Source organism: Lycium barbarum, chromosome 5, assembly GCF_019175385.1.
Source record: "Lycium barbarum isolate Lr01 chromosome 5, ASM1917538v2, whole genome shotgun sequence".
Classification (NCBI taxonomy): Eukaryota; Viridiplantae; Streptophyta; class Magnoliopsida; order Solanales; family Solanaceae; genus Lycium; species Lycium barbarum.
Window position 1 is genome coordinate 60,807,175 of NC_083341.1, and position 72,089 is coordinate 60,879,263.

General features: G+C 39.0%; 3 protein-coding genes across 7 annotated transcripts; 2 read left to right on the top strand and 1 right to left on the bottom strand.

Moving 5' to 3' along the window:
- Positions 1-12,525: 12,525 nt before the first annotated feature.
- Positions 12,526-12,888, bottom strand: LOC132639437 (uncharacterized mitochondrial protein AtMg00860-like). Its single transcript, XM_060355879.1, has one exon. It carries the CDS (start codon positions 12,886-12,888, stop codon positions 12,526-12,528), a length of 363 nt encoding a protein of 120 aa, XP_060211862.1.
- Positions 12,889-21,385: 8,497 nt separating this feature from the next.
- On the top strand, positions 21,386-22,120 carry LOC132639438 (uncharacterized). The gene has a single exon (XM_060355880.1). The coding sequence runs from the start codon at positions 21,386-21,388 to the stop codon at positions 22,118-22,120; it is 735 nt and encodes a 244-aa protein (XP_060211863.1).
- An 18,160-nt stretch (positions 22,121-40,280) lies between these two features.
- Positions 40,281-51,136, top strand: LOC132640892 (uncharacterized). 5 transcript variants are annotated; one of them, XM_060357702.1, is made up of 10 exons: positions 40,282-40,551; positions 41,279-41,381; positions 43,025-43,164; positions 45,470-45,799; positions 47,455-47,693; positions 47,774-47,977; positions 48,642-48,728; positions 48,815-48,931; positions 49,037-49,433; positions 50,893-51,136. In XM_060357702.1, exons 4-10 carry the CDS (start codon positions 45,499-45,501, stop codon positions 50,943-50,945), a joined length of 1,398 nt encoding a protein of 465 aa, XP_060213685.1. In that variant the 5' UTR covers positions 40,282-40,551; positions 41,279-41,381; positions 43,025-43,164; positions 45,470-45,498; the 3' UTR covers positions 50,946-51,136. The 5 variants fall into 5 exon arrangements, with proteins under 5 accessions (XP_060213687.1, XP_060213685.1, XP_060213686.1 ...); XM_060357703.1 differs by having other exon boundaries at positions 41,298-41,381; XM_060357704.1 differs by lacking the exon at positions 41,279-41,381 and having other exon boundaries at positions 40,281-40,551; positions 49,037-49,421.
- Positions 51,137-72,089: the final 20,953 nt, after the last annotated feature.

Below are 72,089 nucleotides of genomic sequence, written 5' to 3' on the forward strand. Positions count from 1 at the left end.
ATATTGTCCTAATTATTATTATAATGACACTTGTTACAATTTTACTTTCTATTATTTTTTAAGTTATTTTGTGTGCGGTTAATAAAATTTTGACGAAAATTCTGATGTTCTTGGTTAGTTTTTGTTCCACAATTCTTGTTAAGTTTTACAATCAGAGTTCAGTAAATATTTGACAAAGATCAAAACTGCCCACTTTTGGCAAACGTAAAGGAAAAGAACTGCAGAGTTGATACTTAAGGGACTATTTTAAACCTACTACCAAAGATAAGGGATCATTTTTGTTATTTTTTCCTAATTTGTCCATCATTGATATTTTCGTTAAATCTACCTGTCATGCCTCAGAAAAAATATGAGATGTGGCTGGCATCCGATTCCACCAACTTGCATTGCGTGAACCATACATCAACTCCTTTATGTCCATATGCGAACATCATCATTATTTTTTGTAAAATAATACCTAATTTAGAACATATCGTACAAGACAAAGTCAAGTTACTGCCCTTGAGCTCGAGGCGAAATTCCTATGACATGCCGTACAAATACAAGGAACTACTTAGACACTAAACGTTTTTCTAAGTTAATCTAATAACTTTGACATCGTGGGGTGCTCGTGCTTAACAAAAAAAAAGTAGAACATTACCTGAATATAATTTCCTAATTATTATTAAAACGACACATGTAATAATTTTATTTTTTATTATTTTTTAAGTTATTTTGTGTGCGGTTTCTAATTTTTCGACGAAAATTCTAGTGTTCTTGGTTAGTTTTTATTCCACAGTTCTGGTTAAGTTTTATAATTAGAGTTAAGTAAATATCTGACAAAGATCAAAAGTGCTCACTTTTGGCAAATTTAACGGAACAAAACTGCTCAGTTGATACTTAAGGGACTTTTTTGAACCTACTACCAAAGATAAGGGTTTAATTTTGTTATTTCTCCGTAATTTGTCCATCATTGATAGTTAGGTCAAATCTACCTATCATGCCTCAGAAAAAAGATGAGATATGGATGGCTTTCGATACCACCAACCTGCATCGCGTGAACTATATCTCATCTCATTTTATGTCCATATGCGAACATCATCATTATTTTTTATAAAATAATACCTAATTTAGAACATATCGTACAAGACCAAATCAAGTTGCAGCCCTTGAGCTCGAGGAGAAATTCCAATGACATGCCTTAAAAATTACAAGGAACTACTTACACGCTAAATGTTTTAGTAAGTTAATCTAATAACATTAAAATCGGGGGGAGGCTTAACAAAAAAAGTAGAACATTAACCTAAATATATTGTCCGAGTTATTATTAAAACAACTCTTGTTTCAATTTTATTTTCTATTATTGTTTAAGTTATTTTGTGTGCGGTTTCTTAAATTTTGACGGAAATTCTGGTGTTCTTGGTTAGTTTTTGTTCCATAGTTCTGGTTAAGTTTTACAATCAGAGTTTAGTAAATATTTGACAAAGATCAAAAGTGCTCACTTTTGGCAAACATAAAGGAACAAAACTGCTCAGTTGATACTTAAGGGACTACTTCAAACCAACTACTGAAGAAAGGGATAATTTTTGTTATTTTTTCCTAAATTATCCTTCATTGATAGTTAGGTCAAATCTACCTGTCATGCCTCAGAAAAAAGATGAGACGTGGCTGGTTTCCGATACCACCAATCTGCAACGCGTGAACCATACCTCAACTCATTTTATGTCCATATGCGTACATCATCATTTGTGTTTTTTTAAATAATACCAAATTTATACCACATCGTACAGGACAAAATCAAGTTGTTGCCCTTGAGCTCGAGGCGAAATTCCTATGACATGCCTTACAAATACAAGGAACTACTTATACACTAAACATTTTTCTAAGTTCATCTAATAACTTTGACAACGTGAGGTATGCACAACAAAAAAAAGCAGAAAAAAAGTAGAACATTAACCTAAATATATTGCCCTACTTATTATTAAAATGACACATGTTACAATTTTACTTTATATTATTTTTTAAGTTATTTTGTGTGCGGTTTCTAAAATTTTGATGAAAATTCTGGTATTGTTGGTTTAGTTTTTGTTCCACAGTTCTTGTTAATTTTTACAATTAGAGTTTAATAAATATTTGACAAAGATCAAACGTGCTCACTTTTGGCAAACTTAAAGGAACAAAACTGCTCAGTTGATACTTAAGGGACTATTTTAAACCTACTACCAAAGATAAGGGATCACTTTTGTTATTTTTTCCTAATTTGTCCTTCATTGATATTTTGGTCAAATCTACCGGTCATGCCTCAGAAAAAATAAGAGACGTGGCTGGCTTCCGATACTACCAACCGGCATCGCGTGAACCATACCTCAACTCATTTTATGTCCATATGCGTACATCATCATTATTTTTTGCAAAATAATACCTAATTTAGAACATATCATACAAGACAAAATCAAGTTGTTGCCCTTGAGCTCAAGGCGAAATTCCTGTGACATGCCGTACAAATACAAGGAACTACTTACACACTAAACGTTTTTCTAAGTTAATCTAATAACTTTGACATCTTGGGGTGCTCGTCCTTAACAAAAAAAAGTAGAACATTAACCTAAATATAATTTCCTAATTATTATTAAAATGACACATGTTACAATTTTACTTTTTATTATTTTTTAAGTTATTTTGTGTGTGGTTTCTAATATTTTGACGAAAATTCTGGTGTTCTTGGTTAGTTTTTATTCCACAGTTCTAGTTAAGTTTTACAATTAGAGTTTAGTAAATATTTGACAAAGATCAAATGTGTTCACTTTTGGCAAATTTAACGGAACAGAACTGCTCAGTTGACACTTAAGGGACTTTGTTAAACCTACTACCGAAGATAAGGGTTCAATTTTTTTTATTTTTTCCTAATTTTTCCATCACAGATAGTTAGGTCAAATCTACCTGTCATGCGTCAGAAAAAAGATGAGATGTGGTTGGCTTTCAATACCACCAACCTGCATCGCGTGAACTATATCTCATCTCATTTTATGTCCCTATGCGTACATCATCATTATTTTTTTTATAAAATAATACCTAATTTAGAACATATCGTACAAGACCAAATCAAATTGCAGCCCTTGAGCTCGAGGCGAAATTCCAATTACATGCCTTAAAAAATACAAGGAACTACTTACACACTAAATGTTTTAGTAAGTTAATCTAATAACATTAACATCAGGTGGAGGCTTAACAAAAAAAGTAGAACATTAACCTAAATATATTGTCCTAATTATTATTAAAACGACACATGTTTCAATTTTACTTTCTATTATTTTTTCAGTTATTTTGTGTGCGGTTTCTAAAATTTTGACTGAAATTTTGGTGTTCTTGGTTAGTTTTTGTTTCACAGTTCTAGTTAAGTTTTACAATCAGAGTTTAGTAAATATGTGACAAAGATCAAAAGTGCTCACTTTTTGCAAACTTAAAGGAACAGAACTGCTCAGTTGATACTTTAGGGACTATTTTAAACCTACTACCAAAGATAAGGGAACATTTTTGTTATTTTTTCCTAATTTGTCCTTCATTGATAGTTTGTTCAAATCTACCTATCATGCATCAGAAAAAAGATGAGAGACGTGGTTGGCTTCCGATACCACTAACCTGCATCGTGTGAACCATACCTCACCTTATTTTATGTCCATATGCATACATCATCATTAGTTTTTTTAAATAATACCTAATTTTGAACATATCGTGCAAGATCAAATCAAGTTGTTGCCCTTGAGCTCGAGGCGAAATTCCTATGACATGCCTTAAAATACAAGGAACTACTTACACACTAAACCTTTTTATAAGTTAATCTAATAACTTTGACAACGTGAGGTGCTCGTTCTTAAGTAAAAAAAGTAGAACATTAACCTAAATTTATTTTCCTAATTATTATTAAAACGACACATGTTAAAACTTTATTTTTTATTATTTTTTAAGTTATTTTGAGTGCGATTTCTAAAATTTTGACAGAAATTCTGGTTTTCTTGGTTAGTTTTTGTTCCACAATTCTGGTTAAGTTTTATAATCAGAGTTTAGTAAATATTTGACAAACATCAAAAGTGCTCCCTTTTGGCAAACATAAAGGAATAGAACTGCTCAATTGATACTTAAGGGACTACTTTAAACCTACTACCGAAGATAAGGGATCATTTTTGTTATTTTTTCCTAATTTTTCCTTCATTGATAGTTAGGTCAAATCTACCTGTCATGCCTCAGAAAAAAGATGAGACGTGGCTGGCTTCCGATACCACCAACCTGCATCGCATGAACCATACCTCAATTCATTTTATGTTCATGTGTACAACATCATTATTTTTTGTAAATTAAAACTTAATTTAGAACATATCGTACAAGACCAAATCAAGTTGTTGCCCTTGAGCTCGAGGAGAAATTCCTAAGACATGCCTTAAAAATGCAAGGAACTACTTACACTCTAAATGCTTTTCTAAGTTAATCGATTAACTTTGACATCATGCGGTGCTCATGCTTAACAAAAAAGTAGAACATTAACGTAAATGCCTTGTGCTAGTTGTTATTAAAACAACACATCTTACAATTTTACTTTCTATTATTTTTTAGGTTGTTTTGTGTGCGGTTTCTAAAATTTTGACGGAAATTCTGGTATTCTTGGTTAGTTTTTGTTCCACAGTTCTTTTTAAGTTTTACCATCAGAGTTTAGTAAATATTTGACAAAGATTAACGTGCTCACTTTTGGCAAACTTAAAGGAACAGAACAACTCAGTTGATACTTAAGGGACTATTTTAAACCTACTGCCAAAGATAAGGGATCATTTTTGTTATTTTTTCCTAATTTTTCCTTCATTGATATTTTGGTCAAATCTACCTGTCATGCCTCAAAAAAAAGATGAGATGTGGCTGGCTTTCGATGCCACCAACCTGCATTGCGTGAACCATATCTCAACTCTTTTAATGTCCATATGCGCACATCACCATTATTTTTTTTATAAAATAATACCTAAATTATAACATATCGTACATGACCAAATCAAGTTGCTGCCCTTGAGTTCGAGGCGAAATTCTTATGACATGCCTTAAAAAATACAAGGAACTACTTACACGCTAAACGCTTTTCTAAGTTAATCTAAAAACATTGACATCGTGCGGAGGCTTAATAAGAAAAGTAGAACATTAACCTAAATATATTGTCCTAATTATTATTAAAATGACACATGTTACAATTTTAGTTTCTATTATTTTTTAAGTTATTTTGTGTGCGGTTTCTAAAATTTTGACGCAAATTCGGGTGTTCTTGGTTAGTTTTTGTTTCATAGTTCTAGTTAACTTTTACAATCAGAGTTTAATAAATATTTGACAAAGATTAGAAGTGCTCACTTTTGGCAAACTTAAAGGAACAGGATTGCTTAGTTGATACTTAAGAGACTATTTTAAACCTACTACCAAAGAGAAGGGATCATTTTTATGTTTTTTCCTAATTGGTCCTTCATTCATAGTTATGTCTATTCTACCTGTCATGGCGTGAACCATACCTCAACCGAAGCCGCTCGAGTGCAACCACCAATGAGCGAGGAAGAACTAATCTCCATCTTCATCCGTTCCCAAGAGACGAACTTTTATGATCGGATGCTTTCAATGCCTGGAAGGCCATTCTCTGAACTAGTAAAGATGAGGGAAGCCATAGAAGATGGCCTCAAATCAGGAAGAATCATAAGCGTGGCCAGCAAGGCTACCGGACAAAGTACTATGGGACTCGCTTGAAAGAAAAAGGAAGACGTGGCAAACATTTCCCATACCCTTAGCCCAACACTCAAAAGGAAGGAAGAATTCAATCTTCCATGGAAATCAATCCATCACCACCCCCAAATGCCTACCTACTTGCTTCATATAACCCGCTGCCCGTTTATTATGTGCAACCCAGTTTCCAATCACCACCACAAAACTACCAAGCTCCACAAACTACCTTCCAATCACCACTACCAAATTACCAAGCTCCACAGCCAAATTATCAAACTCCCAAACCTGCTAACAGACCTCCACAAAATAACCCGCCAGCAAATTACCAGAATCAACCACCACCAAATGCCTATAATGCGCCACGTCATAACTTCAAAATGAAGCCTGCCCGTACGTTAACCCCGTTGATGGAAACTCGAACTGAACTGTTCAAAAGGTTAAGCGCTGCAGGAATGATCCAAACGGTTCCCGCAAAGATTGTCAATCCCAGAAACAGGTTCTATCAGGCAGATCAAACATGTGCTTACTATTCTGGTGGGAACGGTAACAGTACTGAGGATTGTATTAATATGAAGTATAAAATACAAGATATGATTGATAAAAAGGAGATCATTCTCCAAATGACTACGCCAAATGTGAACACCAATCCCTTGCCTAATCATGGCAACAATACAATTCACATGATAGAGAGAGAAGAAGATTGAGCCGGAGGCAAGCCTATTATTCGGGATCCTATTCAAGCACTCGAGCATACAGTGGCGTCCCTCACAATACAAGAACGACCACAATTTAAAGTATTGATCCCCGCGCCAGTTGCCGCGCAAGTATTTCAGGAAGTAATAGTGGCACATAGAAAGGCATTGGTTGTACAAGTAGCCGCGGCTCATGGAATGATGCGGTTTGGGAGGTATTACACTTTCGAAGATTTGGCCCAAGGGGCACCCCGAAAGGAAGGAAATCAAAAGAAGCCCATCACTGAAGGTGAACCTGAAAATTTCTGGCACCGAATGCAGCCGAAAGAATTCTCCATTGTGGAACACTTGAAGAAAACCCCAGCTCAGATAAACCCTAACTTTCAAACTTACAAATCATCAACATAGATGGAAGATTCAAGCCTATTAGTCACTATTCATCAAATTCCATGCTTAGATTTGTCACGGCCCAATTTGGCTAAGCCGTGCTGGTACTTATCTTTCCCCACCTTGGTAAGCGAACCCTCAACACAATGAAATTAAAGACAAATAAATAACTCAATTTAAGCAGAATAGAGAAATCATGTAAGTCTTACGATATTATAACAGAAATAATGCGGAGTAAGGAAATACCCCCAAGGTCTTGTCTAATCCATACAAGAGCATCTAATGAAAAATATACAAGTCTGGAATAATATGATAATACATCAATCTGTCTCTGTCTCGGAGTAGGAAAGTAAGACATAAAAATAAGAGGAGTCTTCAAGGCAACAGATGTCTCATGCTCACCCTGGAAACTCGGTACTATGCTGATGGCGACTACCTACCACGAGAGATAGAAGCAAACCTAACCTGAAACTCTACATTCATAAAACAATGCAGCAAGTGCAGGTCTACAAAACCACAGTACTGGTAGGTATCATCGGCTGACTAAGTATAACTAACATAATTCGAACAATAAAGCAGCATAGGAAGATAAATCAACAAGTATATGTCAAACGCAATCCGAAACAAGTATCCGTCATCACCTAGGTTGCAAGTAGGAAAAGTCTCAATATATATCCAATCCGAAATCAATTAACATAAGTACAACACCGGATCATCATAGTATAAGCCAAGATGCAATGCAATGATGTAAGAATGCCAATGCAATGCAGTGTACACATGTACTTCAGACGAAAGTATTGACATCCCGGTAGCACAACCCATGAGGGACCCGCGAAGTCCATGTACTCACTCATCCACTATTCCGGGACAACCATCGAACATCGGACTACTCACATCACTCGCACACAACACGATTCCCGGACAACCATCGGATATCGGACTACTCACATCACTCTCAAGCAAACTGAGCTCAGTTCAACACAGTGTTTCATCAAGTATCGACAATATATAATGAGAGATGTGAATGCGTGCGATGTATGAGTCAACATGAATAATCAAGTTAATATCACAAGTACCAAACATGGGTACACCAACAATATCATAAAAGACTACACAAGTCATATAAAATACTATTCTCATAATCAAATGCCAACCAGTGGGGCACCACAATATCATAAACAAGATATCTCAATAGTCTCTAATATCCACTATCACTATGCAGCATCAAGCCCACAACAATAGGACAAATAAATCACAGCACAACGGTGGCTAGAACTAATCACAGAATAGGGCCCAACCTAATACAATATCCAACCCAACTTCATCCCCGAAGGTATACATGCTTTCTCCGACAATATAATCTAAATATATGCTTTGCTACACGAAGTCTCACTAAGGGTAAGCCATAACCTACCTGGATGGCCGAACAGCGAACACCAACAATCACTCTTTAGCGTTGCCCTTCCGCTAAGCCTCAAGATCAAAGAAGTCTAGGAATATTCAAAATCTAGATTTGAAATCATAAAGATCGATACTAATATTGCTATCATTCAATTTAGGTCAAATCCAACTCTAGAATTTGGGAAAATGGGGTCTACAAAGGTCAAAACGGGAAATTCGGGGGTAAAATATCAAATTAATCACTTGGTGATCAAAACCCATCAACCAATTGCTAAATTAAATCAAGGATTCACCTAATTTCGAATTTCAAGTAAAATCCCCAATTTTGGGTATAAACCCTAACACTTAGAATCAAGAATTCAATACTAATAATGATAGATATATGATTAACAACCTTAGATTCATCATAATCTAGCATAAACTCCATCAATCTCATCATTAATAAGCCTAGATATAAAATCCATCAAAACTCACTTTTAATCTTCCATTACTAAGGGATAACAAGGAAAGAGGAAATCCTTAAGATAATTAGGAACAATGAAATAGCAAGAAGGTTAGGAGAGCTTACCACCGAGAATCTTCACCAATAATTCTCCAAGAACAGACCCCAAGAGCTCTATTTTCGTAACGGTATTAAATGATAAACTAAGGGCTTTTAACACTTCATTAAATGAACTCACTGCCCATCACTCGCTTTGGCGATGCTATGGTCGTTTCAGCTGTCAAGCCCAAATGGCATGGACCGTTCCAGCGGCAGGGTGATCGCTCCAGCAGTAACGCTGCCGTGGTGCTGGTGCCGCCAAAGCGGGCTAGTGGGCAGCGGACGCCAGAAACTACACTAAGTTTCACACTTCAATACAATTTTTTGACTAATTCCCGAGGCTATCTGGTCACATACCACATACACAGACACACATAAAAACACGCTACGAACACGCTCGTGGCCTCGAAATTCCCAACGGAGTTCTTGTTGATCGAGTCAACCCCTGATACCTCAATTTCAATTTCCCAACCCAAGTCCCAACTGAGGTCTCATTGACTGAGTCAACCCCCGATACCTCAATTCCAATTTCCCAACCCAAGTCCCAAAATATATCTAAGTGCATTGGGAATCGAGTCAGATAAACACACAAGGTCTAAATGACCATTCGGACCTCTCAGAATCGACGAATTTTCAAAAAATGTCCGTTTACCCAAAAGTCAACTTTGAGTCATCTTTTTTTCGCTTAAAGCCCATATTCCATAAAAAGTCACCCGAATCAAGTCTAGACACCTCGAGAAGCATGTCAACGGCCTCCTCAGGTCAAAAGTGAGCAACCCAATGCTCGAAAAGGGGCAAAAATTCTAGAAAGACTATAACGACTTACAAGATTAGTCAAATCCACCAACAAATCTCTAAAGAATGAAGTAAACATCAAAACCCATCTTCATTCTTATGTTTTATAGATTTTCTAACATGGATTCATGCTTAAGAAAGGTAAAAGAATGAAATCTAGGTTAGAGAACTTACCCTCGAGAGAATTCAGCCAAGAACCTCTTCAAATCGCCTCAAAGATACGTAGGAACAATAAATAAAGAGATAAGAAATAAAGGGTTTTAACTAGGCATTAAATTGAATCTGGTCCCGTCATTGTCCGTCCGCTGCAGCGGGCTCGCCACAGTAGCCTTCTCTTCATTACCATGAGTCTGCCACAGCGGATCCTAGTATGCTCTGGTGACTTGCCACGATCCTCACTTACTCACTATAGCAGGCTGGTCCGCTACAAAGCAAATTGTGCCACTACGGTGGGCACCAGACACCAGAATAATCCTGGTTTTTCACTAACTCAATCAAAATTTGACAATCACTAGAGACCTCCCAGATACAAACCAGACATGCAATCATACATAAAAATACGCTACAGACTCACTCATGGTCTTGGAATTACAAAAAAGGGTCTATTTGATCGGGTCAACACCGAATGGCCTAAGATCAAATTTCCAACCAATAACCCAAAACGGTCCTGAGTGTCTCGAGAACCGAACAGAACATCCCTCCAAGTCATAATCGACCATTCGAGCCTCTCAAAATCGATGAATTTCCAAAAAGGCTCAGTTTACTGAAAAGTCAACTATCGGTCAAACATTTTTCATTTTAAGGCTCTATCTCAAAAAAGTCATCATAAATCTCCCCCAACTACTTTGGGGGTCAAAATCGTACTAATAGGGCTCAGTGAAGGGTCAATAGGGGTAAATGGGTCAAAAGTGCTATAACGACCAAACAGATCGTTACATCAGATATCAATTAAATAATCGCTCGTCCTCGAGTGACAAGGAAAGAAACGGGGCGAAATGTACCTGACTCAGAAAATAACTGGGGTTATCTGAAAAGCATATCGAACTCAGTCTATCATGTGGCCTCCTCAACAGGACGATGCTTCCATTGCACCTTAACAGAAGTTATCTCCTTGGACCTCAACTTTCTAACCTGCCTATCTAAGATCGCTTTAGGCTCCTCCTCGTAGGACAGATTCTCATCAAGCAACACAGAATCCCAACGAACAATATAAGACCCTTCTAAATGGTACTTCATCAGCATAGAAACATGAAATACCGGATGAACACCTGACAAGCTTGCTGGGAAAGCTAATTTATAAACAAGATCACCAATATGACGGAGAATCTCAAATGGTACCTCGGGCTCAACTTGCGTCTCTTCCCAAATCGCATAACACTCTTCATAGGTGAAGTCTTCAGAAGAACCTGGTCACCCTCCATAAACTCTAGATCCCGGACTTTCCGGTCCGCATATATCTTTTGCCTACTCCGAGCTGCCAGAAGCTTTTCCTAAATAAGCTTTACCTTGTCCAAACACTCCCTCGGTAAATCTGTATCCTAAGGTTAAACCTCAAAAGCATCAAACCACCCGATAGGAGAACAACATCTCCCACCATATAAATCATCGAATGGCACCATATCAATACTCAAATGGTAGCTATTGTTGTATGCGAACTTTGCCAAGGGTAAGAACTGGTCCCAATGACCACCAAAATTAATAACATATGCTCTCAACATATACTCAAGCACCTGGATAGTCCGCGCGGACTGACCCTTATTTTGAGCGTGAAATGTAGTGCTAAGGTCTAACTGAGTACCCAACTCTGTCTGCAATATCCTCCAGAATTTAGAGGTAAACTGAGTACCTCGTTCAAAAATGATGAAAATAGGAACCCCGTGCAATCGCACTATCTCTCGGATATAAATCATGGCCAACTTCTCTGCATTATAAGTAAGATGAATGGGGATGAAATGACCAGACTCAGTCAACCGATCAACAATAACCCAAACTAAATCAAACTTGCCCAGGGTCTTCGAAAGTCCCACAACAAAATCCATGGCAATACTCTCCCACTTCCACTCAGGAATAGGCATCCTCTAAAGCATAATACCAGGTATTTGGTGCTCATACTTGACTTGCTAGCAATTCCCACACTGAGCAACAAAATCTGCAATATCTCTCTTTATCCGACTCTACCGTAGTGTTGTCTCAAATCATGATACATCTTAGTCTCCCCTGGATGAATAGAATACCTGAAGCTATGAGCCTCCTCTAACATCAAGTGAATCAGATCACCCACACGAGAAATGCACACGCATCCCTTGATCCTCAAAATCCCCTCATCATCAAGCACGACCTCATTGGCCTCACCGCTCAAAACATTATCACGAATCTTACATAACTTAGCATCATCAAACAACTAAGCCCTGACCTGCTCCAAGAGAGACGACCTCACCTCAACATACGCTAAAACTCTACCTGGATCTGAAATATCAAGACGCACAAGACTGTTAGCTAGAGTCTGAACCTCCATGGCTAAAGGATGCTCTGAAGCAATCAACTGAGCTAAACTACCCATACTCACTGCCTTTTAGCTCAAAGTATCAGCTATTATATTAGCCTTACCCGGATGGTAAATAATAATGATATCATAATCCTTTAGTAGTTCCATCCACCTACGCTGCCTAAAATTGAGATCTCTCTGACTGAACACGTGTTGAAGGCTAGGATGATCGATAAATACCTGACAATGGATCCCATATAGAAGTGCCTCCTAATCTTCAAATCGAAGATTACCGCTGCCAACTCCAAATCATGAGTAGGGTAGTTCTTCTCATGGATCTTCAATTTCCTAGAAACATAGGCAATGGCCTTACCATCTTGCATCAACATGGCACCCAAATCAACATGGGACGCATCACAATAAACTGAGAAATCCTTACCCTCCAGGGGTAATGCTAAAAAGGGGTTGTAGTCAACAAGTTCTTGAGTTTTTGGAAGCTCTCTTCACAAGCATCGGACCACTGGAAAGGCATCATACCACTGGAAAGGAACCTCTTTCTGAATCAATCTGGTAAGGTGAGAAGCAATAGAAGCAAACTCTTTCAGGAACCGATGATAGTAAATAGCCAAACAAACGAAGCTATGAATCTCAATCACTGTAGTGGGCCTTGCCCAATCCCTAACGGACTCAATCTTCTTAGGATCAACCATGATCCCGTCGTTTGAAACCACGTGGCCCAAGAATGCCACTGAATTTAGCAAAAACTCACATTGCAAAAACTTGGCATAAAGCTCTTGCTCCCTCAATAACCCAAGGATAATCCTCAAATGATGCTCATGCTCATCTATACTCTTTGAATAAACCATGATATTATTGATGAAATGTAAGGACCTGTTTGGTCGTTATTACGTTTCTACCCTTTTGATCTTTTTTCGAGCTTTATTAGCTCATATTTAACCCACAGGGACTATTGGCATACTTCTTGAGGTCATTCAATTTTATTAGGGTAAGTTTTAGGGAATTTGGCTTAAAAGCAAAAAAATGGTCGACTCAAAGTTGACTTTTTAGTAAATGAACTTTTTCAGGAATCTGTCAATTCTGAGAGATTCGGATAGTCTGTTAGAACCTGTGTGCATTTTTGGTTCGATTCCCAATGCACTCGGGTGCATTTTGGGACTTGGATTGGAAGGTTAGTTTTGAGGTATTGGGGGTTGACTCGGTCAACCAGAACCCGATGGGAATTTTGATGCCACGAATGCGTTCGTAGCGCATTTTTATGTATAGTTACATATTTGATTTGTGAGCAAATGGTATCGAGTGTTAGTCAAGACTTGGGGTGAAGTTCATGAAAACTTGGGCTATTTTTGGTTTGCTGGTGTCCGCTTCCACGAAACCAGTACCGTGGAAGAGGCACTGCAGAAGCGATGGACCGACCGCCGAAGCGGTCTAGACCATTTGCAAGGGACCGTCGAAGTTGTACCCTGAGCGCCGACGCTCCTGTCGGGCAGTAAATGAATGGTTTAAGTGATAAAAAACCCTACGTCTCTAAACATTTCCCCATTTGCCTAAAGGCTATTGAATAGGATTTTGGAGTTCTTAAAAAGGCTAAGTTGTGTGGTGAGTTTCCTCAACCTTATACTTCATTCCTTGATCATCAAATCACCATAGGAATTCATCGTTCATGCTAAGTTCATCAATAAGTTGAATATTAATAGTGGGTTTTAATGGGTTTCTTCCTAAATGATTTCTTGGTTATAAATCTACAATTAGTGGTTGGGATAGCTTTATTTATCATGGATTTGATGAATATAAGCTATAGTAACATGTTTACTTCTTGATTAAGGTCTAATTGTTGAATTGAGAGTTAGGGTTTATACCCAAATTTGAGAATTTTGCCAAGAATTCGAATTTGAGTAAATTATTGGTTCTTCTAGCTGGATATTGATGGGAATTGATCACCTAGAGCTTTAATTTCATGTTGAGATCTTTAGATTCCTAATTTCACCTTTCTAGTTCATAAACCCTATTCCATAAGTCGAGAATATGGGTCTTGAATAGAAGTAGGGTTTGATTGATGTTCGTCTTGATTCTAATTGCGTGATTCGGATATGTTTAGACTTTCATTATCTCGAGGCTTAAAGGAAAGGGAAGACCAAGGTTTGATTATTGGAGACTTTATTATTTGACCTTCCAGGTAGGTTATGGTTTACCCTATGTTGAGACTTCATTTAGCGAAGCATATATTTAGACGATATTGTCGGAGAAAGCATGTAAACCTTCAGGTATGAAGTTGGGTTTGATATTATCTTAGGTTGGGCTCTATTGTGTGATTGGGGTTAGCCACCCCATTGTGTTGTGACTATCTTTTCGGTTATTATTGGCTCGATGCCTCGTGGAGATAGTAAATATTGGAGACTATTGATATATCTTGATCTTGATATTGTAGTATCTTACTTTTTGTCGTTTGATATGAGGATAGTGCTCTATTATGGCTTATTGTGTAGCCTATCCATGATATTGTTGCTGTGCCCATGCATGGTACTTTGATCTTCATTTGATTATTGATATTGAACTTATACATTGCACGCATTCTCATCCTTCATGATATATTGTTGATACATTATGGTACTTAAGAAAATACTGTTACGAGCTGGGCTCAGTTGGATGAGAGTGACGTGAGGATCGATGTCCGATGTTTATCTATAAATTAAGGTATGAGTGTAGCAGTTGCCAAAGTTGTTGCCGAAACCCTGATGTAGCGATTGCCGAGGTTATTGCCAGAATCCTCAGATACATGAACTTCGCGGGTCCCCCATGGGTTGTGCTGCCGAGATGTGATGTTCCATCATCGGAGTACATGTATACACTGCATATGCATTGCATTCACATCATACATTAATGCATTGCATTAGATCATTTGGCTTCCTGTGATGGTTGTGATACCTTGTGATACACGGATTCGATGTTGATTATAATTAGACTTGGCACAGTTGGGTTTAGATGCTATAACATAGGTGATGACTTGTACTTGGTCACTGGCTCGTGTTTGATTTATACTTTGTTGATTTACTTATTTATCTTACTTTATTGTCTTAGTATATGTTAGCTAATCTTAGTCGACCGATGATACCTACCAGTACTTGTTGTTTGTACTGACCTGCACTTGCTACATTCTTTTATGAATGCAAAGTACTAGGAGTGAACGACTTCTACTCCTCGTGACTGATATTCGAGGATGGCTGATTCGAGTCCTTCAGAGTGAGCATGAGGACGTTCGCTGCCCAATGACTCTTTCTATCATTATGTGTTTATTTCTATTCTGAGACTACTTATTTATTATTATGATTCAGACTTGTAGTATTTAGTTAGATGCTCTCGTATGACCATATACTGGGGTGGATTTCATTTACCTCCGCACTTTCTTATTTATATTATATTTGTGAGACTTTCTCTATTTTACTTCTTTCGATATTTTTCCATTATTGTGAATGTCTAGTTAAGGGTTCGCCTACCGAGGTGGGAAAGGTAGGTGCCCACACGACTGAGTGAAAGTGGGTCATGACAAGTTTGTATCAAAGCCCTTGGTTACTCAGTCTATAATACAAGAGCGTGTCTAGTAGAGTTTTATGGATCAGTACGATGAGCTTCGTACTTATTGGCTAGAGGCTATAAGATATTTATGAAACTTCAGTTTCTTTCGTTCTCTCATGTGACTGCATCCAAATTGGTATCTAGTCGATTCCAATTGGTATCTGAACTCTCTTATTTCAATCACCCACGGAGGGTGGAAACTCGTCCTCGAATTCTTATGCGTATGATCGATCTATGATGTGTTGTGGAATGGTACGAGATATGTTATCCAGATTCAAACGCGTGACCCAGTTCAGTCTCTAGTATGGCCTAAGGATGTGATTGTATGGAGTCGCGATTAGATTCGGTTGTTATGTGGAGTCGCGATTAGACTCATTTATTGTGAGGGTTTGTGAGAATTGGGAAAGGTAGTTCAGAGGGTTACATGATCTCCATGTTTCAATATTGGGTTGCTCAAAAGTGACTAGTGCATTGATGGCTTAACAATAGTGGGTTGCTCGATGATATGATAGGTTGACTTCAGCTTCATCAAGGCTTTATGATGGTGTGGATGATACTGGTGAACCAATGGCGGATCGACGATTCAGTAACGGTAGAGTATTAGACTTTGGTATGTGAGGACAAATGTAAGTTCGGTGATGACTATCGAATGTGGGCAAACGTATTGTGATCGTGTGTAATAAAGAAAAGTAGTTGACAATAAGGACATGAAGGAAGCTTTTGTGGGAAGTGTGTAGCGAACTAAGACTTCTTAGAATATCTTAAATATGAGTACTTTTCGTGATATCGGGAAAGGAAAAATTAGTATCTGACATGGTTGTTAGGATAAAGTTGCAATTGATGCGAGGGCGAATTTCGTGTTCAGTTGTGAAAGGTAAAGGGGGGTTTGGCATGACAGAACGGTATTGATGGAGGTGGTTTTCTGAGTTATGGTTATTATAGAGTATTGAATCTTGTGGGAATAATTCGGCATGGGTTGGTAACGGTCGTACTTACAGGTTCACGTTATATCTCAGGGATATGGTACTAATGTCATTCTCTATATAAGCTCGTTGATGTTAAAGGACTACTTTATTAGTAAGTGAATGTTATGGTCACATCGTTTGGTCAATAAATTTGACTGAGTTGTAGGCTTCTTAGGAGGTAGTAATCGACTGATAGAAATGACTTCAATTATGGACGAATGTGATGAGTTAATGAATTGAGGAGTTACCGACTGTTTCACTTAGATTTGAGGAGAAATATGGATATTGTTTTGTGCGTTGTTTGGCTTAGGTGGATGATTAGTTTGAGAATCGAGTGGATTTGAGAATTGTTGGTTGATAGTGATAAAAGTGATTTGAAATGGAATATGGGAACTGAAGGATTACATGAGGCATCTTGCTATCGGGTTCAGAAGATTAAGGTTTGTAAGACTTGAGGTGAGATAACATGGGTACGTGAGTCGTGTTTGGATTACAGGGGCATTATAGCATGACGCTCAGTAAAAGGGTGACCGATGAGGTTGATTGGTGTCTTCGAGGTTAAGGCCAAAAAGGAAATCGTTGGAACAAAAGTTAGTGATGTGAGAGCTTGGTTGCGATTGTACCGTATAGAGTGGGCTTGAGATTTTATGAATGAGCTGGTATGTTCGGTTATGTCATAGACTAATAGAGGTCAGTGGTGGACTAAGGTTTTGAACCTTGTATTCATTGTGTAAAAATTGGCTAGATCCCTCTACTGGCTGTGTTATTACTCGACTTAGGTAATTGAATAAAAAGGGATAATCATCCGAGTGGTTAGAGGTATTCAGATTTGATAATTGAGGTAAGAGGTGATTCTTCAAGGACTAGTAACGTTAAGGATTTGAGTAAGGGATTAGTAAACGTAGATACTTGAAATGGTAGATCGATGATGGGTTAATTGAGTTAAGTTCGGGATAACATTTTGAAAATTGAGTGAGGCAATTTGGTCAAGGACGCTTCAGTGAGATACATGAGGATATTAGTAAGACTGTTATACGATACCCGGGATTTAGAGAGTGTTTAGTTTAGAATGGTAAGCGTTAAGGAAACTATAATGGATAGCGTTTGTGGCCTACTATTATATCCAGGTGTGATTCAGTTAGTGTACGAGACTTATGGTTATGTGATAAGACTACTAAGTGGGTTCGAGTAATGGTCAGACGATGGCGGTATAAATGAACTGATAGAAATTGAGGAATTGAAGAGTCAAGAAAAGGTATAGCTGATCAAGAGTCGGCAAGAATGAGGTACATCTTGGGATTACTTGAGTCTATTTAGATGGTGGCATCGTTGTCTTGCATATTCAGATGAGGTGTGATTGTTGCATGAGGTTAAGGAAGGAAGTCTACAGAAATGGACTAAGTGATATGAGGAAATTATGTGAGATTCGTGATCGGTAGCTAGTGATAAGCATATTTCGGTGAACCGACATATTGAGAATTATAAGAAGTGGCTTGGTAGTACACCATTGGAAACATTTGTAACATTCTACAGTCGATGAGTTAGCGTGCTTTTAGAGAAAGGATTGTGGAATTCCTATCATGTGATGCTAGAGTTATATTTTCGGGGTGGGACCTTACTCGTGGTAATATTGTATGATTGCAAGTAATAGTGACCGGACAGTTTGGGTAAGCATTGTTGGATATTAAGGATTTGGGAGCAATTGCGTGAGATTTAGAGCGATAAGATTGGATACTTTCGAAAAAATTATGGCATATCGAGATGATGCAATGAGAGGTTCGATGGTTAAATAATTATTATATGACGCTTCAGGTTTTGCGCCGAAAAGTTAGGGGTTGTATAGGATTTACGTGTCTGGTAAAGGTTGAGAAGCATGAAGATTGGAATCCTAAGGTATAGCTCTTCGGTACTAAGTTGATAACTTGGATAAGACTCAACTTATGGAGTTGAGGGTGACAGACAGAATTTGTTATACGTGGTATGACTGTGATTGGTTTCGAAATTCGGAATCAGTTCTAATAAAAATTGGAAAGGAAAGGGAGTTTGGGCCTAGTACTTGGGTCTGATCAATGTGTTTCTCATACTTAGTCATTTTTGATGATTTTGGGTCTGCTTCAGTTGATTGAGCCACTATTTCCTTATCATTTATTCTTGGTTTAGCCCAAAATGAGTTGTAATTTAATTTTTGGCTTTGTAATAGTAATTAGCTTTATTTTATTATCATATTTAGTTTAATTATGAACTTGTACTAATGTTGTGTATGTCCCGTTTGCATAACACCCTTCGTTTGGGCTTGGGCGGCCCAAAAACTCTATATTTTACTCTTACGCATTTTAAATTACTATTTTTGCATTAGATTTAATATTGGAACCCTTTATTGATTATCACGTAATTTAGAGTCGTTAAAATTGATTTCTATATAAAATTGGCATAAAAATTGCATAAAGTTGAATAAATGGGACTCATTTGATTAAAGGACCAAAACTGCCGACTTTGTAAAATGTGGGACTGATTTCAACATTTATAAAACCCTATGGACTTGGACGTGTGGAATGATTTATGACAAAACTTGTGAGACTAATATGATTTTTTAGACTTAAGTTTAAAAAATAAAATTTGGCTAAAACTTAGCAAAGGATAGAATAAAAAATGGACTATATATATGTAGAATATTATATGGACTATAATAGTATATCTAAATTATTTTCTTAAAACTATTTTCCTATATTTCGAAATATTTTTCAAAAATATTTTTTGGGTGGACTTACGTAGAGTCCTACTTAGGCTAAGTGCCTTCGGGTATTAGCCTAAGTGTTCTCGTCCGACACCCTAAAACGCCCAATTTTGGGTAAATTTTTACCACTTTTGATTTTTGAAACGTAGTATAGTTTGCATAAATGACTAATCTCTATTTGCGGGAATATAAAACACAACTGTTTTTATCATAATTAATTTATATCAACAAAGGCATACTATTAGAACCCGTAAGTCAACCGTATTTTACGGATCGTTAATACTAGAGTGCCTAACACCTTCCCCGGGGAATCACCAGAACCCTTACCCATACTCTGGTAAGATTAGGATTCTTTTAAAATTTAACCGTTTCGAATGAAACCTTTTCGAACTGATTTTCCTAATTTCCTAAAAATTAGGTGGTGACTCTAAAATAAAGTCCATTTAGAGCACCATCCACGTAGAAGTATATTTTTTCCTTTTTCCCGGTACGATTAACAACCATACTTCCCCGGGACACTTTCCTTTTTAAATGAGGCAAGTGCAAATACGAATTGGAAAAAATACAACTCGCTACAGATGGCAACTCTGCTGGGGACAATCTAAGGTTCTAACCATAAGGATTTCAATAATTTGTGTGTTTGTACGATATAAATTGTTTAAGTGATATAAATTGTCTTTGTGTTTAAGTTTCCGCAAATTATAACTGTCATTCATACATGCATACTCCGCCATTCCTGGCATTTATTTTACATTTTTTCTAAAGGATGACGACGCGGGATGAGATGCGGTCATACCTTCACTAAAAAAAACCTTTTAATATATATTCTTTGGAGGTCTCTAAGGTCGAGTGTGCATGCGGTCATCCCACAGCCTTAGAGAGCCCACCCCCAGCTTGTCCGCTTGGGTAACCTGTGTCATTCGCTTGAAAACCACTCTAGAATAATTAGCGTAGAGCGAAGCCTAATCCCTACTGATATAGTGCATGCTGACCATAGACAAGTTCGGATATCTCAGAAAGTGCCTCCACCACCGAAGTCAGTCAGGTCATACAGCCAATGAGTGTGGAGCATTGGAAAGGAAGCTTATCCAATGGATTAACCAATGGAGAATTAGCCAACTGTGGGGCCCCCACTCTCTCCTGACTCATGACCAAGGAAGAAATCATCCAGAAAGGATATCAAAGGTTAGTTTCTGGAGAAGCGACTTTTTCAAATTTGAAGAATCATACGGCAGGATCCACTCCCTACTATGTAGCGTGAAGAAGCTAAGAGCAGTGCCACAAACCTATCACGGTCACCCAGGATATCCGCAAGAAAGGGTTTGTATGTATCACCATAGCCGCCCTAGCCCACGACATTGAAGAATGTGTGAATTTCACGGTTGATCTGGAACGCCTCATGAATGAAGGCCATGTTTGGATTGTCGTGGGAAGACAAATATAGAAGATGAAGATAAAGAAGACAATGAATACCTGCTTAGGAAGGTTTGGTAGAAAAACATAAGTATCCCTTTACTACTTTCAATAAGATAGAGTATCCCCTTCCTTTTTTATGTAAATGTAACCACGCCGACCTAATGTCCCGTTGGGGATATGTGGGAAGCCTATTTAAGGCCTGGTCAGGGTAGAAAAACTAAGTTTCGGGTAGCATAGGAAAAAACCTTTTCTGTGTATGCCTAAACTACGAATGGACCTGATTGCCCTTTGGTGGGATACGTAGGCAGTCTATTTAAGACTCAGTCCTTTTATAAAAAAAAATCTAATTTCCCTTTAGTACAGGACGGGTAGAAGCAAATCAACCATACAAACCACTTACCGAAGAAGTCAATATTCCTAAAAATACAAAAAGAGCAAAATACCCTTGGAATGTGAATTAGTCAAGAGTCGAAATAAAATGTATGACTTTGTGTGTTATAAACCGTAAACAAAGTGATATTTTATGTTTCGTGCCTAAATCTAACGCTAACTTGGGAGCTTTTGAGTTGTTTTCTCTTATCGACAGGGGTCGATTCGCTGGCACTAGTTACTCGGTCAAAAGTTGCCGTAGCGTGCCTAAACCCTCAAGAAGAAAGCATGCCTGAAACTCCACCACCGAACATAACTGCTTTAGTCGAAGGTACCCCAACAGCTAGCATAGCTGGAATGCCTTTGAAAGAGATTGTTAGCCGGCTGATGAGGCAATTGGCTGAAGCTAGAGAAGAAGCGGACGGCCTGAGGGCCGAAAAAGAGAAAGCTACTAATGTTGAGGCTAGGAGACCTCCACCTACTTTCCCAAATCTGGATTTACCAATTCCTGACCATTTCCCGCAAACCCAGACTGGGGCTACTTTTCAAACTCCACTATGCCGAAATACCACCCATGTGGGGAACTCCTCCCACCAAACCCCAGCTTTTCAAACACTTGCTCACGCTACAAACGCAAATGCTCATCAAGCCTCTCGAGCAACAGTAGTTCTAGTGATTCACCCCGTGCAACCAAATGTCGCTTTTCAAGATCATGTCACCCATATTGACTCTTCACCAGAATTGGAGAACATGGAAATGTTCTTTGAAGCAAGAATAGACAAAATCGAGAAGGATATGGGGAAGAAAATTGCTGAACTGGAACATGGCTTTAAAAAGAAAGAGGGGTTAAGATACTCTGATTTGTGCATACATCCGAACTTGGGCCTACCAGAAGGCTTCAAAATTCCCAAGTTTGATAACTTCAATGGGTGGAGCAATCCGAGAGCCCACCTAAGGGCCTACTGTAACCAGTTGGCTAGAAATGGCGGAAACGAAGCTTTGCTCATGAGGTTGTTTAGTTGAAGTCTGTCAGGAATGGCTATGGAATGGTAGGTTTATTCATGGAAATATTCCGCTTCAATGTGGAAAATGTGGCTGATCGCTTCTCATTGGAGAATATTCGTCAGAAATCGACTGAAACCTACCTAGAATATGCTAGTCGCTGGAGAGATGAATCGGTGCATGTGCAACCACCTATGACTGAAGCTGAGCTGGTAACCGCATTCATACGGTACCAAGAAGATGATTGCTGACAAAATGATAACTATGAAAGGGAGTTCCTTTGCAGATTTAGTCGTCATTGGGGAAGATGTCAAAGATGACCTCAAGACCGGCAGGATTGTTATTGTACTTAACAGAGCAGGTGTGTCTGGCGCCGTAGGTGGAAAAAAGAAAAGAGAAGATATAGCCTATGTTTCTAGAATTACTAGTCCAAAAAGCTGAGGAACAGAGATGACCCATAAATGTCACGACCCAACTAGGGGCCGTGACGGGTACCCGGAGCTAGCCACCGAGCTCCGCTCGCTCTACTACTCATCTTACTCATTTAATGTTCTTTTGCAAATTTTATACATGAAAGTATAAGAAAACATAATTTGTATAGAAACATAAATGCTTTATATTCATTTGCCTCTCGGCCATCAAAATAATATATACATATATGTAATAACATCTTGTGAGACCATCTAACCCACACTGCGTATCTACGAGCCTCTACTGACATACTGTATATATAGATGGAACAAGACTTCGTCGTGCCCAAAATATGCATATGTACCAAAAGAATAACCATAATCACCTCCGAACAATGGAGTGCTCTCTATCAGCTGACAGCTACTGAGGATCTGGGCCAAGCTTACCTCCCTGTCTACCTGCGGGCATGAACACAGCGTCCAAAGAAAACGGACGTCAGTATGAATATTGTACTGAGTATGAGAGGCATAAACAATGAAGAAAAACATCAATAATATAATGAGAACATCAATATGGAACATCTGGATTTGAATGACGATCATAAGGGAAGTAATGCATGTTGTCTTACTCATACTCATCATCATGTCATATATGCATAATATGCAAGCTGCCCGTCCATGTCGGAACGGTGTGATAATCAATAATATTAGCCCGCGTCCAGGCCTCCCGCGTCCGGGGTACCATCTCATGCCGCCCACTAGTGGTGTCTGCCCATGCCAAAAGGTCATGGTGTATCCGTATAACTGCCCACCTCGGCGGTGACTCCCCGGCCAACTAGGCACGGTGTTAAATGCTCATGTCATGCTTATCATAAAATACTTATAGTAATATGCTTATCATCATATTCTTATCTTATCATAGTACGTGCATAAGGCTCAAGATCAGCTTTACTCTATCGGGGTGACGTAAGGTCGTGATCCCCCGATCCCATTATGGAGCAATTACTGACATTCTGCCTCACCTTGAAGGAACTAGCACATAAGGTGAGTGTAGGCAATAAATAACATCATTATCATTATAGCATCATCATACCGTATCTCTTATCTCATATAGACATTTATGAATATAGGCTTTTAACCTTCCGGAAAATGGGAACTCATGGAGAGGGTAAAGAGTTTACACTATAGGATTCATGCCATTAGAAGGAAAGGACTAGCCTCACATATCTTGGTCGTTTAACTAAGCTATCGCTCACTTGTCCTCCTTCGATATCACGTTGTTACCTTCATGAGAGAATTCGAATTAACATTAGTTAATTGACTACAAGAGCGCATCGTTAATTCTAGGAAAAATTGGGTAGCACTTCCTTTGTTTATAATACTTTTCCCATGTTCTATATCAACTCCCAACATTCACAATACTACTCACAATATCACAATCAACAATCATCATTTATGTATATTTAGCAAAATCCACCATTGTCCTCCAATTTTCCCATATTTCTCCTTATAACTCATCTTTGTGTTTTCACGCATTTAATACTTGTTTCATGATATAAACATCAGTATAACGTATTCATAATCACAACTCTTCAACTTTCATGATTCAATCCCACTATCATTCAATTATGTCACTATTCACTCAGTAATGACCCACTTTCTATGTTCTTCTACGTTTCAAGTATCTAGGCCTTCCAATACATTAAACAACATGAAATGATCATGAAACTTACCTTGGATGATGGTTGAACAAGTCTTGAGTTGAAATACTTCACTTAGACAAAACCCTAGTTCCACCTTCTTTGGAATTCCTTGACTTAGATGAGCTATGAGGAGTTTCACACTCTTGATTTCATGAATTTGGGTGTTATTGATCTAGATTTTCACTTGAATTCTTGGTTTGGAAGTGTTTGGAAGTTTCTAGAGAGAGATTGGGTCGTGTAGTGAGAAGGAGAAATAATAAAAATGAACTTGGATCATATTTTTATAAATACAAAACCAGTCCCGATGCCATTAAACGGTCCATTATACAGTCCGTATAATTGACCGTAAAACTGACTCAGTGATCACCCCTTTCTGTGTCAACTTAACGGTTCATTTGACGGGCCGTATAATTTTATACGGTCCGTATAATCTACCGTAAAACCCACTTTTCCTCAACATCTTTCTGTGACACTTTAACGGTTCATTATGCGGCCGTAAAACCATTATACGGTTCGTATAACCTACCGTATAATTCGCCAGTTCACTGAGTCTTATTTTGTCTCTTCGTCTAATCTCCGATCCTTACGGGACCTTCTTAACAGTTGTTCAACACCTCGATACCAATCAAATGAACGTTACCACTCGTGTCCACAACATCGTATACACTATATCCTTGTTAGCCTATTCACTGTACGCTTAACGGGAAAATTTCCGGGGTGTAACAATAAAAATCCAAATAACTACCAATCATCTCCACCAACCAACTATTTAACCACTTCACCCCAACATAGCCTGATGTCTGTGTGCTACGCATAACCCGGTTATCAAGCTCCACAACCAAATTATCAAATACCAGCACCAAGCAACCGAACTCCACGACCAAATTATCGAATGCCAGCACCCAATAACCAAGCTCCACAAAACCAGACTTTTCAAAACCAACCTCCACCAGCAAACTATGAGGCACCCCAAAAGAAACCCATGAGAGCATTCACTCCTTTGCCAGAATCAAGGACTAGTTTATTTGCCAATCTAAGAGACGCCGTGCGAATTAGCACTATCCCACCAAAACCTACTAATTCCACGGATCGATGGTACATGCCAAATTTCACTTGTGCCTACCATTCTAACCAAGTTGGTCATGCCACCGAATATTGCATAAACCTAAGGCACAAACTACTGGATATCATTGACAATCATGAGCTTATCCTAGAACCACCACCTTGAAATGTGGACACAAATTTGCTCCCAAAGCATGGATCAAACCAAATTCACATGATAGAAAGAGGTAATGAATAGAAGAGAGCCCGGCGATAATTCGTCTAGATATTGAAGGGTTAGAAAGCACCGTCGCCTCCTTGTCTTTACAGGAGCGAAAAAAAGTGTCAAGCCCATTGACAACGAAGTCTGAGACATCTGTTGCAGCTAATAGAGAGCCTTTCGTGCTCAAATATCCCTCAACAGTCGCTCAAATTCATAACGAGCCATTCATACTCAAAACACCAGGATCAGTTGAGAATGCACCCGTTGTGATCAAAAGGCCGCACCAGATGATGATCAATAAGAAAAAGAGATAGCTGTTGTGGTTTAGGGTATGACCAAGTCAGAAGAACCTGTGCTAGAAGCACCACATCACGAAAACCCTCAGAAAAAACCAATCACTGAAGGCGAAGCTGAAAACTTCTGGAGGCAAATGCAGTCAAAGATTATTCGATTGTTAAGCACCTACATAAGACTCCTGCCAGGATATCGGTAATGTCCTTGCTACTCAGTTCACCTCAACATCGCTTAGCTTTAATGAAAGCCTTGGATGAAGTCCAAGTACCCGCCGGCACTACAAGTTAGACATTGGCCGAAATTGTGGGGTATGTTGTGCGAGCACATAGGCTATCATTTCTAATGATGAATTACCAAAGGAAGGGAAAACCCACAATAAAGCCCTGCATTTCATAGTCAAATGTCGTGACAATATTATCCCTCAAGTGTTGATTGATGGAGGAGCTGGGTTGAATGTATACCATGTGACGACTTTGAAACAACTCGGGTATGATGTTGGCAAGATCCGTCAAAGTCAAACCAATGTAAAATCTTACGATGGTGCAACCTGTGACCCAACTGGAGAAATAGATCTGCACATACAAATGGACCCTGCAGAGTTCGTAGTGGAGTTTGTCATCATGGACATCAAAACAAGCTACAACCTATTGTTGGGCCGACCATGGTTGCACGCCGCCAGAGTTGTAGCATCTTTATTACACTAGTCTCTCAAATTCATATGGGATGATCAAGAAGTCGTGATTCACGGCAAAGGAAGTGTCCATAACTATCCAGATAACTCTGTACCATTCATAGAGAAATCGCCAGTTAGTGCTGATTTTCACACTGTTGAATTAGCCATGATAGGTCGTAAGGGAGATGATGAAGATACCCCTACGCCACTCATCTACAAAATGGTTGCTACATCTATGTTAAGGAGTGGGTTTGAACCCGAGAAAGGTTTGGGAAAGAACTTACAAGGGATCAAAGAACCAGTGAGTATCACAAATGGGAAGTATCGATTTGGGGTCGGATATGAGCCCTGTGAGGCAGAAAGGAAGAAGCCGAATATGGGCCGAGAGGTCCCGTTGAAATGAGAAAGTCGTTCCCTCATCTATACCAGTCCTTCACAGCATGCCCAATGATTCACACCAACGGATATCCAGAAGAGGGTTTAAGGACGTTGTTCTGGGAAGAAGAATGCGCAACCATCATTGAAGAATGATCTGAAGCGTTAGAGATTCGTCGTTCTGAACCAAGAGAAACAAAAAGTGGAATGACTTCTACCCCGTTGTTCACTCTGCGGTTAAAAGAATGCTCATTTTCAAAAAAATCAACGAAAGTCGGCTTTGAGTCTTGGCTTGTCGCCTTTTTCATGTTTTATTACCTGTTGTTTAATAACGGAAATGACACGATGTTCCATTTCGAGTCAGGATCACAGTTTGTATCACTCTTTTTAAATTTCAATGAAAACGCCTCAAAGTTTATAATAGAGACAAAATCGTTTTACTATACCTATATAAATATATAAGTAATTAAAATTGCTTTTACATGATTAATAATCGTGTTATTTTGTTTTACAATAATAATACAGAAGCCACAAATAATGTCATGACATGTTACAAAACAAGTAAAAAGGACATCGAACAAAATGACAATCAAGAAGAAGAGATAAGTGAACCAGAAAGGTTGATAGATGTCGAAGAGGAATACGAGAACGGACCAATGCCAAACTTAGAGGAAACAGAGGCAGTTAATCTAGGAAATGAGGAGTTGGTTTGGGAAACTAGAATAAGTGTGCATTTGACAGAGAATGAGAAAGAAGGGTATCGAAGTTTACTGAAAGAATTTGAAGATTCTTTCACTTGGTCATATGTCGATATGCCGGGATTGAGTACGAACATTATTTCCCTTAGGTTGTCGATCCTTTAAGGATTTGCCCGGGTAAAATAGAAAATCAAGCAGCGTAAGCCTGATGTCAGCATCCGAATTAAAGAAGAAGTAGAAAAACAGATTCAGTCAGGAGTTGTTGAGGTGACACCGTACCCGACATGGTTGGAAAATATAGTCTCGGTACCAAAGAAAGATGGGAAAATAAAGATCTGTGTGGATTATCGTGATCATAACCGCGCTAGCCCAAAGGATAATTTCCCACTCCCGAACATTCACATACTCATTGATAACTGCGCCAAGCATGAGGTGCACTCTTTTGTGGATTGTTACGCGGGCTATCATCAAATACTGATGGATGAAGAAAATGATCAAAAGACAGCATTCGTCACGCCATGAGGAGTGTATCATTACCGGGTAATTCCTTTTGGACTCAAGAATGACAGCGCTATTTACATGAGGGTGATGACCGCCATCTTTTATGATATGATGCATAGAGAGATTGAGGTATATGTGGATGACATCGTCATCAAATCCCAAGTGGGTGAGGATCACCTTGAGCAGCTAAGATGATTCTTTGACAGAATCTGCAAGTACAATTTGAAGCTAAATCCTGTAAAATGCGCATTTGGAGTGCCTGATGGAAAATTACTAGGATTCATAGTCAGTCGTGGTGGTATTGAGTTAGATCCCAAAAAGATCAAAGCAATCCAAGAAGTACCACCGCCAGAAATGAAGAAAAAGGTCATGAGTTTCTTAGGAAGGTCTAATTACATTAGACGCTTTATCACCCAGTCCACGGTGATTATAGAGCCAATCCTCAAACTCCTCAAGAAAGATGCTCCAACTAAATGGACAGAGGACTGTTAGAAAGCCTTTGACACAATCAAGAGATACCTGCTAAATCCACCTGTTTTGGTCCCGCCAAGGTCAGGAAGTCCTTTGCTGCTATACATGTCAGTACCAGAAAATGCTTGTGGATGCATGTTGGCACAAAATGATGAAATAGGCAAGAAAGAGAGAGCCATCTATTATATCAGCAAGAAGTTCACACCCGGTGAATCCAGGTATTCCTTGGTGGAAAAGACGTGTTGCACTCTGGCTTGGGTGTCTCAGAAGTTGAGACATTATATGGCTGTGTACACGACTCATTTGATCTCAAGAATGGATCCACTAAGGTACATCTTTCGCCAGCCTATGCCCATAGGGAAGTTGGCTAAATGGAAAATATTGTTAAGTGAGTTCTGTTACACCTCGGAACTTTGGGTTGCTGAGCGGTGAAGGGACTAACGTAAGTTAAGGTGTACATGATGTCCCTACAAGTAAGAAGGGATACTTAATAATTCTAATTAAGATTCCAAAAAACATAGAGGCAAGGGAGAAAAGTTAGTTAAATGAAACTCCACCACAGTTCTGCGAAAAGGGGGTTTGACGGTCATTCTTTGTACCGTTTGACGAGTCGACGCTTCATCGATTGTGCCGTAGAATTGAGCTAGAGCGAAGACCATTCGACGAACAGGTCGACGCTCCGTCGATCAGTTCGACGGACCGTCCTTCTCACCGTAGAATGAAAGGAAACGAAAGGTTGCTCACTGGAAATTTAACGACTTCGACGACCAGATCGACGCTCCGTCGATCCGATCGACGCTTCGTCGATCGTACCGTATATCTCAGGCGGGACTGATTTCATGATTTAATATAAGGACCATTCCCTCATTTTATTTCATTTCATCTTCCACTCTTCTCTCTTCAAGAAACCTCTAGTACCTTCTCCATCATTCATCCACAAGAAATAAAAGGAAAATCCATGATCAACTATACCAAATCCATGAAATCAAGTGTATGAAACCCATTAAAAGTTCATCTACACCAAGAAAACTCAAGAGAAGAGAGTTAGGGTTTTGGTGCAAGAAGAGAAATTCCACTCAAAGGTTGTTCATCCATCATCCAAGGTGAGTTTTATGGTATTTACATGTTTTTTAAGGTGTTGAAAAGTTGAAACACTTGGATTATAGAAGGAGGTAGAAAATGGGTCATAAATATGGGAATAGTGACATTGTTGGGTAAATGTTTAGATTGAGTCACGATTATCGATATGTTGTGATTGTAAATATGTTATAAATGACATATAGACCATGGAATAAGTATTATATATGAGAAAACGCGATAATGAGCTATAACTATAATTGTGGAGAAATTGAAGGGAAATGGTGAATTGTGGTAAATATAGATGATTGATGATTGTTGTTGCGATAATGTGAATATTGTTATGAACGTTTGGGAGTTAATATAGAATGTGGGGAAAGTAGTAGAAACAAAGGAAATGCTGCCCAATTTTCCCTAGAAATAGTAAAATGCTCTTATAGCCGAGTAACTAATGTTAATGCGAATCCTCTTGAAGGTAGAAACACGAGCAACGAAGGAGGACGATCAAGCAATAGAATAGTTAAACGACAAAGGTATGTGAGGATGGTCCTTTCTTTCTATGGAATGAATCCTATAGTATGACTTTCCTTCCTCTTCATGAATCTCTTAAATTCCGGAAAACTATGAGCCTATGTTCATGAATAGCTACACGAAGTAAGAGTTATGTTATGAGCCCAATAATGATGATGATGAGTTCAAGTATAGAGATTCTAGATGTTCATGATATGATGATCCTAAAACGTTAATGGTGTCATTTATTGCTTACACTCACCTCATATATTATTCCCTTCAAGGTAATGCAGAATGTTAATGAGTGCTCCATAATGAAATCGGGGGATCACGACCTTACGTCACCCCGATAAAGTATAGTTGTCCTTGAGTCTTTATGCATGCACCATGATGAGCATATTATGATGATGATATAACACCGCGCCTATATGATCGGGCAGTCACCGCTAAGGCGGGCAGCGTATACACCATGGCCAGATGGCATGGGCAGACACCACTAGTGGGCGGCATGAGATGATACCCCGGACGCGGGAGGCCCGGACGCAGGCTAATGATTATCACACCGATCCGATACGGACGTGTAGCATATACATTTATGCATATATGATATGATGATTATGAGTAAGCTAGTATGTATTATTTCCTTTATATTTGACAGTCAGATACAGATGTTCCTTATTGATGCTTCCTTTATTTGATTGATGTATCATTATTGTTTATGCCTCTCCTACTCAGTACAATGTTCGTATTGACGTCCATTTTCTTTGCACGCTATGTTCATGCCCACAGGTAGATAGGGAGGTGATCTTGATCCAGATTCGTAGGAGCTGTTAGTTGTTGAAGAGCACTCCATTTTCCGAAGGTGCCATTGATTATTCTGTTGGTATATATGTACATTTATATTTTGGGCACGACGGGGTCTTGTCTCATTCATATGTTTAGTACTCTAGTAGAGGCTCGTAGATACGCATTGTGGGTTGTATGGTCTCACGAGGTTGCTACTATGTATATATATTTTGATGACCAAAAGGCTTGTGCATATAAAAGTGTTTATGTTTCCGAATGAAAGATGATTTTCTTGTAATTTGAGTACTATTTTGATAAAAGAACGTTTAATGAGCATGATAAGTAGTAGAACGAGCGGTGCTCGGTGGTTAGCCCCGGGTACCCGTCACGGCCCCTAGTTGGGTCGTGACAAAAGTGGTCTCTGAGCAGTTCAGTCTTAGGAAGTGTCTACGAGCCGTGTCTAGTAGATTCTTGTTTATGGTGTGTTGCGCGCCACATCAATAAACAGGAGGCTACAGGGCATTGAGGAAAAATGACCATCTTTCTTCTTATGAGATCGTGAGATAGAGCAGTGTATAAGATTTTATCCTCCCTAATAGTGTGTTGTGATTTCAGAAATGCCGCCGAAGGATAAAACTACAGCGGCCCTGAAGGGCAAGACTACGACAAAAAGGCGGGTAGAAAGAGAGCCGCCAATGAATGTAGAAGAGGGCGAGTCACACAATGAGGCCCTACCTAATACTCCCTCTACCCCGCCCAATGTAGAAGAACAAGGAGGAGCTTCAGCTCCAGATCCTCCACCGGTTTCTTCGGGTCAACAAGTGACCGAGGCCATTCATCTATTGATACAGTTGGTTGCCGCCCAGGCACAGCGGTAGAATGCAGGCCCAAGTGATCGGTCAACTAGTACCAGAGCCCGTGATTTTATGAGCTTAAATCCTCTGGATTTTTTCGGGTCAAAGCTGGATGAAGACCCGCAAGGTTTCATTGATGAGATGTTGAGGACCTTGAAGATTATTCACGCCTCTGAGACTGAATCTATGGAGTTGGCATCTTATAGACTCTGAGATGTGGCGGTATTGTGGTATAATAATTGGATAGCATCGAGAAAAGAGAATGCGCCTCCTCCCGTTTGGCAAAAATTCGTAGATGCTTACATTCGCCATTATTTGCCACCTGAGGTCCGCCGAGCTAGAGTGGATAGATTTTTATGTTTGAAGCAAGGAAACATGAGTGCCCGAGAGTATAGCCTGAAATTTAATTCTTTGGCTAGATATGCCCCGACTATGGTGGCCGACATGGGAGATAGGGTACATAGGTTTGTGAGTGGCTTGGGGCCACATTTGTTCAAGGATTGTTTAACGACCTCATTGCAAGAAGGGATGGATATTTCCTGAATGCAAGCCCATGCCCAGAACTTGGAGGGGCAACAGCAACCACAAAGAGGTGATCGCGATATTGATAGAAGGCAAAGCAAGAGGGCCAGATCTATGGGGGCAGGCAGTGATTATAGAGAGGGATCAGGACAGACATATTCTAGGCACTCAGGCCAGTCGGTGACTAGTGTACCTCCTCGATTTACGGGTAGGAGATTTGATCGCTCCTTTCGTTTAGGACAGGGTCAGAGTTCGAGGGCCGTAGATCCTCAGTTCAGGGAAGATTATAGTCAGAGGAGACCCTCAGTACCGCGATGCAGCCAGTGCGGTAGACTACATTCCGGACAATGCCGCCAAGGTTCGGATGCTTGCTATGCCTGTGGTCAGGTTGGGCATATGATGCGAGATTTCGTGTCGACGAACGGTAGAGTTGGGGTTCAGCCCACAGGATTAGCAGCTGGTTCATCTTCAGTGCGCCCGATAGGGCAGACTCCCCAGATATCAGCAGGTCGAGGTAGAGGCAGAGGGGGAGCATCTACTTCAGGTGCCACTCAGCCCCGTGTGTATGCTTTAGCCGGACGACAGGATCTCGAGTCCTCCCCAGATGTGGTTACAGGTACATTATGCATATTTTCCCATGATGTATATGCCTTGATAGATCCGGGTTCTACTTTTTCCTATATTACCCCATATGTTGCTGGTCGTATTGGGGTGAAACCTGAGCCAATCAAACCTTTTGAGGTAACTACTCCGATTGGTGATCCCGCGGTAGCTAGACAAGTGTATAAAAACTGTGTACTTGTGATATGTAATCGCCAGACCAAAGCTGATTTAATTGAGCTAGACATGTTACATTTCGATGTGATTATGGGTATGGATTAGTTGGCCTCATGCTATGCTAATGTGGATTGTCGACTGAAAATAGTTCGATTTCAATTTTCGGGAGAGCCCGTGCTTGAATGGAAGGGTAATACAGCCTCTCCAAAAGGTAGGTTTATTTCCTACCTTAAGGCAAGGAAGATGATAGCTAAAGGCTCTATTTATCATCTAGTCCGAGTACATGACACCGAAGCAACGTCGCCAACTTTCCAATCCGTCCTGGTACTGAATGAATTTTCGGATGTATTTCCTGATGAGCTTCCAGGTCTTCCTCCAGAAAGAGAAATTAACTTCGCCATTGATGTGTTGCCGGACACCAAGCCTATTTCTATCCCTCCTTATCGAATGGCTCTGGCAGAATTGAAAGAGCTAAAGGCGCAGTTGAAAGATTTGCTTGAAAAGGGTTTATTAGACCCAGTTCATCACCGTGGGGAGCACCAATCTTGTTCGTGAGAAAGAAAGATGGTTCCCTACGAAGGTGCATTGATTATAGGCAGTTGAACAAGGTGACGATAAAGAACAAATATCCTCTCCCAAGGATTGATGATTTATTTGATCAACTACAGAGTGCCAAGTGGTTTTCTAAAATAGACTTGAGGTCAAGGTATCATCAAGTGAGAGTTAGAGAAGGAGATATTCCCAAAACGGCTTTTAGAACTAGATATGACCATTATGAATTCCGGGTGATGTCGTTTGGATTAACTAATGCCCCGACACGTTCGCGAGGCAAGAATGATTCTATATGGGTAATTGTGGACAGATTAACAAAGGCATCTCATTTTCTTCCAGTCAGAACCACATACTCAGCAGAAGATTATGCGAAGTTGTATCTTAAGGAAATTGTGCGACTTCATGGTGTTCCACTATCCATTATTACGGATAGAGGAGCACAGTTTATAACCAAGTTCTGGAAGTCCTTTCAAGAAGGTCTAGGTACCCAGGTGAAGCTTAGTACAGCATTCCATCCGCAAACTGATGGGCAAGCCGAGCGTACTATTCAGACCTTGGAAGATATGCTCCGAGCATGTGTGCTGGATTTCGGTGGTAGTTGGGATGATCACCTACCCCTTATTGAGTTTGCATATAATAATAGCTACCATTCTAGTATTCAAATGGCTTCGTATGAAGCTTTATATTGAAGGAAGTGTAGGTCCCCAATTGGATGGTTCGAAACAAGAGAAGTGCAGCTAATAGGCCCTGAATTGATTCAGCAAGCGGTAGAAAAAGTCAAAGTGATCGGAGAACGATTGTTGACAGCCCAAAGTCGCCAAAAATCTTACGCGGACAACCGCCGGCGAGACTTGGAATTTAAGGTTGATGATTGGGTATTTTTTAAGGTGTCGCCAATGAAAGGGGTGATGAGATTTGGCAAGAAAGTGAAATTGAGTCCCCGCTACATTGGACCCTATAAAATTATCCGTAAGGTGGGCCAAGTAGACTATGAATTAAACTTGCCTTCAGAGCTTGAATCAGTTCACCCAGTTTTTCATGTCTCATTGCTCCGCAAGTGTGTTGGGGATCCCAAGAGAATTGTTCCAATAGATGATGTGCAAGTGACAGAAAAGCTAGCATATGAAGAAGTGCCCATTGCCATACTAGACAGGAAAGTACGAAGACTTCGAAATAAGGAAGTAGCTTCAGTCAAAGTCTTGTGGCGAAACAACAACCAAGAAGAAATGACTTGGGAAGCAGAAGAGAGTATGAAGTTCAAGTACCCGCATTTATTCCAACCCCCAAGAGAGAGTCAAGATGAAATACAAACATTATAAGGTATGTATGCTTTCTTTTATGCTTTTGGTCGTGTGTGGCCAATTTATGTTGCTATTATGTTGTGGCACTGGGAGACAATATTATTATGGGTTGTTATGACATGATGGTAATGCCATATTACAGGGGAAACTCTGGCAAAATCTTTGTAGAATTCCCGAGTACTTAACATTCGAGGACGAATGTTCCAAAAAGGGGGGAAGAATGTTACACCTCAGAACTTTAGGTTGCTGAGCGGTGAAGGGACTAACGTAAGTTAAGGTGTACATAATGTCCCTACAAGTAAGAAGGGATACTTAATAATTCTAATTAAGATTCCAAAAAAGTTAGAGGCAAGGGAGAAAAGTTCATTAAATGAAACTCCACCGCAGTTCTGCGAAAAGAGGGTTCGACGGTCGTTCTTTGTACCGTCGGACAAATCGACGCTTCTTCGATTGTGTCGTATAATTGAGCTAGAGGGAAGACCATTCGACGAACAGGTCGACGCTCCGTCGATCAGTTCGACGGACCATCCTTCTTACCGTAGAATGAAAGGAAACGAAAGGTTGCTCACTGGAAATTTAACGACTTCGACGACCAGATCGACGCTCTGTCGATCCGATCGACGCTTCGTCGATCGTACCGTATATCTCGGTCGGGACTGATTTCATGATTTAATATAAGGACCATTCCCTCATTTTATTTCATTCCATCTTCCACTCTCCTCTCTTCAAGAAACCTCTAGAACCTTCTCCATCATTCATCCACAAGAAATCAAAGGAAAATCCATGATCAACTATACCAAATCCATGAAATCAAGTGTATGAAACCCATTAAAAGTTCATCTACACCAAGAAAACTCAAGAGAAGAGAGTTAAGGTTTTGGTGTAAGAAGAGAAGTTCCACTCAAAGGTTGTTCATCATCATCCAAGGTGAGTTTTATGGTATTTACATGTTGTTTAAGGTGTTGAAAAGTTGAAACACTTGGATTGTAGAAGGAGGTAGAAAATGGGTCATAAATATGGGAATAGTGACATTGTTGGGTAAATGTTTAGATTGAGTCACGATTATCGATATGTTGTGATTGTAAATATGTTATAAATGACATCTAGACCATGGAATAAGTATTATATATGAGAAAACGCGATAATGAGCTATAACTATAATTGTGGAGAAATTGAAGGGAAATGGTGAATTGTGGTAAATATAGATGATTGATGATTGTTGTTGTGACAATGTGAATAATGTTATGAACGTTTGGGAGTTGATATAGAATGTGGAGAAAGTAGTAGAAACAAAGGAAATGCTGCCCAATTTTCCCTAGAAATAGTAAAATGCTCTTATAGCTGAGTAACTAATGTTAATGCGAATCCTCTTGAAGGTAGAAACACGAGCAACGAAGGAGGACGATCAAGCAATAGAATAGTTAAACGACAAAGGTATGTGAGGCTGGTCCTTTCTTTCTATGGCATGAATCCTATAGTATGACTTTCCTTCCTCTTCATGAATCTCTTAAATTCCGGAAAACTATGAGCCTATGTTCATGAATACCTACACGAGGTAAGAGTTATGTTATGAGCCTAATAATGATGATGATGAGTTAAAGTATAGAGATTCTAGATGTTCATGATATGATGTTCCTAAAACGTTAATGATGTCATTTATTGCTTACACTCACCTCATATACTATTCCCTTCAAGGTGATGCAGAATGTTAATGAGTGCTCCATAATGAAATCGGGGGATCACGACCTTACGTCACCCCGATAAAGTATAGTTGTCCTTGAGTCTTTATGCATGCACCATGATGAGCATATTATGATGATGATATAACACCGCGCCTATATGGCCAGGCAGTCACCGCTAAGGCGGGCAGCGTATACACCATGGCCAGATGGCATGGACAGACACCACTAGTGGGCGGCATGAGATGATACCCCGGACGCGGGAGGCCTGGACGTAGGCTAATGATTATCACACCGATCCGATATGGACGGGCAGCTTATACATTTATGCATATATGATATGATGATTATGAGTAAGCCAGCATGCATTATTTCCTTTATATTTGACAGTCAGATACAGATGTTCCTTATTGATGCTTCCTTTATTTCATTGATGTATCATTATTGTTTATGCCTCTCCTACTCAGTACAATGTTCGTATTGACGTCCGTTTTCTTTGGACACTGTTTTCATGGCCACAGGTAGACAGGGAGGTGATCTTGATCCAGATTCGTAGGAGCTGTTAGCTGATTTGAAGTGCACTCCATTTTCCGGAGGTGCCATTGATTATTCTTTTGGTATATATTTACATGTATATTTTGGGCACGACGGGGTCATGTCCCGTCCATATGTTTAGCACTCCAGTAGAAGCTCGTAGATACGCAGTGTGGGTTGTATGGTCTCACGAGGTTGCTACTATTTATATATATTTTGATGATCAAAAGGCTTGTGCATATAAAAGTATTTATGTTTCCGAATGAAATATGATTTTCTTATAATTTGCGTATGATTTTGATAAAAGAACGTTTAATGAGCATGATAAGTAGTAGAACGAGGGGTGCTCGGTGGTTAGCCCCGGGTACTCGTCACGACCCCTAGTTGGGTCGTGACAAGTTCGACATTCAATATGTCGCGCATAAAGCAGTCAAAACGCAAGCACTGGCAGATTTACTGGCAGGAAGTCCAATAGATGACAATCCCATACCCTTGTGGACCTACTTCCCAGATGAAGAAATAATGACAAGTAAAGGCGAAGAAAGTGAAGATGAGTCAAGATGGAAAGTATACTTTGATGGAGCGGTCAACTTTAAAGGATCAAAAATCGGAGCTGTCTTGGTTTCAAATTCGGGCCAATATTATCCAGTGGCAGCCAAGTTGAGCTTCAGTTGCACCAACAACATGGATGAATACGAAGCATGCATCTTGGGTCTACGTTTAGCCCTCGACATGGATATGAAAGGACTTTAGGTAATCGGTGACTCGAATTTGCTAATCCATCAGGTTCGAGGAGAGTGGGCTAGCAAAAACGAAAAGATGATACCGTATTTTGGACTTATGCAACGTTTGGCAGATAGGTTCCAAGAAGTCAAGTTCAAACACATTTAAGAACCCAGAATGAGTTTGCTGATGCGTTGGCAATAATAGCATCCATGATTTAACATCCCGGCAGTAGATACATTGATCCTGTCAAAATTGAGATCAGAGATCAACTAGCCCACTATGCTTTCATAGAGGTGGAGGCTGATGGAAAACCTTGGCGCACTGACATCAAAGTGTACTTGGAGAAAGGAGAATATCCCGAAGGAATAACCAACAACCAGAAGAAGACTATCAGGAAGTTGGCGAATGGTTTCTTCCTCAACAAGGACGTCCTGTACAAAAAAGCTTTGGATTTGGGATTGCTTAGATGTGTTGACTCTGTCGAAGCTACCAGATTGATTGAAGAAGTGCATGCTATAACCTGTGGACCTCACATGAATGGGTTCATGCTAGCAAAGAAAATCTTAAGAACAGGTTATTACTGGATGACCATGGATAATGATTGTAGAAAATTCGTCCAAAAATGTCATGAATGTCAGATTCATGGAGATTTGATAAAGGTTCCTCCGACAGAACTGAATGATATGACGTCACTTTGGTTATTCGCCACTTAGGGCATGGATGTCATAGGGCCAATTGAGTCAATCGCGTGAAACAAACACCGCTTCATTTTGGTCGCCATAGACTACTTCACCAAGTGGGTGGGAGCAACATCTTGTTCATTAGTAACAAAGAAAGTGATCACAGATTTTGTGCGCAACAACATCATATGCCGATTTGGTATCCCAGAATCAATCATAACAGACAATGGGGCTAATTTGAATAGCCACTTGATAAAAAACATGTCTGCGCAATTTCGAATCACTCATCGGAATTCAACCGCATACCGGACACAAATGAATGGAGCTGTGGAAGCCGCCAACAAAAACACCAAGAAAATCCTTAGAAAGATGATTGATAGCTACAAAGACTGGCATGAACAACTGCCATATGCATTACTGGGATATCGCACTACTTCCAGAACTTCAACTGGGGCCACTCCGTACCTATTGGTGTATGGCACTGAAGCAGTAATACCAGCCGACGTAGAAATCCTTTCACTTCGAATAATACAAGAAGCTGAGTTGGACGATGTGGAATGGATCCGCAAGAGGTATAAGCAACTTGCTTTGATAGCTTAAAAGTGAATGATTGTTGTTTATCATAGTAAATTGTACCAATAAAGAATGGCGTAGGCTTTTAACAAACATGTGAGAAGCAGGGTTTTTCAAATCGGGCAATTGGTGCTCAAACGAATACTCTAATCAAGAAGAATACAAAGGAAAGTTCGCACCAAATTGGCAAGGCCCCTATATGGTGCGAAAATGTCACACCCTAATCTCCCTAGGGTGTGATGGGCACCCGGCCCTTACTTAGGGCCGAGCGAACCCTCTGACCCTTAACACACACATAATCTTTTTGGACTTTTAAATCAAACCAGGATGAAATACATAGTACAGCTTTCAGAAATATTCTCTTTCGTTATTCTCAAATCAAACAAAATTCGTAATCATATGGAATTTATCACATAACACAGAATGACACATCGGCTGATGGAGCCGCTTAGAAAACTGACATTCTATACCCACGACTCTGTCTGTAAAGTCTCTAACATTAATCAGAAATCATAGCACATATATTCTGACTCGGCAGCACTCCAGGAGCAAGTGGAGCTTGCCAACGCCGCTGGAACATCTTCTATATTGGCTTCTACTCATCTGGGTGTACCTGCGCGGCATGAAACGCAGCCCCCGAAGAAAGGGGGTCAGTACGGAAAATGTACTGAGCATGTAAGGTAATAATCATAGTAAAAGAGAATCATAGCTGAAACAGAGGTTTACCAGAATCAAGTATGAACTTTTAAACATCAAAGCACTTGTCTTTTCAAATGAAAATCATGTATACCATCATCGTATATCATATATCATATAACGTGCCCCGACCCTCTAGTGAGAGACGCGGTGAGTAAATTCATGTATGTCATTACCATATATCCACTGCCAGAAATTGATCCTATGGCAACGGAATGTTTAGCAACAGTTTTTGAACCGTTGCTGTAGAGCATCTATTGCAACGGTTCAACCCGTTGCCAAAAAGTTTTGGGATACCGTATATGGTTTAATAATTAAACCGTTGCCACTTTACAAAACCGTCGCCATAGATTTATCTATTGCAACACAGTTATTAACCGTTGCTGTTAATGTTAGCTGTGTCAACTATTAAATGAAATATTTTATCTATTGGAACGGTTTTAATTCCTTCCACCCTTAATTTCCCCGCTCTATTTTTTCCTTAAAACGCCAAAATCATTTCTTTTATTTTATTTTTACATTTATTTCTTAAATCATATATCTTCTCTCTTCATTTACCTCTTAAATCATATATCAAATACACTGTAAATCAATGAACGATTGTCAAAAAAAAAAAAAAAACCCTGATTTTGCTTCTCATCTTCTGCATCAGAACTCCTCTTCTTGGATGAACTAAACCCTTGGCATCTCATCTTCTCTGTTAATTTCTAGGGTTGAAGCTGCTAAATGGTTTGAAGAAGTGGTTGTTTGAGTAATCTAAGAAGACATATTTGAGACATCATTAGCTGAAGAAATTGTAAGTTCTTTGCTGATTATTTTTGGATTTCTTCTTTAATATCTTATTTTTTTCTTTAATCCGTGAGGTGTGGGTAGTGTATTTGATATAAGCTATTGTGATATCAGCAAACAATTAAATCGGGTCCTTTATCGAAGTGGGTTTGAAATAATTTTAAGCTTTTTGGTTGGGTCTTTGCTTTGCTTGGTTCTACAATATCACTTTTCTTCCCTATTGTGGTTGTCAAACGACAAATCTGAGATTTTCCTTTTTCCTTTTACTTTCTCTGCAATTTCACTCTTGCTGGGTGCATTTTATAGTGGTGATTTTATATAGTATCGTGAAATTGTTTTCTGTGGACCTAATGTTGGATCTAAACTTGTTTCTTGTTGTAATTTTGTGTATAACTTTAATCGACCATATCTTGAGTGACTAAAAATTACCATGGAAGTGGCTATAAAGTATAGAAAGTTTATCTTTTTCTCAACATGGTGTTTTTGAATGCCTGAAAAGATATAGTTAAAAAGCCAGATTATTGCTGCTCTGCTTCGTAAATGTAGTTACAGAGGAAAATTTTGTTGGTTTTAGTTTGTAGAATAATGTATTTTTGGAAGAATATTCATGTGATTAAATTCAAAGGAGAAGGCATTAAGTCAAATAGTAAATGAAGAAATCTCTTTAGGTTCATATAGCGTATTTTATTGCTATTCTAGATCCTAACAGGAAAAAGAAAGTTTTTTCTTTAAAGGTTTTGATTGTTCTCCCAGAATCCCAAGTGTTCTTCTACGACACTTTGTCACTTCGTAGAAGACTGGTTCGACATCGCTGAGCCCGTGAATAGCTAGTGTGAGGTAGGGGCTTTTGATTTCTTCATGTCCCTTCATGTTCTTCTTTTTTATTAAAATTGTGATTTTGGTTTGTTCAAATTATTGAGTTTTTGTATCAATATTTTTACAATATCTGGTTGCTTATTTTCATGTTATATCATTTAAAGAAGATAATAAATGGATGGAACTACTTCAATTTAGTTTCACACAGAAAGTTTAAATTTTTAGCCCTTTTGTTGGAATTTTATGCTTCATAACTTCTATATTTTTTTTGTGCTGTTTAAGCCCTTTTTGGTATCTTGGTAATAGGGTTTCTTTATTGGGTTTTGTCCAGGTTAGGCTAAGTGGGTGGGCAGATGATTTGTTGTTTCCACACAAAATTTTAAATTTTTCGCTTTTTTGAATGAATTTGGTGAACGTGGTTGTCAGCTTTTATGGAAAAGTTGAAGTTTTTGTTAATAGAAATATTTGCCCAATTAAGGTGAAGACATCAGCTGAATTGATGCTAATTTTGGAAGTTCTGTATGAAAATGCGATAACAAAGTATTGATAGAGTGCTACTGTCCTGTTGTAATCTGTGGCTGGGTTTTACTTCTTCCGAAATGTTATGGTACATATTTGCTTACACCCTCCCCCTTGGGGTTTTGAGGCTTAATCTATTCTGAAGTTCGAAGCAAAGAAAGGGAATATGATTTATGACATGCCACATTAGAATACTTTTGTAAATATTGGAATGTGTTTTTTTGGGGGGTGAGGGGGTGCAACTAGTGTAAGACAACATGAAGCTAAATGACTTAGGGATCGGGATCGCATAACAATTTCTTTTATCTATAACTGTCAATACCGACTGCTTTAATGTAAAAAAAAACTGACAACTACTGTTTATCCATAGTAGAGAATCTGTCAAAAATGAATTGAACTAAACACTGACTTATGCATTCTTGATTAGAGTAATGGGTGGATGGGTAAAAAAAATATTACTTCTCTAGCTCCAAATTGGGATTAATCTTCACAAATCCAAGAGTAGAAAATAAAAAGGCTAAGAACATTATGGAGATGACAGAGGTTCTAATCTTGGTTCCAGTTTGAGTTTTCTGTTTAGTATGCTCGCATCACCTTAATTGAATGCTGATGATTTTTCTAAGTACATAATTGTTCACAAGAAAGTTGTAGGAGCACAAGTCATTTATATAAGTAGGCGTGTGGACATGAACTTGAAATCATTATTTAAAATTATTGATTTGGTTGAAGGTTCATTTGAAGCTGAAATTGTGTTTGGTCATAATTTTTGCAAACAAAGAATTGAAATCAAATTGCACGTTTCCTCATAACCATGAAAACCCACAATTTATAAAAACCATCAAAGCTTTCCCCAACTTTTATGCAATCTTACCAAATGAGCAAACCTACCTAAATTAACGATTAACAAAGGATTCCTTGCAGTGGCACCAACTGATTTTTGGGTGTGTTTTATGGAAGGGGGAAAGTGAGTTGGCAAAGTAGGAGTTGGTCATCAATCATCATCTGTGATTGCGATGACATGATATTGTTCAGTAACTTTGCTTTAGTCTTTTCCAAGGATGCCCATATTAATGTGCTATATTCCACGTACCATAGCAGCATTGTAATGTAACCTTTACTGATAGTATTTGTGTTCATGTATCCAGTCCCAAGGAATTTCATATTATCGGAAGAACTTGAAAGAGGAGAAAAGGGAATAGGGGATGGAGCTGTTAGCTACGGGATGGACGATGCAAATGATGTGTACATGCAGTCATGGACAGGAACTATAATTGGTCCTCTTAATGTAAGCTTTCTTTCTCAGCTCTTTCACCTTAATGCTTGTAATTCTTTTTCTGTGTTCTTGAATAGCTTGATCATGTTTTCTTGAGGCTCTATTTGAATCCAAGGGATTTGATATCTATATATTTGCACATAGAAATCATATTTTGGATGTATAAATTAATGAGTTGCGACTCTCATGTTGACATCTAAAGTGTTGTTAATCAATTTCAAAGGATTTCAAATTTTGTCAATTTAGATGTCTTTGAAATCTTACTTACAATTGTAGGACTAACAAAGTAAATATATAAAGCTGATTTCTTTTCTATTAAACAAATATGACATCAACAGTAGGAGTTTTCACATTATGAATTCACATCCATCAATTGAAATGGTACCTAAAGTTAACTGGATTCCAGTTTTGAGATTTGTTGATATTTCTTGCTTATTTAATAACATTCGAGCTCTGTACTACCGTGACTGTAATTAGGCCTCATGGTACTTTTTCGCTGTTAATGGTAATGTGTCTTTCAATTTCGTTCTCGATCAGTTAACTTTAGTGACTATAAGATCACACTTCGAATATTTTATATACTCGATGTTGCATTTACTGTTGAGACGCCTTTTGGTTGGAATCCTAAAGATAACACTAAGATATTGTTGAGACTTGAGAAAAAGGAGACTTGGGACTGATTATGCCTTATCCATATGCTAATTTATTGGTGAAACTTTATCTTGGATTAGAAAAGAGCAACTACAAGTCCATCCATTTTGAACAGGATTCTGGCAGCAATAGAAAAAAAAGAAGAAGAATAAGATGCTTAAGCTTGGTGAGCGGAGTTACTTGTTACATGTGCTGGTGGGAGGTGGTAGCCGGTGGAATGGTCGAGGTGTGTGGAAGCTAGCTCAGATACCACCGTTAATAACCAAAACAAAGATGAGGAGAAGAAGAAGGTAAGAAATGTGAGGAAGAATAAAGAGGTGAAGAGATAGAAGGAATTCCCACTTATGGGAGTCCCCAAGGTCTGTTTTAGATATTAGAGGGGGCTGAAACAAGGGGACCCTTTATCTCCTTATTCTTTTATTCTGGTGATAGAGATTCTCATCAATATTTTAAGGAAGACTGAAAACTTAGGATGGATTTAGGGTCTTGATATTGGTAGTAACAGGGGGAAGATGGCGATGCTTTCAGACATTATATATGCTGATGATACCATTAGCCAGTGCGAGACAGAGAAAGAACAGATTCGTATCGCAGAGGGGTCCTTTTAATTTTTGAAGCTCTCACTAGGTTGAAGATAAACATGGCAAAATAGTGAAATGTGGGAGCTTTACTGTTTTCGAATAGCTAAATCATGGTTATTACTGATTTCCTGAAGTTAATGCTAATGTCTAAAGTTGGAGTGTTCCAATTTAGGAGATACTATGATTTTCTTGTTTGGCCATGGAAGTTTGGCTTTGAATTATTCTCCGTTCATAATTGTGCTATTTCCATTTCACAACAGTTACTTGTCTTTATGTTTCTTTCTCTAGATTATGTGAATGTATTGTGCTGACACTCCATGCAAAAGTCATGTATCCATATTCCACATGAAAAACAACAACCATTTGAATCCTGCACAATTAAAAAACCAGTAAAACTCGTCACACTGTTAATCTGCAGACTACAGTTGTTTATTTTTGTGCCAACTCTGTACTCTATATCATTTCCTGAATTTGTGTATCTTGTTGCAAAGTTTTTCCCTTCAATCAGTACTTCACCTGCAAAGAAGAAAACCAACTTAATAATAACAGCTACCCTCCTACTCTCCTCCCAAAGAATTTGAGTATGGAGATTGCAATGGATCACTGCATTTCACTGTATCTTTTCATCATAAGCTGCTGCAAATAGCAGACTCTCATTTAGCCAGATTAAGTAGCCTAGTGCAGCATCTAAGTGTTTCAATCCTCTAAATTTCCAATCTGCATGATTTCCATTTAAGACCAATTTAAGGTTTAATTTTTTGCTTATCTGTTTCAGTTTTTTTTTGTAATTTTGTAAACTGCTAAACTCAATAATTTGTGTGGTCGATAGGAACTTGTAAATATCATTACTTTTAAATAAGAAGTTGCTTATTTGAGCTGGGCTTTGTGAAGTTAACTAGTGGACTGGTAGGCTTAAATGCTGCTATATTACAGTTGCAACAAGAATAATAAGTTCATTTAGCTATTTTTTTTTAAGGCCTGAGTGTTGCTATAACAAAATGGTTAGCTATAATGGTTAAGAACTCAAACTTCATTCCACCTGGATCAGTTGCATCTTTTCTAAGCCAAAGGGTTTTGAATCACAGGCACAAGCCAAACTCAAAATACATTTCAGATGTTCATGTTACAAAGTCAAATGAAAAGCATTACAAGCACAAGCAGAACTCAAACTACATTCCAGCTGGATCTGAAGTGGAACAAGTGCAGCAAGTGTGTCCCGATTCTATCTGTCCTGCAGCACAAACAGTACATGAGCAAGTCTTGTTGGATTCCACCACTGCTGAATCAGGAGAAGCACAAGAACAAGTGCAACAAACCTCACAACTTTCCAGCATTCCTGCATTACATGCAGTTAATGAACAAATCCAACAAGATCCATATGATTCTACTAATCTTGAAGCAAATGACCAATCTCGGTAAAGAGGCAAGATTTTACAAATTTATACTACATGCACTTGAAATTAGAATTAGTCTTTAGCTTATAAAATCTAATAGTTGTTCGCTAACTTTCATTTTAGCAGTGTGATTGTTCCAAATTTTGTTTACTGGTGATTTTTCTGCTTACTTTTCAATTTTAAGCAGTTCCATCTCTACATTTCAGTAATACTTTCAAACTACGCCGCTGACATCGATTTTGATGGTAGCAAATGCTCGCTAACTTTGATTTTAGCAGTGTGATTACTGTTCAACTTTTTGACTGGAATTTTCCTTTGTTACTGTGGATTTTGTTGCTTATTTTCCAGTTTGAAGTAGTTTAATCTGTACATTTCGGGAATACTCTTGAACTACTTCGTTTTTTCTTAGTTTTCAGAGTTGAAGTACTTTTAAGTTTGGATTTAATTGATTTTTCTAATTTTTGTGGAATTTCCTTTGTTACTGGCTTATTTTTCAGTTATAAGCAGTTCGATCTCTACATTTCGAGAATACTCTCAAACTACGTCGTTTTTCTCAGTTTTTTATAGTAGAAAATGTTGCTAACTTTAATTTTAGTAATTTTTTCAGTTTCAAACACTTCGATCTGTGTATTTCGAAAATTTCTTATGTGATAGCTATGAGTAGGATTAAGTAAAGTTTCCTTTTGTTTTTCACAAGTTTGGTGCTCATATATATATATATATATATATATATATATATATATATATTTTATTTTATTTTTCCAATTTTGAATCATCTTTAAGTTAAGTATTTCCACTGTTTTTTCCCTTTGTATGTTGAGATTGAGATCTGAAGTTGAACTGGCAGTTGAGTACTGAATGTTCTCGGCGTTTTGTGTCGATCTAAATTGTTTTTGTCTGTTATGTTAATTGGTTTATTGTTTATTGACTTTATTCTGTAACTTGGCATAGCTTACTGACATAGTGAAGACTAGGCACAATTTACTTGGGATGTTTATTTAGAGCTTGTATGATACTATTTCTTTTCATGATCGCCCTCAATGTTCGTTTTCATTTCTTTCCACTGTTACATGATCCTGGAAGCTGCAAAATTTTCTTTTTTTGTTTTCTCCTTTTCCCGATCCTGTTAATAAAAGGTAATTACACTTAGAAAAGGGACCAAAAATGCATTAGGATGGTCAGGCAGCAGGTTTTGTAAATGTTTAATCATTTCTTCGAAGCCTCTTTTTTCCTTTATTTGTCAGTCTAAGAATATCAGGCAGCATAGATAATGCTATCATCTTTTTTCTTGACTTGGCTGGCCTTAGTGTGTTTGACAGATTTGTTTTTTTTCTTGTCTTTGTTATTAAAATGCTACTGAAACTTCTCCAAGTTATATAAACTGCAGACACTGCTTTTGGCTGCTGCCCTTCATATTTCAATATAGCTAGGAACATACTTTTCTGCATTCCAGTTGTCTGGCATCTTTCCTTTGGAGCATTTTGGTCCTTTATTTAAAACAATATTATCTGTTCAATCTATTATCCACTGACAGGGGACTCATCTTAGAATTAATTTTTATCTTACTAAAAACAGTTCATGAGCAAGCAGGCTCATGTTCTAAAATTACCATATTTGAAATAGGTCTGGACAAATTTTCTGCATGACTATAAACTGTTTGGTTCATATTATTACAGGCCCTTCCACTCAGAAAAGAAAAAGAGGTGGAACACAAATGCAAAGTGTACATGGACGGAGTGAGCGCAAACTGATCGTGCTAAATGAGTTGCACCAACCCATTGGTCCTACTGAAGCAATTATTAAAGAGTTGGGTAGCTTCCTCGGCACATTAGCAAGGAATGGGACCTTTTGTCCTCTTAATGTGTTTAAATGGAAGAAATTGAAGACACATGATGATATGTGGAACTATACCTTGGTTTGAATTTCTCAATGTTCCATTTCTTACTTGAAACTATTTCATATTTTTTGCACTAACCCAATTGCATCAAATTGTAGGAGAAATATGACATTCCTAAAGTAGCAAAAGAATGGACTTTGCGAACAATTCAACTTGCTTGGAGAAAGTATAAGAATGGGTTGAAGAAGAAACACTACTATCGCTACGCCAATGACGAACTTCGAATGGCAAAAAGGCCTAAAGAAGTTTCAGAATCTCAATTTAAGGCTCTCCTCGAATATTGGAACTCCGATGCGGCTCAAGTAAGATATAAATCATAGACAACTTTCATTTCTTTAAATTAGTGCCTTATTCAAAAGAAAAAGATATCTGATTTTTTTTTTTTTGTATCAAATTCCCAAAGTTAGCACTAACTCATATCCTAGCTCAGTACCAACACTAATCAATTGTATTAGTCCATTTCCAAAAAGAATAGGATATGATGCACCATGTCTAATATGAACAAACTTGTACCAAATCCTTTCTCAAATGATCAGTGGTACAAATATATTTCAAACTTCCTGATTTTCTGATGTTTTTATCCTTCCATGCTAGAACCAAACCTGTAAAAAAGAAACTAGTGTTAGTGAAAAACATTATCAACATAGCCTCTTCCTATAGGATTTGAGTATGATGATGAAGTCTTCTTTTCAACCCATCACCAAAAACCAACTTCAAAACCAGCACCAGGCTTGTTTTCCTTCTCCACATATCACATTTTCTCAACAAAACACTGCTGCAAATTCCAGTACTTATGCATATCACAGTAGCTGAAAATCCCTTATCATCTCCTATATACATTTAATGGTACAAACAACATGTCTTCCCAATAACTAGCAACCAGCAGCATCCTCCAGATATCTGATTTATGCCCTTCATCTATATATTTTTTGGCTTCTATTATTTCACTAACTCATATTTTTGCAGGACATGTCCAGAAAAAATACAGAGAATCGAAAAAAGTTGAGGTATCCACACACTGTTGGCAAAACAAGTTTTGCTATAATCCGTGAGGTTTGGTGTTTTCTTGTATTGTTCATTTACTATGAACTTGTTGACTTTACTTGGGAAGATTTTTATTCTATCTTTTATCTAACTAGAAAAAAAAAAAGGAAAATCCTGAAGCTTTGTCAAGTAAGGAGTTTTTTGTGGCTACTAGAAGAAGGAAACTAGGCCGAGTATACAAGGACTCATACGAAGATACGACTAGCAAAATAGTACGAAATTTTCTATTTAAAGATTTATCGATATCATTTGCTTGTTCTTAATTATTGGATTAGTTTCATTTACTTGAACTCTCTTCTCTTCAATCTGATTTGTAGGCTGAAATGGAGAGAATAGAAACTCAAGAGAGTGAAGATGGCAGTCAATCAGTTGACGCATATGTATCAGTAATGGGACCTGATCATCCAGGTCGAGTAAGATTGTATGGACGTGGGGTTACCAAGACTCTCTTGAAACAGAAAACAGCAGATTCTGGACCCTCTTCAAATGTTACTGATGATATAGAGAAAACAATGGAGGAGATAGAAGAGAGGATGCAACAAAGAATTCAGGAAAAATTCAACGCTCAAAAGGATACCATGGAAAAAGATATTACAATGAAAGTCATTGCAAAAATTCAGCAGCTAAATCCAGAATTCCAACTTGATCCTAATATGTCAAGGTTCAGTGTTCGTTCGCCAAGAGAAGCTTCTTCTGCACCTGGTAACAATCAAGGTCAAACTTATTCTGATTTGTTTCATCTTCTCATCCTTCTTATTCTCTATGTTAAATATCTCTCTTTCTTGCCTAAACTTAGTCAAATCTTATGCTTGCTTGTTTTTTTAATTTTCTTATGCTAGCTGATTTTTTCTTGCTGACATTACTGAAAAGTAGACTTCTTCCTGAAAAGAAAAAGGAATCAAAGTTTGCTTGCATGCTTATTTCTATTTCTCTATATATCTTTTACTGGTCACATTTTTCTTGTTCAATCCATGAGTTTGTATGTGTTTGGATTGTTGAAAGGAAAACTGAAAAAGGGTAACAAATGCCTTGTGATTTCATTCCAGTCTTGTAGCGAAATAATTTATCATGTGATGTTGTTTCTGTCTAGGCTTAGCATTCTTAGTTATGCTCTAATTATCCGAATGAATTGCACAAAGAATGTCTATAGCTGCAGGAGTTAGATACTTAAAGTTTTTGATATATTTTGCTCTAGCTATGTGGTAAGAGGGTGGAGGAGGAAGCAACATATTATTTCTTGTTTTCGAATTTTGAATGTAGACTCTACTGGTCTCTTTTGGTTGTAACTATTACATCAACAATTTCTCTACTTAGTCTTGCTCCAAGAGTGCAGAAACTAGATGCATATTGGTGAACCTTTAAAGCTGAGTGTAACCTAGATTAAAATTGCAAACACTTTGAATTGAAAATTGGTACTAACTTCTCGTTCAAAGATAATGTTGGATTACCGAGTTCTGATTAAAAGAGGTGTCATTGTCCATTTTATTCTATTCTCTTGTGATGAGTTGGGATTAAATCATATATCATATTTAGGGTCCTGGAGTTTTATACCTTCCTATAAACCAATACACACTTAGTTGTAAGTAATATTCGTACAAGTCTTCCCAACTTTCTATTTCCTTTTATCATGGTCTCTGATAATTGATAATTGTCTCATTAGTTCTGCTTAGTTGTGGTCTTTTCCCACTGATGTTTAATGTTTCTCCAACACATCTACATTTACTATTGGTTGGTTGACCTCTTTCTTGTAGCATGATATGATATGAGGGAATTCCACATCCAGTCAAGGGTAGTTCTCCTCAACGAGTTACACAGCTTCTTCTGTTCCATTGATTGGTCTTGTTTGTCTATTTGAAGCTAACTTGCATTATCTTTTCCTTATTTGAAGGAAATGGACATCTTGGTGTCATCATATAGTTAACGCTATAAACTGTTTTAAATGTTGACATTGCTTGCTCCATTTTGTCAAAGTCACTAAGGTCTTGGGTTCAAAATCCCACCTTCCCATACAAATATTTAAAACATGGGGCTTAAGGGAAAAAAAAAAAGGAAAAAAATAACAGATCTTTTATCTTTGTAGTTTAAAATTGGTATCTGTTTATAATAAGTTTTATCTTTGTATTATGTGCACGTGCATTTGAAGGGCAGTGACATTATTTATTCTCTTTTGTAGGTGTCGAAAATGAAGAAAGGGAAGGAGACAGTGAAGACATTGATCTTACTTGAGAAGATCTTTTATGAAGATTTCTACATGTTCTAAGAATCTTTTTGCTATCGAACATTTTGAAACTTATCCTAAATCTTGAAATGTAAAACTTAATTATGCATTTTGGGTTGAACATTTTGCTTTTACGGGTATATATGTTGGATTAGGAATGTTGGATATTTTGGATTATGAAAAATTGTGTTTTCTGGTTTATGTAATTTGTAATGTATTTTATTTATATATATATATATATATATATATATATATATATATATATATATATATAAATATATCAATTTATAACCAGGGCTATTATTTCAGATAAACCATTCCAATAGGTTGTTCCAAATAATTGCACTGGATTTTTGTACAAACAAAAAACCCGTTGCAATAGACAAAAACTGTTGCAATAAAGTAAAAGGCTGTTGCAATAACCTCTACGAAACCGTTGCAATAGCCTCAAAAGGTCGTTGCTTAAAGGTCTATGGGGACGGTTGGACACCGTTCCATATAAACACAAAAACGCGTTGCATCAGAAAGAGGGACAACCGTTGCTGTAGATAATGCTATCGCAACGGGTTTCGCCAACCGTTGCAAAAACCGTTGCCATAGATATATGGGCACGCGAACAGATGGAACGCACGTTAAACCGTTGCTATAGATATATAGCAACGGTTCTTACGTCTATAGCAACGGTTTTCTCGGCGTTGCCATAAGCCTATTTTCCAGTAGTGATCATATATGCATATAACGTGCCCCGGCCCTCCATTGAGGGACGCGGTGAATGAAATCATGTATGTCAATGTCATGTATCATATATGCATGTAATGTGCCCCGGCCCTCTATTGAGGGACGTGGTAAGTAGAATCATATATGTCCATATCATGTATCATGTAAGCATGTAACGTGCCCCGGCCCTCTATTGCGGGACGCGGTGAATAAAGTCATCATATGTCATCCTGGCCACCACCCCGTCATCATATCATCATGTCATCATATCATATGTAACATGCCCCAGCCCGCAAGTGAGAGGAACGCGGTGAACAATGCAGAGTAGTACGCACGAGAACATACCCTGGCCCGAGACGCAGTGAAGGACATATTGAGACTTGCACGAACAGAATAGTGCGAAACCATATGCACATAAATCAAGACTCGATAGAGACGTACTCTTACCGACATTTGAAGGATCATAAACACGTTTCAAGTCAATCCGGTTTAGTATGGGAAAGTTACGGACATTTTTACTACAGAACTTTTACGAACGTTTCAAAGCAAATCCAAGATCTTTTACGAAAGTTAGGGACATTAAAACTTACAGAACTCATTTAGAAACAGAATTCTTTATGCTCATCTCGTTATTCAATCATATAATAAGCTCAACTATATCGAGCGTACTCATATCAAAAGTGAATAAGAATCTTAGACAAACTCGGAAACATATCAAACGGAGCTTCGGAATCATGGATACATATCAAAACCATATGAAGTAGCTTATTCATTTATTAATCATACAATAGACTCAACCATATGAACCATGCTCATGATAAAAGAGAATAAGCATCATAACCAAGCTCGGAATCAAAGAGTAGAGTTACCCCAAGGTGCGTGTCATGTCATACCTTACTGAGCTCTAGGACATGCCAAAAGAAAGAAAGGGTAAGCCTTACATACCTGCTCCACGTCCTATTAGCTACGCTTAATTGTCCAAGCTCACTGGTCTACATTCAAGAGAGTCGACAAAATCATTAGACTCACCGTCATATACTTATCTTAGTCTTTCAAATGAATTCATTTATATTCCACCGAAATTTCGGCAGCACTTCCCCTGTAAATACACCATCCCCGATAATTTAACTCGGCCAATTTATCAACCAACAATCCGAGAATTCAACTCGGCCAAATTATCAACAACAATACCAACAATCATGCCAACAATATCGACAATCAATTCAAGACGCATCCTAATGTTAACAACCTTTATCATACAATTCAACGGCATTTCGTTTATATTCAATTCAATTATACCCAATCAAGCCAACATAAATACTCACACGTTTAAATACTTGTTCAAGACCTTTCAAACAAAACTCAAGAACTCTTCAAACAATCCGCGCAATGATCAAAATAGTCTAGCCAATATGCCATTCCACCCGAAACCTTCCAAATGCAACAAGAACCATAACAACACATTTCCTTCTTTCAAATTCATAAACTACACCAACAATTCACACACTAACAACATTATCTTCCATAAATACAAGAAGACTACATTCCAGTCACATTAGCTTCTAAAACAACTCTCCAACCATTACAACTTCAACTAGAATTATCAAACTTTCATTTCCATCATAGAATCCATTACAACAGCAACCAAAATGCTAAGTAAAAATTGGTTCACCATGCTTACACAACACAACACATGCTCGGCCATACACTACATATACACGTCCACAACATAACTTCCATCTTTTAATGAATTTCATTCATTTCTACATACTACAACATACACAACCATCCATAACATATAAAAGAAGATGAAACCTTACCTTTTCCCACTGGTCTTCTTACTTGGCTAGGGTTATGAACTTGCAAGAATGAATGGTTTTCTTGCTCTAACAATTATCCCACGTTAAAGAGGACCTTCAAATTAGTAGGAATGCTAGAAGAAAATAATTTTTTTGATAAGTTTTCCATGGGGCCAAATTTGGCTAGCCATGGCCGAATGCCTTCAACTTTTTTTTCTTCTTTCTTTCTTCTTCTCCAAGCTTCTTGAAGTTGTATGAGAAATATGACTAATAAGTCATATATATAAGCATAAATAATTCATCCATGTGGGCCAAGCCCACCTTAACTTGGACGGCCACATGGCCAAAATGGTCCATTCAAGAATTTTCTTGAAGTGTTGGTGAGATTCTCATTTTGCCCCTAGCCTTCCACAATTTTTACCATGAACCACTTTGCGAATTTCCTTTTTACCCTTAGCCTTTCTAAATATTTCCATACCAATAATATTCATAAATAATATTCATAAACAACTTGTGTATTAAACAAGATCAAAATATAGCTTTGCCTTTAACTTCTCACAATTATCTCGAATTATCCGAACGTACAAAATACGGGCTATAACAGAAACTTACTGTCAGGAGGAGTCGTAGTACTTGCTGAAATGGATGGTCAGGAGTGGCCAAGAGCAATAAATTCAGATGCCATCTAGAGATACTACGTGTGAAGAATAAGACGACTGTGAAGATTCATAGTTTTTATAGTTTATGTTGCTTTAATTACGTTTCTTTTGCTTGTAACTCTGCATCTTTAGAAAAAATCAAATCCAAAACCATGTACGAACTACGTAAGGACCTGATTCCCTATACTTATAAGGGGATACGTAGGCGCTTTTCCAAGCTCGGTCGCTTTAGCCCAAAAATCCAAAATTATGTATGTTGAAATACGTTATGATTTGATTACATTTTGGGATACGTAGGCGCTCTTTTGAGTTCGGTCTCACAAAAAAATTCCAATATGGTTACCCCAAACTACGTTTTGACCTGATTCCCGAAACGGGATACGTAGGCATTCTCTCGAGCTCGGTCATTTCAAAAACAAATACCAATAAACCTTAGGAAACCTCAGAAATGATTTCGCAAGAGGAAGATAAAGGAAACCCCCACAAGGAAACTGGGGCAGAAATTTTGAGAGGACCTCAAAAATTCTTTAAATATATCAGTTCTAAGAAACGGACATATTAAAATTTCTACACTGGGGCAGAATTTTTGAGAAGGATCTCAAAAATTACTCAAGCACGGTGAAATCAAGAAATGACAAGTACACACTTACACTGGGGCAAAATTTTTTGAGAGAGTCTCAAAAATTCCTTCGAGAGTTGGTATGAAGACGTATATAAACTGGGGCAAAATTTTTGAAAGGATTCGAAAATTTTCACTAGTTGAGATCAAGAAGAGGAAGAAGAGATAGGATACCTTGCTTGAGTAACTAATATCATGACATTAAAAGGTCGTATATAAAATATTACTTTCAAAACGTATATGCATATATTTTCAAAAAAAATCATCGCCCAAAAACCTTTTTTTTTAGCTTTGCTAGAAAATAAAAGATTTTAAGGAAAATGAGCATCTTTTCCTACCGAAATATGAACGGAAAAAGTCCATACGCAGGGAGAGCGGTCCACTATATAGGAAACTAACAAATTTTTCTGTGGATGCAGGAACAAACAAGCATGGATGTTTTACACTAACTCATTTGCTAGAATGTTTAAAACAGGGTAACGACAACAAGCCAAGTGAAGAAGAAGCTTCAAGGAATAACGGCACAGAAGAGTACACAAAAGGGTAACGAAGTCCTCCCTAGGTAAAGTTTGCTTTACACTGATAAGTTTGTTCATTGCGCAGAGAACGAAAAAATTTTACAAAAGAAAATTTTTAAAGACTACTGAAAGATATAATCACGGTACCAAAAGCTTGGTCTCCACTAAACAGTATTGTGTCAAGGTATTGAGACCTCAGCCTAGACGTCACATGGCTTGCCTTGATACATTGGCTGAGTGGACGTCACAAAAATCTAAAAATTTAAAATGACGCGTTGATATCGGTATCAAAATGTCGTATTCACAATTGAGTCTAGTCCTTTTGGAAGATGTGAACCCTGTTCACGGGCGGGTATTCTTCTCCAGAGTCAAAAAAAGGAAGGTGTTAGTCTTGCCACCGAGGTAAGCTTCACTCCTCAAAATGACGATATGGATTAAATGGCTACATGCCGAAGGGGCTGAGTCATCATCCATGTATATAGCCAAAAATAGGTAGCATAATTCCGAGGTTGATATCCGCAATTGTTGAAATACTAATGTGATTCCTACATCAAGATTTGCGATCGCTATTGCAGGCTGTTTCAAGTTAACGTAATCATGGTTCAGGGATAGTGGAAGCCATGAGAAAAGGCTCCGCACTTGAATATACAGTAGTTAACTTGAAAATTCTGACTAAATGTTGTAATTCTGGACACAGAGGTTAGCAGTCATCATGAAAGGAATATGATACTGCACTTTGATGTGCAGTCTACATTTGGGTATTTTTAACTATAAGTGATGCGGTCCCGAACTGGTATACCGCAAGCTTCGTATGAGGATAATGATGCAGGAGACACTATATTTGCGACAGTCACCGCAATATATGAAAATAATGTGAGTACAAATTTTCAGTGGTGGTGGATGTCATAAGAAATAAAAATGACCCCGCACTTGAAAACATGGTTTTCATTAGTAGCATCTTACTTATGAAAACGACAACCGGACTGCGGTGTGTAGGTTCGCAAAATGCAGTATAGCCCGACCCAGATCCTAACAGAAGTTATCATTGAACGATGAAAACATCTGAAAATGACGAAAAAAAGATCCGGTCAAAATATCGTGATTATTATCCAATAGTAGATCATTTTTTCAAAAAAATACACAAAAAACACACACCTGTGGGAGGAAAGAAAGAAGACGAACAAGCATTTTCAAAAGACGGACATAATGTCAACAAAATGGCAAAATGCCACTTAGGTATAACTACATTAAAATCAAAATTTTCAAAATACTAACACGCATGACTCAGCATTTGGGAACGAGCTAGAAGCTACTGAAGATGGAAGCAAAAGCCGAATTCAAAAACATGCGGAGCGTACGTGGAACATTTCTTAGGAAACCGGTCAAAAAATGTGCACGAGAGTCAAGCTTTCTGCACCAGAGATTGGGAAAATACTTCAAACACCAACACCGATAAGCCTTTTAAAAACTGTCTCCGGTTCGGATTTTCAACCAGAAGTAGCCAAAGGGATTCCCACATAAGGGACATTCCTTTTCGGGCGATCGAGTCGAACTACAATTGGCCTGATTCCCAAAGGCAGGGATATGTAGGCTACTCAAATTTCGAGGATCGGCCAAATTCCAATAATTATCAAAATACCTCGAGATAGTTTTAAGAAAAACTCTCTATTTCATAGTTCTCATAGAGTTAGAACTACAACCAGCCTAAATTCTCATGAAACCTGAGATATGTAGGAAGCCCAGAAGCTAGGGTCCGGCCATATTTTTGTAATTTTGCACAAAAAGAGCTATGATTTTATTACTCGGCGAAAATTAGATCGTCAAATTCGTAGCACAAGGATGGTCCTGCCATCCTCGAACTCTGAAGAGCCAGTTGTTGACACCTAATTTTCACCCTTTAATATGCGTGTTTTAATTTTTAAGATTCCCGAGCCAAGACAGAATAAGGATACGCATTTGAAATTTTGAAATCCCGAGAAAATTGCGAAATTTGACTAATTTAAGAAAATTACGATTTATTTACTTTATAAGTGAAAATTAAAGTGAGATGCGTATCTCGCTCTGTCTAAATTCGGGAAATTCAACAGTTGAAACGACGTACGAATTACGGTTCATTTTTTATCGCATTTTTCATATCCTTAAAAATTATCCGAAACTATGTAAATATTGGGATTATATTAAAGCTTGTATTTTAAATCGACGTATTCCAAATTTGTATTTTATAAAAAACGGGTCTACGAAAGAGTTTTAGACGAATAGATAGTTTGACGAAGTTGAGTATTTAGTCTTAACATTGTGTACAGGGGTCCTTTAAAAAATACTTTCTAAACATGAGGGGCCTTTTTAAAAAAACAAATCTTTAGGCACTACGAATGCGCACTTAGCAGGGTTCAGCCTCAGCTTGAATTTGCGGAGCTTATCAAATAACTTGCGCAAGTGCATGGTGTATTCTGAGCTTTCTTTTGATTTTATGATGACATCATCCACATAGATTTCGATCTCTCGATGTATCATATCATGGAAAAGGGTAGTCATGGATCTCATGTATGTGGTGCCGGCATTTTTGAGGCCGAACGACATTAACCTATAATGGTAGACTCCCCAAAGGGTGATAAAAGTTATTTTCTCAACGTCTTCTTTGCTCATGAGTATTTGGTGGTACCCGGCGAAACAGTTCACGAATGACTGCACCTCATGCTTGGCGGCGTAGTTATCTATCAGGATGTAGATGTTCGGGAGAGGGAAGTTATCCTTCGGATTGGCCCAGTTGAGATCTCGGTAGCCTACGCAGATGCGAATCTTTCCGTCCTTCTTGGGTACTAGTACTATGTTGGCTACCCAAGGGAGGTAGGACGTTACTTCCACTATTTCAGTGCTTAATCCTGGCATATCCTCGTATGACCAAGCGAAGACATCCATATATTCCTTTAATAGAGCTATGAGCTCTTCTTTCTGTGTGGCCCCCAAGTGAGCACTGATTCGTGCCTCCTTGACATCCTCTTCGCCACCAAGGTTGATCACCTCAGTTTCATCCATATTCGGCTTCTTCTTTTCTTTTAATTCTACCAACTCCTCTACCAGCCCTTCTGGCATCATTGTTGATTCATCGTACTCCTCATATTCCTGTCGGTTTTTTTTCTCATTCGTTTCACGACACGTCATGACCTTTTGGGTTGTTTTATTATGATTATTACTGAAAAAGCGAGGCAAAGTAAACTTAGGTTTATTATTGTTAGTTGCGCATAGTTAGTTAGAAAATTTCCATTATCATTATCCGGCAAAGATAGCAGTTTTATATAGATCGAGGCTTTCATTAATTCAAAAGTAATTCGTTATAACTGTGATCCTGGTTCGGAAAAACATCGGACTATTTCTGTTTTTAAACATCACGAAGTAATTTAGAAAAGGCAATCATTCGGGCCTCATCCAATGTCGCCGCTTTTAGCAAGAGGTTTTTAGGGAAAATCCAGCTCTCTATCGAGGAGCCAAGAGGGGAGTAGATGTCCAATTGTTCACGCACTCTCCAGGTTTCAGACTGCGTACGGTGGGGGCCGCTTGGATCTTCTCAGTGATCGCGTAGCATCCCTCTTCTTGAAACAGTGACTCAAGACTCCCATCAGTTTTTTCTTCATTCAGCATCGGCATCTTTCTAGGAAATGACTGGTACAGACCCGAAATTGGATGAGGTAAATTTCTTGTTCTAGGATCTCTCTTGATAGCCCTAGTGAGCTCGTCTTTGTTAGAGGTATACCCTAGACCGAAGTGGTAGTTTTCTTTCGGGATTGGCACAGGCTCAGTTATCCCTTCAAGGTCCCTTCCTAGACCCTTTCCTGTTTCAAAACCATTTCTCAGCATGGTAGAGGCAATCATTCTGTAGACTGCCGGCAAAGGTTTATCGACGTCTTCCTTCGCATGTGTGGCCCCAACGTATTCCACTATATGAAAGTTTGAGAAATAAAGACTCCTCTCGATCACAGGAACAATGTTGTAAGGATACTTCTGAATATCCTTCTCAGCTACCACTACAATTTCCTGTCCTTGCCATTCGAATTTTATGGCCTTGTGCAGACTTAATGGTACCGCACTAGCAGAGTGGATCCATGGTCTTCCCAAGAGCATGTTGTAAGTGGCAGTGATTGCCATGACCTGGAACTCTGCTGTGAAGAAGGCATGCCCGACCTGGATTTGTAGGTCGACCTCTCCTAGGGAATCTCTTAGGGATCCATCGAATCCCCCTGATGTTCGTCCCGCTCTAGCGAATCTTTCCCACGACACAGCTGAGCTGTGTTAATGTGGTTACGGGGAAGATGTTGAAGCCAGACCCATTATCCACAAGTACCTTTCTTACGGACTTGTCACGGCATTCCAGGGTGATATGGAGGGCTCTGTTGTGGGATGTTCCTTCAACGGGCAACTCTTCCTTGGAGAAGCAGATTTTATATTCCCCAACCATATGGGCCACTAGCCTGGCTAAATCTTCACTACTCGTACCCGCTAGTACGTGTGCATTGTCTAATACCTTCATGAGGGAATGCCTATGCGACGATGAGGTAGCCAACAATGATAGCATCGAGATTTACGCTGGTGTCTTCTTTAAATGCTCAACAATGGAATAATCTTTTAGCTGCATGTGCCGCCAGAAATCTTCGGCCTCTCCTTGGGTCATAGCCGCCTACACAGTGATTGGCTTTTTGGGGTCAGGCACAATCTGTTGTGCTACCTGGGCTATCAGAGGAGCTGGGACCAAGGTCCTGAACATGGGTATAGCCTTGGGAACTCTCATACTGGGGAACAAGACCCTGAATATGGGGCGTTCCTGGAGTGTGAAGGAAGAAACTGTCTGTTCAAGAGGCTTAGTGACTTTGGGGGACAATGTTCCGAAGCTTCCCAATCTTCGTGTCTCTCTATCATGTGGACCTCGTTGTTTCCGTGATTCGGCAAGGGGTTCGGGTTCACATTGTGAGTGGTAGTTTCCAAAATTATTTCTCTTTTATCGATCAAATCCAAAGAAAGGGTGGGCCATTGATAAAGAATCGATGGGTGGTTTTTGAAACTCTACTAAAACGAAGAAAGAAATCAAGTTTTCTTATCTCACTTAACTTGATTAAATCCATTATGGATTCAATAAATCTAAGTAAATTGTAGAGTTTCTTAGATAAAGTATTTAAAAGGAAAGTCACATCACTGAACATTGGATTATATACAACCTCGTGAACATTACAACCAATCAATCGAGAGTGTGGCTCTGTATGAGGCTCGTACTGCAGAGCAAGCGGGCATTCTAGTGCGTTGTAGATTCTTATCCAAGACTTGTATCATTTTATAATGCCATGTGAATCGCTAGCTGTGTTCCGGGGGGAGTTATTGTCTATCGTTGGCCTCTATGGTAGAATCAGTCGAGGGACTGAGAGGCGATATTATGTTTAGGTTTATGCAATCCTCTGTACTATGCCCGTTCCTTCCTGAATGGTAGGCACAAATTTGATCGGTCCTGTAGAACCTGTTTCTGGGCTGTGCCAGCTTTAGCGGGGCTTTCTGAATTAACCCCGCGGTGAGTAGCCTCTCCAGTAGTCGAGCTCTCGGTTCGAGGAGCGTCGTGAATTCCCTTAAGGGTCTTTTCTCGAAAGCTGGACGTGGCGCATTATATGTTAGAGGTGGCGGCTGATTTTAGTAATTCTGGGGTTGATAGGCTTGTGGAGGGTTATTTTGTAGTGGGCGGTAGTTTTGCTGGGATGATGGCTGGTACGTTTATTGTGGTGGTGGTTGATAAGCAGGTGCCGATACACGGATACCTGGTGGAGTCGTGTACGCTGGTACAGTAGTGGTGAAGGTGGCGGTCCTTTTGTGTTTAAAGGACCGATAAGCAGGTGCCGATACCTGGGTACTGAGCTGTATGGAGGGGCAGAGTAAGTTAAAAGGGGCGGAGCTTGGTGAGAAGATGGCGGTCCTTTTGTGTTTTGGTTGGGAATATGGGATACACTCGCCACGCCCTCTTTCGTTTTGTGAAAGACTCCCACAGCGGCCTGCCCAGACGCTTTGTTGAAGATACTGACCATCTTTCCAGATTTGAGGCCATCTTCTATATCCTCTCCCATTTTTACCAACTTAGAGAACAGCCTCCCAGCCATGGAAAACATCATATCATAGAAATTAGGCTCCTGTGACATGATGAATATGAAAATGAGTTCTTCCTTGTACATTGGTAGCTGCACACGGGCCATAAAATTGGTAGCTCCTCCATCTGCTGGCGAATTCTCTATAATTTTCTGTCGACTTTTGCTTGACCTTTTCGAGGTAGTAACGGTCTGGTACGATCTCGATATTGAAACGAAACCTTTCCATGAAGTATTTCGCCAGGTCTTCCTAGCGGAGCCATTGGCGCATATCTTATATGGCGAACCATTCAGTCGCCTCACCGGTCAGGCTACCATTGAATAGTCACATGATTAAGGGTTAGTTCCTCTTTACTCCGACTAACTAGTCGCAGTATGAATGGAGGTGCACCTTGGGGTTTCCTGTCCCTTTGAACATTTCAAATTTCGGGATTTTAAATCCTTCTGGCAGGTCCAAATCTGGATGCATGCACAAGTCGTCATACCTCAGGCCTGTGTCCTTTCTCGCGGACCTGTTGGACCTTTCCAATAATTCCTCCATCTTCCTTTCCATGTCTTTCTCACATCTATCTTGTTTAGCTCTCCAAGTTCTTTCCATCTCCTCGTAATGATCCATCCCTTATGCCCTGCGGAGGATTCATTTGGGATGTTGGGAGTGAAGAAAGATGCTTGGTGGGTTGTATAGTTAAACAGGATAGTGATGGTTTGCCCAGCCGGTGGGGCAGGTGCGTGTGCTTGGCTTGCCGGGTTGAATAATGTCGGCTGAGGGGTTTGGTATGAGAGGACTGAGTAGCTGGTTCCTGGAGCTTGGGTATTTTTGATCGGTGGTGGGGCATAGTAGAAGGGACCAGCATAGTTTGGATTGGCGGTGCTTAGTTAAGGTGGCATGGTTCCTAGTGGGTAAACAGGAAAGTAGTCGGGCATTAGAGAGAATAACGATGGGAAGGAAGGAGGGGCCTCCTTCCTTCAGTGCAATTATTCTTTTCGCCATCGGCCGCCTCTCTTCTGGCTACGTTTTCTTGGAGAGTGGCGACGATAGTTAACAACATTGCAATTACATCCTCCTGGGATGCTGCCTCTTGCGAGTCCTGGGTGTCTCCGTTGCAGAGAGCGATCTTATTTCTTACCTCTTCGAGGGTACCAGCTATTTTGTCTTTTCCTTTGGCGGGGAGGGATGCTAACGTGGCCTTGGATCTCATGAAGTATGCCAGCTTTCGATGTCACACTAATTGGCCCCTTTCTATAAGATAAGAATAACTCAAAGGTGAAAAAGGTTAGTTTCTGGACACCAAATATAAAGGTAAAATATCACATATGGGTATTTAAAGCGCAAGTAGCACACAAAGTCATATATTGAAGCTTGAGTACTCGCGATCCGATGTTCAAAAGTCTTGGATATCACGGGCTTTTATGTTTGAGTGGATCTTGGTTTTAGTGGTCTCGCGGTCGACTTACCACAGCGAACCTTTTGACTTGTCATAAAAAATTAAGCAAATGGGGGAATTATAATTCGAACCAAGAAGGGACCGAGTCTTACGTAGACTGCCTACGTATCCCGCCGGGGGGAAATCAGGCCCTACGTAGTTCAATTACAAAAGAAGGATATACATTTCTTCCTAAATATCCTTTTGCTAATCCTAGCAACAAACAACCCCAAACTAAGCTCGACTAGGGCTTCTCGTATATCTCTCCATTGGGACATCAGGTCGGCGCGGTTCCTTTAAATTTTTATAAGGGTGGGGGTAACATTTGTGCAAAAGAGAGGACACCTAATATCTACCCAAAAGTATATCTTCTTCAATCCGCTGTCCTTACGAGCTTGCTTTTCAAGAAATCTTCTGCCCGGATTCACCATACCATGCAGTTCAAGAAAACAAAACATATAGATTCATGGACTTGCAGTAGAAAAACATGTCCAAGCACATACCTATGAGAGAGGCCCCAAAATAGGATAAATGAATCAAAATGAATCAAAGAAATACAAAACCAAGCCCACAATCATAAGTTTACACAACTACAGCCTATAAGCTTATAAATGGGACAAGGTCAAAACAACATGGTCTCAAAGAGAAAGGTGACATAACTAACCCATCAAATATGGAATGACCTGGGGAGATAAATTAAAGACACATGATCATGACAAGGGCACACAAGCTGCGACACTCAAAGGGGTGCAAACCAGTACCCGACATACCACTATGAAGTAACTAGAGCATTTTTGCCTCTCACCAATAAGAAAAGCATGTAGAACCAAACAAAGACATGGCTATAGCAGTGAGAGGGGCAACTAATGTACCCTCAAGGACAAGTAAACAAAAACCAGATAAGGGAAAAGAACAAGCCAAATTTGCACCTCTGCCTAACCTTCCACCTTTGCCTCTATTTGGAACTTATGTGCACAATTATTCTTTATTTGGGTCAAAGCTAGAATCAGTCTTACTAGATCAATGCTAACTCTAAGCTGGGGAGGGGGGCCTCACTAAGCCTAGGGGGTAGAACCAATGTGGTTTCCAGAATCCTTGGCAACGAACCTCAGCCCCACAAACCACAGAAGTGCCATGGGACCTCTTATTTGAAGGAGACTGTTGTGAACCAGGCTGGGCCTGGCTTTTCTCTTCTCTTTTCCCTAAGGCCCCTTGAAATGTTCTTTCTTAGGTTATGTGGCTTTGGTCCATTTCCAACCTTCTCTATGGTCATATGGAGGTTTATATCTTTCCAGATATACCTAGCCTAGGACTTAATATAAAAGGGTTCCAAACTCACCTATTCAAATAGCCAGCCCTATCCATTTATTAAGGTCCCAAGCCATTTCCTAGAGAAAACATGGATCTGGTACAATCAATACAGACTATTTCAGGCTCCCTTGGCTTCCCCGCCTCATCCTAGGCAGTTCTACATTCCATAGATTCAAGTTGTGGCTTAGGTCCCATCACTACTAACACCAAACGGTACACATGACCAGATTAACAACAAAACAAGCACAACATTCTCACGAAAGAGGGCCTAGGAAAGGCCTCACCAACAATCAAGACTTCAGACAGTGTTACTTGTTCCAGGTAAAGGAAAGTTTGACAGCATTTAGGACTTTTAGGGCATATATTTAAAACTAGCAGCCTTCAAACCTTACCTTTCTTTTGTTACTCAAGCATATAATAGACAAGTTAACTAATCAGGATTACTTGTTAGCAAATGAATGAGGTTTGAAGACCTTTGTTAAGGAAAAGAGATTTCCAATAGGCAAGTCATATGGGCATTTAGTCAAAAAGCCTTAAAATAGTTTTGACTCTTAGAAATGACCTTTGAACATACTCAGACTAACCGGAAGCTTTTCTCAAGGAACAAAAGGAAAGGAAAAGAAAGCAAGAAATAGATTTATGGAATGATCATAGTTTTGGTAAACAAACGGATTCAATCATCACATAAGGAGCAAGTTTCAATCAATAAACCAAAGTGGAAAAGTTTGAGACACCAGTCATGGATAAACAAGCTAAGCAAAGTTGGATAAAAGACACATGGCCAAAACCAAAAGCAAATGGCAAGTAACCAATTCTAAGACATTATCCTCAACCTTCTCTTAGCCTTGTCATTACTCCTTTAAAGAACTCAATTCACAACATTAAAAAAGAAAACAAAACATCCAGGACAGCCACACAAAGACACAATAAACAAAGTTTATATCAAGGTTCCCATTACCCCTCTTCCTTTTTGTCCTTTATCTTTACAGTTAGCATAACTAGGTGATCAGTCCTCAAAAATAAGATGTTTCCTTCACTCAACATATTCATGGACATTTACAGACTCACATATGTACACATATTCCTTGTCAAACTACCAATCCTTAAGCTTCTTTCTTTTATTGCAATTTTCAAAGTGGATACATCTCATTACTAGGTTAAGACAAACATGACAGCTATCTTCTTGACAAAGCCTATTTAACTAAATGATTTCCCATTTTAACCAAACATAGACAATCTTAAGACTGCTCTGAGCTCAGTTCATTATAGCAGCATTAAACAAGTTCTACTCAGAGGTAGGTTCAACAAGTTCCTATACTTACCATAAGCAAAACAATCAGACAAATGCAAGCCAAGTGAATACTTTTGATCAAGTATAAATCCCTTCCCCTCCCAGAATCATTATTTTAAAACCTCTGTCTCAACATATACTAATGTGACCCAAAATGCCAAGTTTCAACCAAAATAGATATTACTTAAGTGAGGCAAACAGATGTCAGGCCCCAGAAGGCACTTAATCCACCTGTAGCCATCAACCCCTTAAGGCCAAACACATTACCAAGTAGAATCCCATAAAGCACACAGTAAACCTTCAATCTTCAAACCAAATACATGATCAAGTAAAACCAAACAGGATTAGACTAGGTCCAATATATGTCAACCATCAACCTCCCAACCAAACACATGATTAAGTAGGAACGATAGGATCAGGCTAAGTCCAAACATAAAAAATCTTCAACCTTTAAACAATCTAAAAAAAAAAACACTACCAAATAGATCACTCAACACCAAATCAAACACCTCACTTTAACAGGACTCTTGACCTCCTTTTTGAATTAACCTTCAAACCAAACACATTTACTAGTGGTCACAGCTAAGAATGTAAGTCAAATAAATCACTCAAAGGTCCTTATAACTTCAAACCAACCCTAAACCAAGCACTGTTAGACGGAACACATAGGACTAAACCCATCATGATACTTAACAGACCCCTTTGTTGTAATTCAAAGCACAAGACTCATTACACACATCAGATAAACATATTCACTTAAACTACATTCTAAACCACACATAAAAGTACTTAATCATATTAGAATGACATGATATAAACAGAGATCTAAATGGAAATCTAAATCAAACAAGCATATCAGCTTAAACTATATTCTAAACCACACATAATACTCCTAATCACATTAAACAAACATGATATAGATAGAAATCTAAATTGAAAGCAATAAACTTAAAAGTATTTACCTTTTGCGAGTGCAAGGGCAAGCGGTGGACTTGGAGGCTTCTATTCTTCCAATGGAAAATTCCCTACCAACACCACAACCAAATAAAAATGCAGAAACTTTAGAAGTAAAAAAACTGAAGCCTTTCGACTAATCTTAAAACTTTGACTAATGAAATTTTAAAACTTTGAAAAATTATAATGTTCAAGCCTTTCTCCGTTTCCAACCTCTTCTTTTTGAACAATAGAACCCCAGAATAAATCTCTGAACTTCATACAACCTATGTGGGACTTATAAATTTACACAAGTCTCCACACAAAAATCCAACACACGGTCCAGATTTGAGGTAAAAACGAATCAATGGCTCAAATCACTTCAATACCAACATAATGACGGAAAATATAAAGAAAAGGGGGGAGTTTGTACCTTTAGGAGCTGTTTGGCCAGATTTTGTGGGAGACGGACGAAGCCATTAATGCTTCATCCTCTCCCACACTATACACTCAACTACCGATGGGACATAACCCAAAAACAGGCGGGGTGGTTGAAGTGGCAGTGGGGCAGCGCTAGGGTTTTACCCCTAGCTGCCTCTCCTTTTTCTCTTTGCAAAACGACCCCTAGGGTCTGAAAAATAAAAATGAAGGGGAGAAGTATATTATCCCCCCTTTTAATTCGTTAGTGGGTCGGGTCTAGTCCATATTAGACCGGGCCTTGTCCCCTTTCATGATTTTTTAAAGCGGGCCTAGTATACGTATATATATATATATATATATATATATATATATATATATATATATATATATATATATATATATATATATATATATATGCTCCATGTATATTGGTATATGCACCATGTATAGGTATGGAGGGTCAAGGATAAATATCCCAAAAAAAAATCAATTATCAGCCTATTAGGACTTGATTAATTTAAAACATGACTGATTAAAAATCTATTTGCAGATACTGGTCCTAAATTAATTAACCAGATAATTTACAAATTAAACAACTACACAAGCACACAAAGTCAAGGTTTGAGGGGTAAAATGGTCAATTCCTTTGATTACTCAAAGAGCCCTGGACAATAAAATAGAATAAATTACTCATTAATCTAATTTTCCTTGATTTAATCAATTAAGTAACTAATTATTCAAAATGGTTTTTGCCTTTGATTAATTTCAATAAAAATATTCCCTGAATGTCATAAAAACCCTAATTAATTTCCACAAAAATTTAAAATATCCTGGAGATCTCTTTATTAATTTAAAGGGGTGAAATATTATCCCAAATAATTTCATGAAAAATTACCTAGACCCTTTAGGGTGCGTAGCTGATTTATTTATTGTCCAAGGACTCCAAGCACTTAAAATAAATTACGGGAGGTCAAAAATTAGATGTCAACACCTGCGACCTCCACCATGGCATCTGAGAATTTTGGAAGAGCAGGCCTTCCGAACTGGCCTGGTAGGGCATAGCCTTCAAATACCATTCCTCCCCATTCAGAGTAGCTCCATGGCTCGTCACCTGTAAGGAGGTATACGAAAGGATGGTCGCTACAGGAGTGCCTTGCACCATTGGTGTACGCATAAAAAAGGTGCCCTTTTCACAGCAACCAGGCCGGTCATATTTTGAACGAGTGTCTAGGGTTGAGAAGAAGGATGTGTATCCTGATTGATAATAGAATCATTGGGACTTTGAGGGGGCCACACACCCTACTAGTCCATGACCCTATTATCCCTACAGAAGGGGTCACCGCTAGTACTCAGATCTTGTGATATGTTTTCACAATCTTCGAGGATTCATACGCTTGCATTGTTACACCTTGGAAATTTCTCCGTGAGCGTACAATGAATAGACCAACGAAGAGTATGACTGTACGGAGTTTTACTAAGAAGGGGATGACTACTTATGAGTTTTGAAAATGCGAAAGTTGCAGATTTGCGCTTCGACCCAGTTGGTCGTAAAATAGAATACGGCCCGTAAAGTGGTTTACGGACCGTAAACTGCTATCTTCTTTCAACATTCCAAAACTTCAACTTTCTGCCAAATGTCTAAATGGTTAAATACGACTCAGAATACGGACCGTAAATCGAAATACGGCCCGTAAACTGTGACCGTAAACCACCATGACCTCCAGCAAACCTTTCTGGTTCTGTTATGCTTAAATACGGTCGTGAAAGACTGACCGTAAACCAGAATACGGCCCGTAAACTGGGTTTACGGCCACTGTGCACTTTCGACGACTGTTCACTTCAGATCAGATTTTGGGTTTTTAAAAAGGGGACCAAGTTTATTATTTCATTTCATTTCACTTCTACATGACACCCCTTCTCTCTAAAACATCTCTGTACATAAATTCCACAAGAATTCAAGGATATTTGGTGCTCAACAACATAAACTAAGTGAATCAAGTATAAGAAACCCATTAAGGATCATACAAGTCAAAAAATCTCATTGGAGATAAACTAGGGTTTTGCTCAAGTGGAGTATTATCAACCAAGGCTTGTTCCTACGACATCTAAGGTAAGATTTACGATGTTTCTATGTTGTTTAAGGTATTTAAGAGTTGAAATACTTGGATTGTAGAGAGGTATGGCAAAATGGGTCATGAATGTGGAATAGTGCCATTTTGAGAAATAGTTTGAATTGAGTTATGAGTCTTGATGTATTGTGATGTAAATGTGTTATAAATGATGTTGAGAACATGAGATGAGCAATGTACTTGAATGGACATAGTTGCGTGTTATAGCCATGGATATGAGTAATTGAAATTAAGTCTAGAAATGTGGACGTTTGGGAGTTGATATACGCTATGGAGGAATGTCGTATAAATAAAGGAGAGGTTGTCCGATTTTCTCTAGTTTTGGTCAGATATGCTAGCTATCGATTCTAATGATAGTATGACTTTAATGAAGGTAGAAACGCTAGCATTGGAGGTGAACGCGCAAGTGTAAAATAGTGAACGGAAAAGGTATGTAAGGCTAACCCTTCTTTCATAAGGCATGGTTCTTTGGCCAAATATCTAACTTTTCTATGAGACTGTGATATCCTTCAAATGACTTGATCTCCCGAGCTAGTAAGCTCATGATTCTTGATACGCCACGATTGTACTAAATCCCCCGTATGACGAGTAAGCCTATAAAGATAAATGTGATGAATCACGATAATAGTAATAACGATGTTGATGACGATTATGATAATGATGTAAATAGTAAAGATGCTTATGAGCTATTATGTATATGTGTCTATGTATGACTACTATGGAACCCCGAGCTTATGAGGCCGGGTAAGATATGTAAATAAGTATGTATATGATTACGTAATGCGCGCACACCTCTGCAGATGGTACGGATAACCCTGACACCTTGGTAGGGCCAGGTAGATGTAACCCTGAAGCCTTGGTAGGGTCAGGTATGAGTAACCTTGAGCCTTGGTTGGCCAAGTATGTATGAAACACCGATCCTGCATGGTCGGGTATGCTATATAAATGCTATGTATATGATATGATTATGTATATGATATGGTTACGAGTATGAATACGAATATGATACGATATGAATGTGAATAAAGGTATGTATACGAATACGAGTACAACTACGAAACGGAAAGATCCTATGCACGGCAAGTAAGTGTCTATGACGATGATATTACTATCTCCCATCTTGTGCTATTTCTCATGTTGCTTATTATGCTTCTATATTGATATTGATCATGCTTTACATACTCAGTACATTCTTCGCACTGACGTCCTTTTGTTTGTGGACGCTGCATCATGCCCGCAGGTGCACAGGGAGACAAGCTCGATCCATAGCGGTATTCTCATAGACTACCTAGCGGAGCTCCATTTCATTCGGAGCCATAGCTTTTGGGTACTTATTCTTTTGTGTATATAATTACGGGCATAGCGGGGTCCTGTCCCACTTTTGTGATATGTTATACTCTTCTTAGAGGCTCGTAGACATGTGTATATGGTTAGAGACGTCTAGCCTTGTCGGCCTATATTTTGTATATCATTTTGATAGCCTTGTCAGCCCATGTACATTGATGTGGTATAGATGCCAACCATGATATGCCAGCATTGTCGTCCAATGGGACTAGCACGAATGATGAGTAGAAATGTATGTTTAATTATGTGGCTCACCTAGATGTAAGTATAAGTGTAAGCCAAGGGGTGCCCGGGTGGGTTAGCACCGGGCGCTCGTCGCGGCCCTCTAGATGGGTCGTGAAAAAAGTGGTATCAGAGCAGTTCAGTCCTAGGGTGTGTCTACGAGCCGTGTCTAGTAGAGTCTTGGTTATGGGTGTGTTGCGCGCCACACTTATAAACAAGAAGTTGCGGACATTTTAGGAATAAATGACCTTCTTTCTTCATAAGAATCGTGCGATAGAGCTATGGTATAAGAAATCCTTGTCCCTTAATCGTGTTTTGTGTATTTCAGAAATGCCTGTAAAGAGAAAGGCTACAGCAGCCCAAAAGGGCAAGATGGTGGCAGAAAAGCGGGCTGAAAGAGCACCGCCACTGGTAGTAGAGGAAAGTGAGTCCCAGAGTGCGGCTCAATCTCAGTCCTCCCGTTCAGTACCTATATTAGAGGAGTATGAAGGAGCCTCAGCCGCAACCCCAGCACCTCCAGCTCCCCCACCAGATGCTTCAGGCTAAGATGTGAAGGAGGCCATACATTTGCTTACCCAGTTGGTTGCTGCTCAGAATCAGCGGCAAAGTACAGGGCAAGGTGACAGGGCTGTTAGTGCAAGGGCCCGTGACTTCATCACTTTGAACCCTCCAGAATTCTTTGGGTCAAAGCCAGAGGAGGACCCTCAGGACTTCATTGATGGTATGTTGAGGACGCTTCGATTGATACATTCTTTGGACACCGAGTCGGTGGAGTTAGCGTCGTATAGATTGAGAGATGTCTCGATCCAATCGTATATGGTTTGGATAGCTTCACGGGGAGCCAATGCACCTCCCCCGGTATGGCAAGAGTTTGTTGATGCTTTCCTCCGACACTATATGCCTCCAGAAGTTCGGCGAGCTAGGGCCAATAAATTCTTAAACTTGAGGCAAGGTAGCGTGAGTGCTCTAGAGTATATCCTGCGCTTCAATTATTTGGCTAGGTATGCTTCGGCCATGGTAGCGGATATGGGTGACCGAGTGCACCAATTTGTAAAAGGCCTAGGGCCACATTTGATGGATAGATGTTTGACCGCGTCCCTTCAGGACAATATGGATATTGCACGCATTCAGGCTCATGCTCAGAACATAGAAGAAAGTTTACAACAGCAGAGAAGTGAACGCGAGCAGGATAGGGGTCAAAGCAAGAGAGTCAGATCTTCAGGTCCGATGAGTGAGTTCAGAGGCGGGCACAGGCAGCAGATGTCCAGGCACTCAGGCTATTCTATGAATGGTGCGCCTCCATGGTTTTCAGGCCAGAGATTCGACAGATCTACTCGTTCCGGGCCGAGTCAGAGTTATTCGGGGTCTCAGTTTAGAGATTATTCGGGTTAGGCAAGGCCACCCGCACTATGATGTTCCAGTGTGGGAAGTTGCATTGGGGTCGATGCCGAATGGGCTCAGATGTTTCCTATTCATGTGATCGACCAGGCCATATTATGAGTGATTGCCCCTCAATTCATGGTAGAGGTAGGACCCAGCCTTCAGGGTCGGTAGCCGGATCTTCAGCATCTGTACGCCCTATGGGGCCAGGTTCACATGCGCCAGTCGGCCATTGTAGAGGCAGAGGGAGAGTTCCCAGTTCTAGCAATCCAC

Coding starts and splice junctions, on each gene's coding strand:
- LOC132639437 (XM_060355879.1), bottom strand. CDS start 12,888: ATGGTTTATTCAAAGAGTATAGATGAGCATGAGCATCATTTGAGGATT.
- LOC132639438 (XM_060355880.1), top strand. CDS start 21,386: ATGCCTGAAACTCCACCACCGAACATAACTGCTTTAGTCGAAGGTACC.
- LOC132640892 (XM_060357702.1), top strand. CDS start 45,499: ATGTTCATGTTACAAAGTCAAATGAAAAGCATTACAAGCACAAGCAGA. Junction 47,978..48,641: donor GGAACTCCGATGCGGCTCAA/GTAAGATATAAA, acceptor ATATTTTTGCAG/GACATGTCCAGAAAAAATAC. Junction 48,729..48,814: donor GTTTTGCTATAATCCGTGAG/GTTTGGTGTTTT, acceptor TTATCTAACTAG/AAAAAAAAAAAGGAAAATCC.